This window comes from Dendropsophus ebraccatus, chromosome 5, assembly GCF_027789765.1.
Source record: "Dendropsophus ebraccatus isolate aDenEbr1 chromosome 5, aDenEbr1.pat, whole genome shotgun sequence".
In the NCBI taxonomy this organism is placed as follows: Eukaryota; Metazoa; Chordata; class Amphibia; order Anura; family Hylidae; genus Dendropsophus; species Dendropsophus ebraccatus.
This window is the reverse complement of record NC_091458.1, coordinates 762720-834424: the sequence shown is the minus strand read 5'-3', so window position 1 is coordinate 834424 and position 71705 is coordinate 762720. Positions and strand designations below refer to the sequence as shown.

General features: G+C 50.1%; 1 protein-coding gene across 1 annotated transcript; it reads left to right on the top strand.

The window, feature by feature from the left end:
• Positions 1–18563: 18563 nt before the first annotated feature.
• Positions 18564–64651, top strand: LOC138792174 (zinc finger and SCAN domain-containing protein 2-like). The gene is made up of 3 exons (XM_069969280.1): positions 18564–18618; positions 58343–58425; positions 60075–64651. The coding sequence occupies exons 2-3, from the start codon at positions 58374–58376 to the stop codon at positions 61340–61342; spliced, it is 1320 nt and encodes a 439-aa protein (XP_069825381.1). The 5' UTR covers positions 18564–18618; positions 58343–58373; the 3' UTR covers positions 61343–64651.
• The last annotated feature ends 7054 nt before the right edge of the window (positions 64652–71705 follow it).

Here is a 71705-nt window from a genome sequence, read left to right as displayed (position 1 = left end):
CTGTGTCTCCTCCTCCTCCTCATAGAGTGTAAGCTCCTGTGTCTCCTCCTCCTCCTCATAGAGTGTAAGCTCCTGTGTCCTCCGCCTGCCTCCTCCTCCTCATAGAGTGTCAGCTCCTGTGTCTCTCCTCTTCCTCCTCATAGAGTGTAAGCTCCTGTGTCTCCTCCTCCTCATAGAGTGTAAGCTCCTGTGTCTCCTCCTCCTCCTCATAAGAGTGTAAGCTCCTGTGTCTCCTCCTCCTCCTCATAGAGTGTAAGCTCCTGTGTCTCCTCCTCCTCCTCATAGAGTGTAAGCTCCTGTGTCTCCTCCTCCTCCTCATAGAGGTTAAGCTCCTGTGTCTCCTCCTCCTCCTCATAATTTAGTTGTAAGTTAAGCTCCTGTGTCTCCTCCTCCTCCTCATAGAGTGTAAGCTCCTGTGTCTCCTCCTCCTCCTCATAGGAGTGTAAGCTCCTGTGTCTCCTCCTCCTCCTCATAGAGTTGTAAGCTCCTGTGTCTCCTCCCTTCATAGAGTGTAAGCTCCTGTGTCTCTCCTCCTCCTCATAGAGTGTAAGCTCCTGTGTTCCTCCTCCTCCTCATAGAGTGTAAGCTCCTGTGTCTCCTCCTCCCCCTCATAGAGTGTAAGCTCCTGTGTCTCCTCCTCCTCCTCATAGAGTGTAAGCTCCTGTGTCTCCTCCTCCTCCTCCTCATAGAGTGTAAGCTCCTGTGTCTCCTCCTCCTCCTCATAGAGTGTAAGCTCCTGTGTCTCCTCCTCCTCCTCATAGAGTGTAAGCTCCTGTGTCTCCTCCTCCTCCTCATAGAGTGTAAGCTCCTGTGTCTCCTCCCTCCTCCTCCTCATAGAGTGTAAGCTCCTGTGTCTCCTCCTCTCCCCTCATAGAGTGTAAGCTCCTGTGTCTCTCCTCCTCCTCCTCATAGAGTGTAAGCTCCTGTGTCTCCTCCTCCTCCTCATAGAGTGTAAGCTCCTGTGTCTCCTCCTCCTCCTCCTCATAAAGTGTAAGCTCCTGTGTCCTCCTCCTCCTCCCATAGAGTGTAAGCTCCTGTGTCTCCTCCTCCTCCTCATAGATGTAAGCTCCTGTGTCTCCTCCTCCCCTCATAGAGTGTAAGCTCCTGTGTCTCCTCCTCCTCCTCCTCATAGAGTGTAAGCTCCTGTGTCTCCTCCTCCTCCTCATAGAGTGTAAGCTCCTGTGTCTCCTCCTCCTCCTCATAGAGTGTAAGCTCCTGTGTCTCCTCCTCCTCCTCCTAGAGTGTAAGCTCCTGTGTCTCCTCCTCCTCCTCATAGAGTGTAAGCTCCTGTGTCTCCTCCTCCTCCTCATAGAGTGTAAGCTCCTGTGTCTCCTCCTCCTCCTCATAGAGTGTAAGCTCCTGTGTCTCCTCCTCCCCCTCATAGAGTGTAAGCTCCTGTGTCTCCTCCTCCTCCTCATAGAGTGTAAGCTCCTGTGTCTCCTCCTCCTCCTCCTCATAGAGTGTAAGCTCCTGTGTCTCCTCCTCCTCCTCCTCATAGAGTGTAAGCTCCTGTGTCTCCTCCTCCTCCTCCTCATAGAGTGTAAGCTCCTGTGTCTCCTCCTCCTCCTCATAGAGTGTAAGCTCCTGTGTCTTCCTCCTCCTCCTCATAGAGTGTGTAAGCTCCTGTGTCCTCCTCCTCCTCATAGAGTGTAAGCTCCTGTGTCTTCCTCCTCCCCCTCATAGAGTGTAAGCTCCTGTGTCTTCCTCCTCCTCCTCCTCATAGAGTGTAAGCTCCTGTGTCTCCTCCTCTCCTCCATAGAGTGTAAGCTCCTGTGTCTCCTCCTCCTCCTCATAGAGTGTAAGCTCCTGTGTCTCCTCCTCCTCCTCATAGAGTGTAAGCTCCTGTGTCTCCTCCTCCTCCTCATAGAGTGTAAGCTCCTGTGTCTCCTCCTCCTCATAGAGTGTAAGCTCCTGTGTCTCCTCCTCCTCCTCCTCATAGAGTGTAAGCTCCTGTGTCTCCTCCTCCTCCTCATAGAGTGTAAGCTCCTGTGTCTCCTCCTCCTCCTCCTCATAGAGTGTAAGCTCCTGTGTCTCCTCCTCCTCCTCATAGAGTGTAAGCTCCTGTGTCTCCTCCTCCTACCTCCTCATAGAGTTGTAAGCTCCTGTGTCCTCTCACTCCTCCTCTCCAATAGAGTGTAAGCTCCGGTGTCTCCTCCTTCCCTCTAGAGTGTAAGCTCCTGTGTCTCCTCCTCTCCTCCCCCTCATCGAGTGTAAGCTCCTGTGGTCTCCTCCCTCCTCCGTCCTCAGAGTGTAAGCTCCTGTGTCTCCTCATCCTCCATAGAGTGTAAGATCCTGTGTCTCATCCTCCCCTCCCTCCTCATAGAGTGTAAGCTCCTGTGGTCCCTCCTCCTCCTCATAGAGCTGTAAGCTCCTGTGATCTCCTCCTCCTCCTCCTCTCATAGAGTGTAAGCTCCTTGTGTCTCCTCCTCCCTCATAGAGTGTAAGCTCCTGTGTCTCCTCCTCCTCCTCATAGGAAGTGTAAGCTCCTGTGTCTCTCCTCCCTCCTATAGAGTGTAAGCTCCTGTGTCTCCTCCTCCTCCTCATAGAGTGTAAGCTCTGTGTCTCCTCCTCCTCCCCTCTAGAGTGTAGCTCCTATGTCGTCTCCTCCTCCTCCTCATAGAGTGTAAGCTCCTGTGTCCCTCCTCCTCCTCCTCATAGAGTGTAAGCTCCTGTGTCTCCTCCTCCTCCCCTCATAGAGTGTAAGCTCCTGTGTCTCCTCTCCTCCTCCCCTCATAGAGTGTAAGCTCCTGTGTCTCCTCCTCCTCCCCCCTCATAGATTGTAAGCTCCTGTGTCTCCCCTCCTCCTCCCCCTCCTAGAGTGTAAGCTCCTGTGTCTCCTCCTCCTCCTCCTCCTCATAGAGTGTAAGCTCCTGTGTCTCCTCCTCCTCCTCCTCATAGAGTGTAAGCTCCTGTGTCTCCTCCTCCTCTCCTCATAGAGTGTAAGCTCCTGTGTCTCCTCCTCCTACCTCATAGAGTGTAAGCTCCTGTGTCTCCTCCTCCCTCCTCATAGAGTGTAAGCTCCTGTGTCTCCTCCTCCTCTCATAGAGTGTAAGCTCCTGTGTCTCCTCCTCCTCCTCATAGAGTATAATCTCCTGTGGTCCTCCTCCTCCTCCTCATAGAGTGTAAGCTCCTGTGTCTCCATCCTCCTCCTCCCCTCATAGAGTGTAAGCTCCTGTGTCTTCCTCCTCCTCCCCTCATAGAGTGTAAGCTCCTGTGTCTCCTCCTCCTCCTCATAGAGTGTAAGCTCCTGTGTCTCCTCCTCCTCCTCCTCCTCATAGAGTGTAAGCTCCTGTGTCTCTCCTCCTTCTCATAGAGTGTAAGCTCCTGTGTCCTCCTCCTCCTCCTTCATAGAGTGTAAGCTCCTGTGTCTCCTCCTCCTCTCTCATAGAGTGTAAGCTCCTGTGTCTCCTCCTCCTCATAGAGTGTAAGCTCCTGTGTCTCTCCTCCTCCTCCCCTCATAGAGTGTAAGCTCCTGTGTCTCCTCCTCCTCCTCATAGAGTGTAAGCTCCTGTGTCTCCTCCTCCTCCCTCATAGAGTGTAAGCTCCTGTGTCTCCTCCTCCTCCTCATAGAGTGTAAGCTCCTGTGTCTCCTCCTCCTCTCTCATAGAGTGTAAGCTCCTGTGTCTCCTCCTCCTCCTCATAGAGTGTAAGCTCCTGTGTCTCCTCCTCCTCATAGAGTGGTAGCTCCTGGTCTCCTCCTCCTCCCTCATAGAGTGTAAGCTCCTGTGTCTCCTCCTCCTCCTCATAGAGTGGAAGCTCCTGTGTCTCCTCCTCCTCCTCATTAGAGTGTAAGCTCCTGTTCTCCTCCTCCTCATAGAGTGTGAGCTCCTGTGTCTTCCTCCTCCTCCTCATAGAGTGTAAGCTCCTGTGTCTCTCCTCCTCCTCCTCATAAGTGTAAGCTCCTGGGTCTCCTCTCCTCCTCCCCTCATAGAGTGTAAGCTCCTGTGTCTCCCTCCTCCTCCTCCTCATAGAGTGTAAGCTCCTGTGTCCTCCTCCTCTCAGAGTGTAAGCTCCTGTGTTCTCCTCTCCTCCTCCCTCATAGAGTGTAAAGCTCCTGTGTCTCCTCCTCCTCATAGAGTGTAAGCTCCTGTGTCTCCTCCTCTCCTCATATGAGTTGTAAGCTCCTGTGTCTCCTCCTCCTCCTCATAGAGTGTAAGCTCCTGTGTCTCCTCCTCCTCTCCCTCATAGAGTGTAAGCTCCTGTGTCCTCCTCCCCCTCCTCATAGAGTGTAAGCTCCTGTGTCTCCTCCTCCCCTCATAGAGTGTAAGCTCCTGTGTCTCCTCCTCCTCCCCTCATAGAGTGTAAGCTCCTGTGTCTCCTCCTCCTCTCCATAGAGTGTAAGCTCCTGTGTCTCCTCCTCCTCCCTCATAAGTGTAAGCTCCTGTGTCTCCTCCTCCTCCTCATAGAGTGTAAGCTCCTGTGTCTCCTCCTCCTCCTCATAGAGTGTAAGCTCCTGTGTCTCCTCCTCCTCCTCCTCCTCATAGAGTGTAAGCTCCTGTGTTCCTCCTCCTCCCTCCTCCATAGAGTGGTAAGCTCCTGTGTCTCCTCCTCCTCCTCATAGAGTGTAAGCTCCTGTGTCTCCTCCTCCTCCCCTCATAGAGTGTAAGCTCCTGTGTCTCCTCCTCCTCCCCTTCATAGAGTGATAAGCTCCTGTGTCTCCTCCTCCTCCTCATAGAGTTGTAAGCTCCTGTGTCTCCTCCTCCTCCTCCTCCCCCTCATAGAGTATAAGCTCCTGTGTCTCCTCCTCCTCCTCATAGAGTGTAAGCTCCTGTGTCTCCTCCTCCTCCTCATAGAGTGTAAGCTCCTGTGTCTCTTCCTCCTCCTCATAGAGTGTAAGCTCCTGTGTCTCCTCCTCCTCCTCATAGAGTGTAAGCTCCTGTGTCTCCTCCTCCTCCTCATAGAGTGTAAGCTCCTGGGTCTCCTCATCCTCCTCATAGAGTGTAAGCTCCTGTGTCTCCTCCTCCCTCATAGAGTGTAAGCTCCTGTGTCTCCTCCTCCTCCTCATAGAGTGTAAGCTCCTGTGTCTCCTCCTCCTCCTCATAGAGTGTAAGCTCCTGTGTCTCCTCCTCCTCCTCATAAAGTGTAAGCTCCTGTGTCTCCTCCTCCTCCTCATAGAGTGTAAGCTCCTGTGTCTCCTCCTCCTCCCCCTCATAGAGTGTAAGCTCCTGTGTCTCCTCCTCCTCATAGAGTGTAAGCTCCTGTGTCTCCTCCTCCTCCTCATAGAGTGTAAGCTCCTGTGTCTCCTCCTCCTCCTCATAGAGTGTAAGCTCCTGTGTCTCCTCCTCCTCATAGAGTGTAAGCTCCTGTGTCTCCTCCTCCTCCTCATAGAGTGTAAGCTCCTGTGTCTCCTCCTCCTCATAGAGTGTAAGCTCCTGTGTCTCCTCCTCCTCCTCATAGAGTGTAAGCTCCTGTGTCTCCTCCTCCTCCTCCTCATAGAGTGTAAGCTCCTGTGTCTCCTCCTCCTCCTCATAGAGTGTAAGCTCCTGTGTCTCCTCCTCCTCCTCCTCCTCCTCCTCATAGAGTATAAGCTCCTGTGTCTCCTCCTCCTCCCCCTCATAGAGTGTAAGCTCCTGTGTCTCCTCCTCCTCCTCCTCATAGAGTGTAAGCTCCTGTGTCTCCTCCTCCTCAGAGTGTAAGCTCCTGTGTCTCCTCCTCCTCCTCCTCCTCATAGAGTGTAAGCTCCTGTGTCTCCTCCTCCTCATAGAGTGTAAGCTCCTGTGTCTCCTCCTCCTCCTCATAGAGTGTAAGCTCCTGTGTCTCCTCCTCCTCCTCATAGAGTGTAAGCTCCTGGGTCTCCTCCTCCTCCTCCTCCTCATAGAGTGTAAGCTCCTGTGTCTCCTCCTCCTCCTCATAAAGTGTAAGCTCCTGTGTCTCCTCCACCTCCTTATAGAGTGTAAGCTCCTGTGTCCTCCTCCTCCCCCTCATAGAGTGTAAGCTCCTGTGTCTCCTCCTCCTCATAGAGTGTAAGCTCCTGTGTCTCCTCCTCCTCCTCATAGAGTGTAAGCTCCTGTGTCTCCTCCTCCCCCTCATATAGTATAAGCTCCTGTGTCTCCTCCTCCTCCTCATAGAGTGTAAGCTCCTGTGTCTCCTCCTCCTCCTCATAGAGTGTAAGCTCCTGCTGTCTCCTTCCTCCCCCTCATATAGTGTAAGCTCCTGTGTCTCCTCCTACTCCTCATAGAGTGTAAGCTCCTGTGTCTCCTCCTCCCCTCATAGAGTGTAAGCTCCTGTGTCTCCTCCTCCTCCTCATAGAGTGTAAGCTCCTGTGTCTCCTCCTCCTCATAGAGTGTAAGCTCCTGTGTCTCCTCCTCCTCATAGAGTGTAAGCTCCTGTGTCTCCTCCTCCTCCTCCTCATAGAGTGTAAGCTCCTGTGTCTCCTCTTCCTCCTCTTCCTCATAGAGTGTAAGCTCCTGTGTCTCCTCCTCCCCCTCATAGAGTGTAAGCTCCTGTGTCTCCTCCTCCTCCTCATAGAGTGTAAGCTCCTGTGTCTCCTCCTCCTCCTCATAGAGTGTAAGCTCCTGATGCTCCTCCTCCTCCTCCTCCTCCTCCTCATAGAGTGTAAGCTCCTGTGTCTCCTCCTCCTCCTCATAGAGTGTAAGCTCCTGTGTCTCCTCCTCCCCCTCATAGAGTGTAAGCTCCTGTGTCTCCTCCTCCCCCTCATAGAGTGTAAGCTCCTGTGTCTCCTCCTCCTCCTCATAGAGTGTAAGCTCCTGTGTCTCCTCCTCCTCATAGAGTGTAAGCTCCTGTGTCTCCTCCTCCTCCTCCTCCTCATAGAGTGTAAGCTCCTGTGTCTCCTCCTCCTCATAGAGTGTAAGCTCCTGTGTCTCCTCCTCCTCCTCATAGAGTGTAAGCTCCTGTGTCTCCTCCTCCTCCTCATAGAGTGTAAGCTCCTGTGTCTCCTCCTCTCCTCTTCCCCTCATAGAGTGTAAGCTCCTGTGTCTCCTCCTCTCTCATAGAGTGTAAGCTCCTGTGTCTCCTCTCCTCCTCATAGAGTGAAGCTCCTGTGTCTCCTCCTCCTCCTCCTCATAGAGTGTAAGCTCCTGTGTCTCCTCCTCCTCCTCATAGAGTGTAAGCTCCTGTGTCTCCTCCTCCTCATAGAGTGTAAGCTCCTGTGTCTCCTCCTCCTCCTCATAGAGTGTAAGCTCCTGTGTCTCCTCCTCCTCCTCCTCATAGAGTGTAAGCTCCTGTGTCTCCTCCTCCTCCTCCTCATAGAGTGTAAGCTCCTGTGTCTCCTCCTCCTCCCTCATAGAGTGTAAGCTCCTGTGTCTCCTCCTCCTCCCCCTCATAGAGTGTAAGCTCCTGTGTCTCCTCCTCCTCCTCATAGAGTGTAAGCTCCTGTGTCTCCTCCTCCTCCTCATAGAGTGTAAGCTCCTGTGTCTCCTCCTCCTCCTCATAGAGTGTAAGCTCCTGTGTCTCCTCCTCCTCCCCTCATAGAGTGTAAGCTCCTGTGTCTCTCCTCCTCCTCATAGAGTGTAAGCTCCTGTGTCTCCTCCTCCTCCTCATAGAGTGTAAGCTCCTGTGTCTCCTCCTCCTCCTCATAGAGTGTAAGCTCCTGTGTCTCCTCCTCCTCATAGAGTGTAAGCTCCTGTGTCTCCTCCTCCTCATAGAGTGTAAGCTCCTGTGTCTCCTCCTCCTCCTCTTCCTCATAGAGTGTAAGCTCCTGTGTCTCCTCCTCCTCCTCTTCCACATAGAGTGTAAGCTCCTGTGTCCTCCTCCTCCTCCTCATAGAGTGTAAGCTCCTGTGTCTCCTCCTCCCCCTCATAGAGTGTAAGCTCCTGTGTCTCCTCCTCCCCCTCATATAGTATAAGCTCCTGTGTCTCCTCCTCCCTCCTCCCTCATAGAGTGTAAGCTCCTGTGTCTCCTCCTCCTCCTCTCCTCATAGAGTGTAAGCTCCTGTGTCTTCCTCCTCCTCCTCATAGAGTGTAAGCTCCTGTGTCTCCTCCTCCTCCTCCTCATAGAGTGTAAGCTCCTGTGTCCCTCCTCCTCCTCCTACATAGAGTGTAAGCTCCTGTGTCTCCTCTCCTCCTCATAGAGGTGTAAGCTCCTGTGTCTCCTCCCCTCATAGAGTGTAGCTCCTGTGTCTCCTCCTCCTTCATAGAGTGTAAGCTCCTGTGTCTCCTCCCTCCTCCTCCTCATAGAGTGTAAGCTCCTGTGTCTCCTCCTCCTCCTCCTCATAGAGTGTAAGGCTCCTGTGTCTCCTCCTCCTCCCCCTCATAGAGTGTAAGCTCCTGTGTCTCCTCCTCCCCCTCATAGAGTGTAAGCTCCTGTGTCTCCTCCTCCCCCTCATAGAGTGTAAGCTCCTGTGTCTCCTCCTCCTCCTCATAGAGTGTAAGCTCCTGTGACCTCCTCCTCCTCCTCATAGAGTGTAAGCTCCTGTGTCTCCTCCTCCTCATAGAGTGTAAGCTCCTGTGTCTCCTCCTCTCCTCATAGAGTGTAAGCTCCTGTGTCTCCTCCTCCTCCTCCTCATAGAGTGTAAGCTCCTGTGTCTCCTCCTCCTCCTTCCATAGAGTGTAAGCTCCTGGGTCTCCTCCTCCTCCCACTCATAGAGTGTAAGCTCCTGTGTCTCCTCCTCCCCCTCATAGAGTGTAAGCTCCTGTGTCTCCTCCTCCCTCCTCATAGAGTGTAAGCTCCTGTGTCTCCTCCCTCCTCCTCATAGAGTGTAAGCTCCTGTGTCTCCTCCTCCTCCTCCTTTATAGAGTGTAAGCTCCCTGTGTCTCCTCCTCCTCCTCATAGAGTATAAGCTCCTGTGTCTCCTCTCTCCTCCCTCATAGAGTGTAAGCTCCTGTGTCTCCTCCTCCTCATAGAGTGTAAGCTCCTGTGTCTCCTCCTCCTCCTCATAGAGTGTAAGCTCCTGTGTCCTCCTCCTCCTCATAGAGTGTAACCTCTGTGCTCTCCTCCTCCTCATAGAGTGTAAGCTCCTGTGTCTCCTCCTCCTCCTCATAGAGTGTAAGCTCCTGTGTCTCCTCCTCCTCCTCATAGAGTGTAAGCTCCTTGTACTCCTCCTCCTCATAGAGTGTAAGCTCCTGTGTCTCCTCCTCCTCCTCATAGAGTGTAAGCTCCTGTGTCTCCTCCTCCTCCCTCCATAGAGTGTAAGCTCCTGTGTCTCCTCCTCCTCCTCATAGAGTGTAAGCTCCTGTGTCTCCTCCTCCTCCTCATAGAGTGTAAGCTCCTGTGTCTCCTCCTCCTCCTCATAGAGTGTAAGCTCCTGTGTCTCCTCCTCCCTCATAGAGAGTAAGCTCCTGTGTCTCCTCCTCCTCCTCATAGAGTGTAAGCTCCTGTGTCTCCTCCTCCTCCCTCATAGAGTGTAAGCTCCTGTGTCTCTCCTCCTCCTCATAGAGTGTAAGCTCCTGTGTCTCCTCCTCCTCCTCATAGAGTGTAAGCTCCTGTGTCTCCTCCTCCCCCTCATAGAGTGTAAGCTCCTGTGTCTCCTCCTCCCCCTCATAGAGTGTAAGCTCCCCGCTGTCTCCTCCTCCTCCTCTTCCTCATAGAGTGTAAGCTCCTGTGTCTCCTCCTCCTCCTCCTCATAGAGTGTAAGCTCCTGTGTCTCCTCCTCCTCCTCATAGAGTGTAAGCTCCTGTGTCTCCTCCTCCTCCCCCCCCTCATAGAGTGTAAGCTCCTGTGTCTCCTCCTCCTCCTCATAGAGTGTAAGCTCCTGTGTCTCCTCCTCCTCCTCATAGAGTGTAAGCTCCTGTGTCTCCTCCTCCACCTCATAGAGTGTAAGCTCCTGTGTCTCCTCCTCCTCTTCCTCATAGAGTGTAAGCTCCTGTGTCTCCTCCTCCTCCTCATAGAGTGTAAGCTCCTGTGTCTCTCCTCTCCTCCTCCTCATAGAGTGTAAGCTCCTGTGTCTCCTCCTCCTCCTCCTCATAGAGTGTAAGCTTCCTGTGTCCTCCTCTCCTCACTCATAGAGGTAAGCTCCTTGTTGTCTTCTCCCCCTCATAGAGTGTAAGCTCCTGTGTCTCCTCCTCCCCCTCATAGAGTGTAAGCTCCTGTGTCTCCTCCTCCTCCTCATAGAGAGTAAGCTCCTGTGTCTCCTCCTCCTCCTCATAGAGTGTAAGCTCCTGTGTCTCCTCCTCCTCCTCCTCCTCCTCATAGAGTGTAAGCTCCTGTGTCTCCTCCTCCTCCTCCTCATAGAGTGTAAGCTCCTGTGTCTCCTCCTCCTCCTCATAGAGTGTAAGCTCCTGTGTCTCCTCCTCCCCCTCATAGAGTGTAAGCTCCTGTGTCTCCTCCTCCTCCTCATAGAGTGTAAGCTCCTGTGTCTCCTCCTCCTCCTCATAGAGTGTAAGCTCCTGTGTCTCCTCCTCCTCCTCATAGAGTGTAAGCTCCTGTGTCTCCTCCTCCTCCTCCTCATAGAGTGTAAGCTCCTGTGTCTCCTCCTCCTCATAGAGTGTAAGCTCCTGTGTCTCCTCCTCCTCCTCCTCATAGAGTGTAAGCTCCTGTGTCTCCTCCTCCTCCTCATAGAGTGTAAGCTCCTGTGTCTCCTCCTCCTCCCCTCATAGAGTGTAAGCTCCTGTGTCCTCCTCCTCCTCCTCAGAGAGTGTAAGCTCCTGTGTCTCCTCCTCCTCCTCCTCCCTCATAGAGTGTAGAGCTCCTGTGTCCTCCTCCTCCTCCCCCTCATAGTGTAGCTCCTGTTCTCCTCCTCCTCCTCTCATAGAGTGTAAGCTCCTGTGTCTCCTCCTCCCCTCATAGAGTGTAAGCTCCTGTGTCTCTCCTCCTTCTCCTCATAGAGTGTAAGCTCCTGTGTCTCCTCCCCTCCTCCTCATAGAGTGAAGCTCCTGTGTCTCCTCCTCCCCCTCATAGAGTGTAAGCTCCTGTGTCTCCTCCTCCTCCCCTCATAGAGTGTAAGCTCCTGTGTCTCCTCCTCCTCCCTCATAGAGTGTAAGCTCCTGTGTCTCCTCCTCCTCCTACCTCCCTCATAGAGTGTAAGCTCCTGTGTCTCCTCTCCTCCTCCTCATAGAGTGTAAGCTCCTGTGTCTCCTCCTCCTCCTCATAGAGTGTAAGCTCCTGTGTTCCTCCTCCTCCTCCCCTCATAGAGTGTAAGCTCCTGTGTCTCCTCCTCCCTCATAGAGTGTAAGCTCCTGTGTCTCCTCCTCCTCCTCATAGAGTGTAAGCTCCTGTGTCTCCTCCTCTCCTCCCTCATAGAGTATAAGCTCCTGTGTTCCTCCTCCTCCTCATAGAGTGTAAGCTCCTGTGTCTCCTCCTCCTCCTCATAGAGTGTAAGCTCCTGTGTCTCCTCCTCCTCCCTCATTAGAGTGTAAGCTCCTGTGTCTCTCCTCCTCATAGAGTGTAAGCTCCTGTGTCCTCTCCTCTCCTCATAGAGTGTAAGCTCCTGTGTCTCCTCCTCCTCCTCACTCATAGAGTGTAAGCTCCTGTGTCTCCTCCTCCTCCTCATAGAAGTGTAAGCTCCTGTGTTCTCCTCCTCCTCCTCATAGAGTGTAAGCTCCTGTGTCTCCTCCTCCTCCTCATAGAGTGTAAGCTCCTGTGTCTCTCCTCCTCCTCATAGAGTATAAGCTCCTGTGGCTCTCCTCCTCCTCCTCATAGAGTGTAAGCTCTGGTCTCCTCCTCCTCCTCCCCCCTCATAGAGTGTAAGCTCCTGTGTCCTCCTCCTCCTCCTCCTCCGCACTCATAGAGTGTAAGCTCCTGTGTCTCCTCTCCTCCTCCCCTCATAGAGTGTAAGCTCCTGTGTCTCCTCCTCCTCCTCCTCATAGAGTGTAAGCTCCTGTGTCTCCTCCTCCTCATAGAGTGTAAGCTCCTGTGTCTCCTCCTCCCCCTCATAGAGTGTAAGCTCCTGTGTCTCCTCCTCCTCCTCCTCATAGAGTGTAAGCTCCTGTGTCTCCTCCTCCCCCCATAGAGTGTAAGCTCCTGTCTCCTCCTCCCCTCATATAGTATAAGCTCCTGTGTCTCCTCCTCCTCCTCATAGAGTGTAAGCTCCTGTGTCCTCCTCCTCCTCCTCATAGAGTGTAAGCTCCTGTGTCTCCTCCTCCTCCTCATAGAGTGTAAGCTCCTGTGTCTCCTCCTCCTCCTCCTCATAGAGTGTAAGCTCCTGTGTCTCCTCCTCCTCCTCATAGAGTGTAAGCTCCTGTGTCTCCTCCTCCTCCTCCTCATAGAGTGTAAGCTCCTGTGTCTCCTCCTCCTCATAGAGTGTAAGCTCCTGTGTCTCCTCCTCCTCCTCCTCCTCATAGAGTGTAAGCTCCTGTGTCTCCTCCTCCTCCTCCCCCTCATAGAGTGTAAGCTCCTGTGTCTCCTCCTCCTCCTCATAGAGTGTAAGCTCCTGTGTCTCCTCCTCTTCCTCAAAGAGTGTAAGCTCCTGTGTCTCCTCCTCCTCCTCATAGAGTGTAAGCTCCTGTGTCTCCTCCTCCTCCTCCTCATAGAGTGTAAGCTCCTGTGTCTCCTCCTCCTCCTCCTCATAGAGTGTAAGCTCCTGTGTCTCCTCCTCCCCCTCATAGAGTGTAAGCTCCTGTCTCCTCCTCCTCCTCCTCATAGAGTGTAAGCTCCTGTGTCTCCTCCTCCCCTCATAGAGTGTAAGCTCCTGTGTCTCCTCCTCCTCCTCATAGAGTGTAAGCTCCTGTGTCCTCCTCCTCCTCCTCATAGAGTGTAAGCTCCTGTGTCTCCTCCTCCTCCTCATAGAGTGTAAGCTCCTGTGTCTCCTCCTCCTCATAGAGTGTAAGCTCCTGTGTCTCCTCCTCCTCCTCCCCCTCATAGAGTGTAAGCTCCTGTGTCTCCTCCTCCTCCTCATAGAGTGTAAGCTCCTGTGTCTCCTCCTCCTCCTCCTCATAGAGTGTAAGCTCCTGTGTCTCCTTCTCCTCCTCATAGAGTGTAAGCTCCTGTGTCTCCTCCTCCTCCTCATAGAGTGTAAAGCTCCTGTGTCTCCTCCTCCTCCTCCCCCTCATAGAGTGTAAGCTCCTGTGTCTCCTCCTCCTCCTCATAGAGTGTAAGCTCCTGTGTCTCCTCCTCCTCCTCATAGAGTGTAAGCTCCTGTGTCTCCTCCTCCTCCTCATAGAGTGTAAGCTCCTGTGTCTCCTCCTCCTCCTCTCCTCATAGAGTGTAAGCTCCTGTGTCTCCTCCTCCTCCTCCTCATAGAGTGTAAGCTCCTGTGTCTCCTCCTCCTCCCTCATAGAGTGTAAGCTCCTGTGTCTCCTCCTCCTCCTCATAGAGTGTAAGCTCCTGTGTCTCCTCCTCCTCCCCTCATAGAGTGTAAGCTCCTGTGTCTCCTCCTCCTCCTCATAGAGTGTAAGCTCCTGTGTCTCCTCCTCCTCATAGAGTGTAAGCTCCTGTGTCTCCTCCTCCTCCTCCTCCTCCTCATAGAGTGTAAGCTCCTGTGTCTCCTCCTCCTCCTCATAGAGTGTAAGCTCCTGTGTCTCCTCCTCCCCCTCATAGAGTGTAAGCTCCTGTGTCTCCTCCTCCCCCTCATAGAGTGTAAGCTCCTGTGTCTCCTCCTCCTTCTCCTCATAGAGTGTAAGCTCCTGTCTCCTCCTCCTCCTCATAGAGTGTAAGCTCCTGTGTCTCTTCCTCCTCCTCATAGAGTGTAAGCTCCTGTGTCTCCTCCTCCTCCTCATAGACTGTAAGCTCCTGTGTCTCCTCCTCCTCATAGAGTGTGAGCTCCTGTGTCTCCTCCTCCTCCTCATAGAGTGTAAGCTCCTGTGTCTCTTCCTCCTCCTCATAGAGTGTAAGCTCCTGTGTCTCCTCCTTCTCCTCCTCATAGAGTGTAAGCTCCTGTGTCTCCTCCTCCCCCTCATAGAGTGTAAGCTCCTGTGTCTCCTCCTCCTCCTCCTCATAGAGTGTAAGCTCCTGTGTCTCCTCCTCCTCCTCATAGAGTGTAGAGCTCCTGTGTCTCCTCCTCCTCCTCATAGAGTGTAAGCTCCTGTGTCTCTCCTCCTCCTCATAGAGTGTAAGCTCCTGTGTCTCCTCCTCCCTCATAGAGTGTAAGCTCCTGTGTCTCCTCCTCCTCCTCATAGAGTGTAAGCTCCTGTGTCTCCTCCTCCTCCTCATAGAGTGTAAGCTCCTGTGTCTCCTCCTCCTCATAGAGTGTAAGCTCCTGGGTCTCCTCCTCCTCTCATAGAGTGTAAGCTCCTGTGTCTCCTCCTCTCCTCCTCTCATAGAGTGTAAGCTCCTGTGTCTCCTCCTCCTCCTCATAGAGTGTAAGCTCCTGTGTCTCCTCCTCCCCTCATAGAGTGTAAGCTCCTGTGTCTCCTCCTCCACCTCATAGAGTGTAAGCTCCTGTGTCTCCTCCTCCTCCTCATAGAGTGTAAGCTCCTTGTGTCTCCTCCTCCTCCTCATAGAGTGTAAGCTCCTGTGTCTCCTCCTCCTCCTCATAGAGTGTAAGCTCCTGTGTCTCCTCCTCCCTCCTCATAGAGTGTAAGCTCCTGTGTCTCCTCCTCCTCCTCATAGAGTGTAAGCTCCTGTGTCTCTACTCCTCCTCATAGAGTGTAAGCTCCTGTGTCTCCTCCTTCCTCCTCCTCATAGAGTGTAAGCTCCTGTATCTCCTCCTCCTCCTCATAGAGTGTAAGCTCCTGTGTCTCCTCCTCCTCCTCATAGAGTGTAAGCTCCTGTGTCCTCCTCCTCCTCATAGAGTGTAAGCTCTTGTGTCTCCTCCTCGTCATCATAGAGTGTAAGCTCCTGTGTCCTCCTCTCCTCCTCATAGAGTGTAAGCTCCTGTGTCTCCTCCTCCTCCTCCTCATAGAGTGTAAGCTCCTGTGTCTCCTCCTCCTCATAGAGTGTAAGCTCCTGTGGTCTCCTCCTCCTCTCCTCATAGAGTGTAAGCTCCTGTGTCTCCTCCTCCTCCTCCTCCTCATAGAGTGTAAGCTCCTGTGTCTCCTCCTCCTCCTCATAGAGTGTAAGCTCCTGTGTCTCCTCCTCCTCCTCCTCCTCATAGAGTGTAAGCTCCTGTGTCTCCTCCTCCCCCTCATAGAGTGTAAGCTCCTGTGTCTCCTCCTCATAGAGTGTAAGCTCCTGTGTCTCCTCCTCCTCCTCCCCCTCATAGAGTGTAAGCTCCTGTGTCTCCTCCTCCCCCTCATAGAGTGTAAGCTCCTGTGTCTCCTCCTCCTCCTCCTCCATCATTAGAGTGTAAGCTCCTGTGTCTCCTCCTCCTCCCTCCCCCTCATAGAGTGTAAGCTCCTGTGTCTCCTCCTCCTCCTCCTCCTCATAGAGTGTAAGCTCCTGGTCCCTCCTCCTCATAGAGTGTAAGCTCCTGTGTCTCCTCCTCTCCTCATAGAGTGTAAGCTCCGTGTCTCTCCTCCTCCTCCTCATAGAGTGTAAGCTCCTGTGTCTCCTCCTCCCCCTCATAGAGTGTAAGCTCCTGTGTCTCCTCCTCCTCCTCCTCATAGAGTGTAAGCTCCTGTGTCTCCTCCTCCTCATAGAGTGTAAGCTCCTGTCTCCTCCTCCTCCTCATAGAGTGTAAGCTCCTGTGTCTCCTCCTCCTCCTCATAGAGTGTAAGCTCCTGTGTCTCCTCCTCCTCCTCCTCATAGAGTGTAAGCTCCTGTGTCTCCTCCTCCTCCTCCCCCTCATAGAGTGTAAGCTCCTGTGTCTCCTCCTCCTCCTCATAGAGTGTAAGCTCCTGTGTCTCCTCCTCTTCCTCATAGAGTGTAAGCTCCTGTGTCTCCTCCTCCTCCTCATAGAGTGTAAGCTCCTGTGTCTCCTCCTCCTCATAGAGTGTAAGCTCCTGTGTTCTCCTCCTCCTCCTCATAGAGTTTAAGCTCCTGTGTCTTCTCCTCCTCCTCATAGAGTGTAAGCTCCTGTGTCTCCTCCTCCTCCTCCCCCTCATAGAGTGTAAGCTCCTGTGTCTCCTCCTCCTCCTCATAGAGTGTAAGCTCCTGTGTCTCCTCCTCCTCATAGAGTGTAAGCTCAGTGTGCTCCTCCTCCTCCTCATAGAGTGTAAGCTCCTGTGTCCTCCTCCTCCTCATAGAGTGTAAGCTCCTGTGTCCTCCTCCTCCTCCTCATAGAGTGTAAGCTTCCTGTGTCTCCTCCTCCCTCCTCATAGAGTGTAAGCTCCTGTGTCTCCTCCTCCTCCTCTTCCTCATAGAGTGTAAGCTCCTGTGTCTCCTCCTCCCCTCATAGAGTGTAAGCTCCTGTGTCTCCTCCTCCTCATAGAGTGTAAGCTCCTGTGTCTCCTCCTCCTCATAGAGTGTAAGCTCCTGTGTCTCCTCCTCCTCCTCCTCATAGAGTGTAAGCTCCTGTGTCTCCTCCTCCTCCTCCCCCTCATAGAGTGTAAGCTCCTGTGTCTCCTCCTCCTCATAGAGTGTAAGCTCCTGTGTCTCCTCCTCCTCCTCATAGAGTGTAAGCTCCTGTGTCTCCTCCTCCTCCTCCTCCTCATAGAGTGTAAGCTCCTGTGTCTCCTCCTCCTCCTCATAGAGTGTAAGCTCCTGTGTCTCCTCCTCCTCCTCAGAGTGTAAGCTCCTGTGTCTCCTCCTCCTCCTTATAGAGTGTAAACTCCTGTGTCTCCTCCTCCCCCTCATAGAGTGTAAGCTCCTGTGTCTCCTCCTCCTCATAGAGTGTAAGCTCCTGTGTCTCCTCCTCCTCATAGAGTGTAAGCTCCTGTGTCTCCTCCTCCTACTCCTCATAGAGTGTAAGCTCCTGTGTCTCCTCCTCCTCCTCATAGAGTGTAAGCTCCTGTGTCTCCTCCTCCCCCTCATAGAGTGTAAGCTCCTGTGTCTCCTCCTCCCCCTCATAGAGTGTAAGCTCCTGTGTCTCCTCCTCCTTCTCCTCATAGAGTGTAAGCTCCTGTCTCCTCCTCCTCCTCATAGAGTGTAAGCTCCTGTGTCTCTTCCTCCTCCTCATAGAGTGTAAGCTCCTGTGTCTCCTCCTCCTTCTCCTCATAGACTGTAAGCTCCTGTGTCTCCTCCTCCTCATAGAGTGTGAGCTCCTGTGTCTCCTCCTCCTCCTCATAGAGTGTAAGCTCCTGTCTCCTCCTCATAGAGTGTAAGCTCCTGTGTCTCTTCCTCCTCCTCATAGAGTGTAAGCTCCTGTGTCTCCTCCTTCTCCTCCTCATAGAGTGTAAGCTCCTGTGTCTCCTCCTCCCCCTCATAGAGTGTAAGCTCCTGTGTCTCCTCCTCCTCCTCATAGACTGTAAGCTCCTGTGTCTCCTCCTCCTCCTCCTCATAGAGTGTGAGCTCCTGTGTCTCCTCCTCCTCCTCATAGAGTGTAAGCTCCTGTGTCTCTTCCTCCTCCTCATAGAGTGTAAGCTCCTGTGTCTCCTCCTCCTCATAGAGTGTAAGCTCCTGTGTCTCTTCCTCCTCCTCATAGAGTGTAAGCTCCTGTGTCTCCTCCTCCTCCTCATAGAGTGTAAGCTCCTGTGTCTCCTCCTCCTCCTCCTCATAGAGTGTAAGCTCCTGTGTCTCCTCCTCCTCCTCATAGAGTGTAAGCTCCTGTGTCTCCTCCTCCTCATAGAGTGTAAGCTCCTGTGTCTCCTCCTCCTCCTCATAGAGTGTAAGCTCCTGTGTCTCCTCCTCTCCTCCTCATAGAGTGTAAGCTCCTGTGTCTCCTCCTCCTCCTCATAGAGTGTAAGCTCCTGTGTCTCCTCCTCCTCATAGAGTGTAAGCTCCTGTGTCTCCTCCTCCTCCTCCTCATAGAGTGTAAGCTCCTGTATCTCCTCCTCCTCCTCATCATAGAGTGTAAGCTCCTGTGTCTCCTCCTCCTCCTCATAGAGTGTAAGCTCCTGTGTCCTCCTCCTCCTCATAGAGTGTAAGCTCTTGTGTCTCCTCCTCCTCATCATAGAGTGTAAGCTCCTGTGTCTCCTCTTCCTCCTCATAGAGTGTAAGCTCCTGTGTCTCCTCCTCCTCCTCCTCATAGAGTGTAAGCTCCTGTGTCTCCTCCTCCTCATAGAGTGTAAGCTCCTGTGTCTCCTCCTCCTCTTCCTCATAGAGTGTAAGCTCCTGTGTCTCCTCCTCCTCCTCCTCCTCATAGAGTGTAAGCTCCTGTGTCTCCTCCTTCTCCTCATAGAGTGTAAGCTCCTGTGTCTCCTCCTCCTCCTCCTCCTCATAGAGTGTAAGCTCCTGTGTCTCCTCCTCCCCCTCATAGAGTGTAAGCTCCTGTGTCTCCTCCTCGTAGAGTGTAAGCTCCTGTGTCTCCTCCTCCTCCTCCCCCTCATAGAGTGTAAGCTCCTGTGTCTCCTCCTCCCCCTCATAGAGTGTAAGCTCCTGTGTCTCCTCCTCCTCCCCCTCATAGAGTGTAAGCTCCTGTGTCTCCTCCTCCTCCTCATAGAGTGTAAGCTCCTGTGTCTCCTCCCCCTCAAAGAGTGTAAGCTCCTGTGTCTCCTCCCCCTCATAGAGTGTAAGCTCCTGTGTCTCCTCCTCCTCCTCATAGAGTGTAAGCTCCTGTGTCTCCTCCTCCTCCTCTTCCTCATAGAGTGTAAGCTCCTGTGTCTCCTCCTCCTCCTCATAGAGTGTAAGCTCCTGTGTCTCCTCCTCCTCCTCCTCCTCATAGAGTGTAAGCTCCTGTGTCTCCTCCTCCTCCTCCATTGTGTTGTGCATCTCTATGGTTTAGCTTCACACTCTGCCCCCCCATCTCTGTTACTACTGGCTTCTTGTGTAGATGTTAATAAAGTTGCTTCTCAAGAGGCAGAGATAGGAAGTGACGTCATATAAGTCACATGATCGAAAGGAAGGCAATGGGTGGAGCCACACGAATGGGTAATGTCTTATATATATTGTATCTATATGATGGCTGTATAGATGGAGGAGGAGGAGACGCTGTATCTATATGATGGCTGTATAGATGGAGGAGGAGGAGACACTGTATCTATATGATGGCTGTATAGATGGAGGAGGAGGAGACGCTGTATCTATATGATGGCTGTATAGATGGAGGAGGAGACGCTGTATCTATATGATGGCTGTATAGATGGAGGAGGAGGAGACGCTGTATCTATATGATGGCTGTATAGATGGAGGAGGAGGAGACGCTGTATCTATATGATGGCTGTATAGATGGAGGAGGAGACGCTGTATCTATATGATGTCTGTATAGATGGAGGAGGAGGAGGAGGAGACGCTGTATCTATATGATGGCTGTATAGATGGAGGAGGAGGAGGAGACGCTGTATCTATATGATGGCTGTATAGATGGAGGAGGAGGAGACGCTGTATCTATATGATGGCTGTATAGATGGAGAAGGAGGAGGAGACGCTGTATCTATACGATGGCTGTATAGATGGAGGAGGAGACGCTGTATATGATGTCTGTATAGATGGAGGAGGAGGAGGAGTAGACGCTGTATCTATATGATGGCTGTATAGATGGAGGAGGAGGAGGAGGAGACGCTGTATCTATATGATGGCTGTATAGATGGAGGAGGAGACGCTGTATCTATATGATGGCTGTATAGATGGAGGAGGAGGAGACGCTGTATCTATATGATGGCTGTATAGATGGAGGAGGAGGAGACGCTGTATCTATATGATGGCTGTATAGATGGAGGAGGAGGAGACGCTGTATCTATATGATGGCTGTATAGATGGAGGAGGAGGAGGAGGAGACGCTGTATCTATATGATGGCTGTATAGATGGAGGAGGAGACGCTGTATCTATATGATAGCTGTATAGATGGAGGAGGAGACGCTGTATCTATATGATGGCTGTATAGATGGAGGAGGAGGAGACGCTGTATCTATATGATGGCTGTATAGATGGAGGAGGAGACGCTGTATCTATATGATGGCTGTATAGATGGAGGAGGAGGAGACGCTGTATCTATATGATGGCTGTATAGATGGAGGAGGAGGAGACGCTGTATCTATATGATGTCTGTATAGATGGAGGAGGAGGAGACGCTGTATCTATATGATGGCTGTATAGATGGAGGAGGAGGAGACGCTGTATCTATATGATGGCTGTATAGATGGAGGAGGCGACGCTGTATCTATATGATGGCTGTATAGATGGAGGAGGAGGAGACGCTGTATCTATATGATGGCTGTATAGATGGAGGAGGAGACGCTGTATCTATATGATGGCTGTATAGATGGAGGAGGAGGAGATGCTGTATCTATATGATGGCTGTATAGATGGAGGAGGAGGAGACGCTGTATCTATATGATGGCTGTATAGATGGAGGAGGAGGAGACGCTGTATCTATATGATGGCTGTATAGATGGAGGAGGAGGAGACGCTGTATCTATATGATAGCTGTATAGATGGAGGAGGAGGAGACGCTGTATCTATATGATGGCTGTATAGATGGAGGAGGAGGAGGAGGAGACGCTGTATCTATATGATGGCTGTATAGATGGAGGAGGAGACGCTGTATCTATATGATGGCTGTATAGATGGAGGAGGAGGAGACGCTGTATCTATATGATGGCTGTATAGATGGAGGAGGAGGAGACGCTGTATCTATATGATGGCTGTATAGATGGAGGAGGAGACGCTGTATCTATATGATGGCTGTATAGATGGAGGAGGAGGAGGAGACGCTGTATCTATATGATGGCTGTATAGATGGAGGAGGAGGAGACGCTGTATCTATATGATGGCTGTATAGATGGAGGAGGAGGAGACGCTGTATCTATATGATGGCTGTATAGATGGAGGAGGAGGAGACGCTGTATCTATATGATGGCTGTATAGATGGAGGAGGAGGAGACGCTGTATCTATATGATGGCTGTATAGATGGAGAGGAGGAGACGCTGTATCTATATGATGGCTGTATAGATGGAGGAGGAGGAGACGCTGTATCTATATGATGGCTGTATAGATGGAGGAGGAGGAGACGCTGTATCTATATGATGGCTGTATAGATGGAGGAGGAGACGCTGTATCTATATGATGGCTGTATAGATGGAGGAGGAGGAGACGCTGTATCTATATGATGGCTGTATAGATGGAGGAGGAGGAGACGCTGTATCTATATGATGGCTGTATAGATGGAGGAGGAGGAGGAGACGCTGTATCTATATGATGGCTGTATAGATGGAGGAGGAGGAGGAGACGCTGTATCTATATGATGGCTGTATAGATGGAGGAGGAGACGCTGTATCTATATGATGGCTGTATAGATGGAGGAGGAGATGCTGTATCTATATGATGGCTGTATAGATGGAGGAGGAGGAGACGCTGTATCTATATGATGGCTGTATAGATGGAGGAGGAGGAGGAGACGCTGTATCTATATGATGGCTGTATAGATGGAGGAGGAGGAGGAGACGCTGTATCTATATGATGGCTGTATAGATGGAGGAGGAGGAGACGCTGTATCTATATGATGGCTGTATAGATGGAGGAGGAGGAGACGCTGTATCTATATGATGGCTGTATAGATGGAGGAGGAGATGCTGTATCTATATGATGGCTGTATAGATGGAGGAGGAGGAGGAGACGCTGTATCTATATGATGGCTGTATAGATGGAGAAGGAGGAGACGCTGTATCTATATGATGGCTGTATAGATGGAGGAGGAGGAGGAGACGCTGTATCTATATGATGGCTGTATAGATGGAGGAGGAGGAGGAGACGCTGTATCTATATGATGGCTGTATAGATGGAGGAGGAGATGCTGTATCTATATGATGGCTGTATAGATGGAGGAGGAGGAGACGCTGTATCTATATGATGGCTGTATAGATGGAGGAGGAGACGCTGTATCTATATGATGGCTGTATAGATGGAGGAGGAGGAGACGCTGTATCTATATGATGGCTGTATAGATGGAGGAGGAGGAGACGCTGTATCTATATGATGGTTGTATAGATGGAGGAGGAGACGCTGTATCTATATGATGGCTGTATAGATGGAGGAGGAGGAGACGCTGTATCTATATGATGGCTGTATAGATGGAGGAGGAGGAGACGCTGTATCTATATGATGGCTGTATAGATGGAGGAGGAGGAGGAGACGCTGTATCTATATGATGGCTGTATAGATGGAGGAGGAGGAGACGCTGTATCTATATGATGGCTGTATAGATGGAGGAGGAGACGCTGTATCTATATGATGGCTGTATAGATGGAGGAGGAGGAGATGCTGTATCTATATGATGGCTGTATAGATGGAGGAGGAGGAGACGCTGTATCTATATGATGGCTGTCAAGATGGAGGAGGAGGAGACGCTGTATCTATATGATGGCTGTATAGATGGAGGAGGAGGAGACGCTGTATCTATATGATGGCTGTATAGATGGAGGAGGAGGAGGAGACGCTGTATCTATATGATGGCTGTATAGATGGAGGAGGAGACGCTGTATCTATATGATGGCTGTATAGATGGAGGAGAAGGAGACGCTGTATCTATATGATGGCTGTATAGATGGAGGAGGAGGAGACGCTGTATCTATATGATGGCTGTATAGATGGAGGAGGAGACGCTGTATCTATATGATGGCTGTATAGATGGAGGAGGAGGACGCTGTATCTATATGATGGCTGTATAGATGGAGGAGGAGACGCTGTATCTATATGATGGCTGTATAGATGGAGGAGGAGGAGACGCTGTATCTATATGATGGCTGTATAGATGGAGGAGGAGGAGACGCTGTATCTATATGATGGCTGTATAGATGGAGGAGGAGGAGACGCTGTATCTATATGATGGCTGTATAGATGGAGGAGGAGGAGACGCTGTATCTATATGATGGCTGTATAGATGGAGGAGGAGGAGACGCTGTATCTATATGATGGCTGTATAGATGGAGGAGGAGGAGACGCTGTATCTATATGATGGCTGTATAGATGGAGGAGGAGGAGGAGACGCTGTATCTATATGATGGCTGTATAGATGGAGGAGGAGGAGGAGACGCTGTATCTATATGATGGCTGTATAGATGGAGGAGGAGGAGGAGACGCTGTATCTATATGATGGCTGTATAGATGGAGGAGGAGGAGACGCTGTATCTATATGATGGCTGTATAGATGGAGGAGAGGAGGAGACGCTGTATCTATATGATGGCTGTATAGATGGAGGAGGAGGAGACGCTGTATCTATATGATGGCTGTATAGATGGAGGAGGAGGAGGAGACGCTGTATCTATATGATGGCTGTATAGATGGAGGAGGAGGAGGAGACGCTGTATCTATATGATGGCTGTATAGATGGAGGAGGAGGAGACGCTGTATCTATATGATGGCTGTATAGATGGAGAGGAGGAGACGCTGTATCTATATGATGGCTGTATAGATGGAGGAGGAGGAGACGCTGTATCTATATGATGGCTGTATAGATGGAGGAGGAGGAGACGCTGTATCTATATGATGGCTGTATAGATGGAGGAGGAGGAGACGCTGTATCTATATGATGGCTGTATAGATGGAGGAGGAGGAGACGCTGTATCTATATGATGGCTGTATAGATGGAGGAGGAGGAGACGCTGTATCTATATGATGGCTGTATAGATGGAGGAGGAGGAGACGCTGTATCTATATGATGGCTGTATAGATGGAGGAGGAGGAGACGCTGTATCTATATGATGGCTGTATAGATGGAGGAGGAGGAGACGCTGTATCTATATGATGGCTGTATAGATGGAGGAGGAGACGCTGTATCTATATGATGGCTGTATAGATGGAGGAGGAGGAGGAGGAGACGCTGTATCTATATGATGGCTGTATAGATGGAGGAGGAGGAGGAGACGCTGTATCTATATGATAGCTGTATAGATGGAGGAGGAGACGCTGTATCTATATGATGGCTGTATAGATGTAGGAGGAGGAGACGCTGTATCTATATGATGGCTGTATAGATGGAGGAGGAGACGCTGTATCTATATGATGGCTGTATAGATGGAGGAGGAGGAGACGCTGTATATATATGATGGCTGTATAGATGGAGGAGGAGACGCTGTATCTATATGATGGCTGTATAGATGGAGGAGGAGGAGACGCTGTATGTATATGATGGCTGTATAGATGGAGGAGGAGGAGGAGACGCTGTATCTATATGATGGCTGTATAGATGGAGGAGGAGGAGACGCTGTATCTATATGATGGCTGTATAGATGGAGGAGGAGGAGACGCTGTATCTATATGATGGCTGTATAGATGGAGGAGGAGACGCTGTATCTAGATGATGGCTGTATAGATGGAGGAGGAGACGCTGTATCTATATGATGGCTGTATAGATGGAGGAGGAGGAGACGCTGTATCTATATGATGGCTGTATAGATGGAGGAGGAGGAGACGCTGTATCTATATGATGGCTGTATAGATGGAGGAGGAGGAGACGCTGTATCTATATGATGGCTGTATAGATGGAGGAGGAGGAGACGCTGTATCTATATGATGGCTGTATAGATGGAGGAGACGCTGTATCTATATGATGGCTGTATAGATGGAGGAGGAGGAGACGCTGTATCTATATGATGGCTGTATAGATGGAGGAGGAGGAGACGCTGTATCTATATGATGGCTGTATAGATGGAGGAGGAGACGCTGTATCTAGATGATGGCTGTATAGATGGAGGGAGGAGACGCTGTATCTATATGATGGCTGTATAGATGGAGGAGGAGGAGACGCTGTATCTATATGATGGCTGTATAGATGGAGGAGGAGGAGACGCTGTATCTATATGATGGCTGTATAGATGGAGGAGGAGGAGACGCTGTATCTATATGATGGCTGTATAGATGGAGGAGACGCTGTATCTATATGATGGCTGTATAGATGGAGGAGGAGGAGACGCTGTATCTATATGATGGCTGTATAGATGGAGGAGGAGACGCTGTATCTAGATGATGGCTGTATAGATGGAGGAGGAGACGCTGTATCTATATGATGGCTGTATAGATGGAGGAGGAGGAGACGCTGTATCTATATGATGGCTGTATAGATGGAGGAGGAGACGCTGTATCTATATGATGGCTGTATAGATGGAGGAGGAGGAGGAGACGCTGTATCTATATGATGGCTGTATAGATGGAGGAGGAGGAGATGCTGTATCTATATGATGGCTGTATAGATGGAGGAGGAGGAGACGCTGTATCTATATGATGGCTGTATAGATGGAGGAGGAGGAGACGCTGTATCTATATGATGGCTGTATAGATGGAGGAGGAGGAGACGCTGTATCTATATGATGGCTGTATAGATGGAGGAGGAGGAGGACGCTGTATCTATATGATGGCTGTATAGATGGAGGAGGAGGAGACGCTGTATCTATATGATGGCTGTATAGATGGAGGAGGAGGAGACGCTGTATCTATATGATGGCTGTATAGATGGAGGAGGAGGAGACGCTGTATCTATATGATGGCTGTATAGATGGAGGAGGAGGAGACGCTGTATCTATATGATGGCTGTATAGATGGAGGAGACGCTGTATCTATATGATGGCTGTATAGATGGAGGAGGAGGAGACGCTGTATCTATATGATGGCTGTATAGATAGAGGAGGAGACGCTGTATCTATATGATGGCTGTATAGATGGAGGAGGAGGAGGAGACGCTGTATCTATATGATGGCTGTATAGATAGAGGAGGAGACGCTGTATCTATATGATGGCTGTATAGATGGAGGAGGAGGAGGAGACGCTGTATCTATATGATGGCTGTATAGATGGAGGAGGATGAGACGCTGTATCTATATGATGGCTGTATAGATGGAGGAGGAGGAGGAGACGCTGTATCTATATGATGGCTGTATAGATGGAGGAGAAGGAGGAGACGCTGTATCTATATGATGGCTGTATAGATGGAGGAGGAGGAGGAGACGCTGTATCTATATGATGGCTGTATAGATAGAGGAGGAGACGCTGTATCTATATGATGGCTGTATAGATGGAGGAGGAGGAGACGCTGTATCTATATGATGGCTGTATAGATGGAGGAGGATGAGACGCTGTATCTATATGATGGGCTGTATAGATGGAGGAGGAGGAGACGCTGTATCTATATGATGGCTGTATAGATTTGCTATATAGATGGAGGAGGAGACGCTGTATCTATATGATCGGCTGTATAGATGGAGGAGGAGGAGACGCTGTATCTATATGATGGCTGTATAGATGGAGGAGGAGGAGACGCTGTATCTATATGATGGCTGTATAGATGGAGGAGGAGAGACGCTGTATCTATATGATGGCTGTATAGATGGAGGAGGAGGAGACGCTGTATCTATATGATGGCTGTATAGATGGAGAGGAGGAGGAGACGCTGTATCTATATGATGGCTGTATAGATGGAGGAGGAGGAGGAGACGCTGTATCTATATGATGGCTGTATAGATGGAGGAGGAGGAGACGCTGTATCTATATGATGGGTGTATAGATGGAGGAGGAGGAGGAGATGCTGTATCTATATGATGGCTGTATAGATGGAGGAGGAGGAGACGCTGTATCTATATGATGGCTGTATAGATGGAGGAGGAGGAGACGCTGTATCTATATGATGGCTGTATAGATGGAGGAGGAGGAGACGCTGTATCTATATGATGGCTGTATAGATGAAGGAGGAGGAGACGCTGTATCTATATGATGGCTGTATTGATGGAGGAGGAGGAGGAGACGCTGTATCTATATGATGGCTGTATAGATGGAGGAGGAGGAGACGCTGTATCTATATGATGGCTGTATAGATGGAGGAGGAGGAGGAGACGCTGTATCTATATGATGGCTGTATAGATGGAGGAGGAGGAGGAGACGCTGTATCTATATGATGGCTGTATAGATGGAGGAGGAGGAGGAGACGCTGTATCTATATGATGGCTGTATAGATGGAGGAGGAGGAGACGCTGTATCTATATGATGGCTGTATAGATGGAGGAGGAGGAGGAGGAGGAGGAGACGCTGTATCTATATGATGGCTGTATAGATGAAGGAGGAGGAGGAGACGCTGTATCTATATGATGGCTTTATAGATGGAGGAGGAGACGCTGTATCTATATGATGGCTGTATAGATGGAGGAGGAGGAGGAGACGCTGTATCTATATGATGGCTGTATAGATGGAGGAGGAGACGCTGTATCTATATGATGGCTGTATAGATGGAGGAGGAGGAGACGCTGTATCTATATGATGGCTGTATAGATGAAGGAGGAGGAGACGCTGTATCTATATGATGGCTGTATAGATGGAGGAGGAGGAGACGCTGTATCTATATGATGGCTGTATAGATGGAGGAGGAGGAGACGCTGTATCTATATGATGGCTGTATAGATGGAGGAGGAGACGCTGTATCTATATGATGGCTGTATAGATGGAGGAGGAGACGCTGTATCTATATGATGGCTGTATAGATGGAGGAGGAGGAGGAGACGCTGTATCTATATGATGGCTGTATAGATGAAGGAGGAGGAGACGCTGTATCTATATGATGGCTGTATAGATGGAGGAGGAGGAGACGCTGTATCTATATGATGGCTGTATAGATGGAGGAGGAGGAGGAGACGCTGTATCTATATGATGGCTGTATAGATGGAGGAGGAGGAGACGCTGTATCTATATGATGGCTGTATAGATGGAGGAGGAGGAGACGCTGTATCTATATGATGGCTGTATAGATGGAGGAGGAGGAGACGCTGTATCTATATGATGGCTGTATAGTTGGAGGAGGAGACGCTGTATCTATATGATGGCTGTATAGATGGAGGAGGAGGAGACGCTGTATCTATATGATGGCTGTATAGATGGAGGAGGAGACGCTGTATCTATATGATGGCTGTATAGATGGAGGAGGAGGAGACGCTGTATCTATATGATGGCTGTATAGATGGAGGAGGAGGAGACGCTGTATGTATATGATGGCTGTATAGATGGAGGAGGAGGAGACGCTGTATCTATATGATGGCTGTATAGATGGAGGAGGAGGAGAAGGAGACGCTGTATCTATATGATGGCTGTATAGATGGAGGAGGAGACGCTGTATCTATATGATGGCTGTATAGATGGAGGAGGAGGAGACGCTGTATCTATATGATGGCTGTATAGATGGAGGAGGAGGAGACGCTGTATCTATATGATGGCTGTATAGATGGAGGAGGAGGAGACGCTGTATCTATATGATGGCTGTATAGATGGAGGAGGAGGAGACGCTGTATCTATATGATGGCTGTATAGATAGAGGAGGAGGAGGAGGAGGAGACGCTGTATCTATATGATGGCTGTATAGATGGAGGAGGAGACGCTGTATCTATATGATGGCTGTATAGATGGAGGAAGAGACGCTGTATCTATATGATGGCTGTATAGATGGAGGAGGAGACGCTGTATCTATATGATGGCTGTATAGATGGAGGAGGAGGAGGAGACGCTGTATCTATATGATGGCTGTATAGATGGAGGAGGAGGAGGAGGAGGAGACGCTGTATCTATATGATGGCTGTATAGATGGAGGAGGAGGAGACGCTGTATCTATATGATGGCTGTATAGATGGAGGAGGAGGAGACGCTGTATCTATATGATGGCTGTATAGATGGAGGAGGAGGAGGAGACGCTGTATCTATATGATGGCTGTATAGATGGAGGAGGAGGAGGAGACGCTGTATCTATATGATGGCTGTATAGATGGAGGAGGAGGAGGAGACACTGTATCTATATGATGGCTGTATAGATGGAGGAGGAGGAGGAGACGCTGTATCTATATGATGGCTGTATAGATGGAGGAGACGCTGTATCTATATGATGGCTGTATAGATGGAGGAGGAGGAGGAGACGCTGTATCTATATGATGGCTGTATAGATAGAGGAGGAGGAGACGCTGTATCTATATGATGGCTGTATAGATGGAGGAGGAGGAGGAGACGCTGTATCTATATGATGGCTGTATAGATGGAGGAGGAGGAGGAGACGCTGTATCTATATGATGGCTGTATAGATGGAGGAGGAGGAGACGCTGTATCTATATGATGGCTGTATAGATGGAGGAGGAGACGCTGTATCTATATGATGGCTGTATAGATGGAGGAGGAGGAGACGCTGTATCTATATGATGGCTGTATAGATGGAGGAGGAGGAGACGCTGTATCTATATGATGGCTGTATAGATGGAGGAGGAGGAGACGCTGTATCTATATGATGGCTGTATAGATGGAGGAGGAGACGCTGTATCTATATGATGGCTGTATAGATGGAGGAGGAGACGCTGTATCTATATGATGGCTGTATAGATGGAGGAGGAGGAGACGCTGTATCTATATGATGGCTGTATAGATGGAGGAGGAGGAGACGCTGTATCTATATGATGGCTGTATAGATGGAGGAGGAGGAGACGCTGTATCTATATGATGGCTGTATAGATGGAGGAGGAGACGCTGTATCTATATGATGGCTGTATAGATGGAGGAGGAGGAGACGCTGTATCTATATGATGGCTGTATAGATGGAGGAGGAGACTCTGTATCTATATGATGGCTGTATAGATGGAGGAGGAGGAGACGCTGTATCTATATGATGGCTGTATAGATGGAGGAGGAGGAGGAGACGCTGTATCTATATGATGGCTGTATAGATGGAGGAGGAGGAGACGCTGTATCTATATGATGGCTGTATAGATGGAGGAGGAGGAGACGCTGTATGTATATGATGGCTGTATAGATGGAGGAGGAGGAGGAGACGCTGTATCTATATGATGGCTGTATAGATGGAGGAGGAGGAGACGCTGTATCTATATGATGGCTGTATAGATGGAGGAGGAGACGCTGTATCTATATGATGGCTGTATAGATGGAGGAGGAGGAGACGCTGTATCTATATGATGGCTGTATAGATGGAGGAGGAGGAGACGCTGTATCTATATGATGGCTGTATAGATGGAGGAGGAGACGCTGTATCTATATGATGGCTGTATAGATGGAGGAGGAGGAGGAGACGCTGTATCTATATGATGGCTGTATAGATGGAGGAGGAGGAGACGCTGTATCTATATGATGGCTGTATAGATGGAGGAGGAGGAGACGCTGTATCTATATGATGGCTGTATAGATGGAGGAGGAGGAGACGCTGTATCTATATGATGGCTGTATAGATGGAGGAGGAGGAGACGCTGTATCTATATGATGGCTGTATAGATAGAGGAGGAGGAGGAGGAGGAGACGCTGTATCTATATGATGGCTGTATAGATGGAGGAGGAGACGCTGTATCTATATGATGGCTGTATAGATGGAGGAAGAGACGCTGTATCTATATGATGGCTGTATAGATGGAGGAGGAGACGCTGTATCTATATGATGGCTGTATAGATGGAGGAGGAGGAGACGCTGTATCTATATGATGGCTGTATAGATGGAGGAGGAGGAGGAGGAGGAGACGCTGTATCTATATGATGGCTGTATAGATGGAGGAGGAGGAGACGCTGTATCTATATGATGGCTGTATAGATGGAGGAGGAGGAGACGCTGTATCTATATGATGGCTGTATAGATGGAGGAGGAGGAGGAGACGCTGTGTCTATATGATGGCTGTATAGATGGAGGAGGAGGAGACGCTGTATCTATATGATGGCTGTATAGATGGAGGAGGAGGAGACGCTGTATCTATATGATGGCTGTATAGATGGAGGAGGAGGAGACGCTGTATCTATATGATGGCTGTATAGATGGAGGAGGAGGAGGAGACGCTGTATCTATATGATGGCTGTATAGATGGAGGAGGAGGAGGAGACGCTGTATCTATATGATGGCTGTATAGATGGAGGAGGAGGAGGAGGAGACGCTGTATCTATATGATGGCTGTATAGATGGAGGAGGAGGAGACGCTGTATCTATATGATGGCTGTATAGATGGAGGAGGAGGAGACGCTGTATCTATATGATGGCTGTATAGATGGAGGAGGAGGAGGAGACGCTGTATCTATATGATGGCTGTATAGATGGAGGAGGAGGAGGAGACGCTGTATCTATATGATGGCTGTATAGATGGAGGAGACGCTGTATCTATATGATGGCTGTATAGATGGAGGAGGAGGAGGAGACGCTGTATCTATATGATGGCTGTATAGATAGAGGAGGAGGAGACGCTGTATCTATATGATGGCTGTATAGATGGAGGAGGAGGAGGAGACGCTGTATCTATATGATGGCTGTATAGATGGAGGAGGAGGAGACGCTGTATCTATATGATGGCTGTATAGATGGAGGAGGAGGAGACGCTGTATCTATATGATGGCTGTATAGATGGAGGAGGAGACGCTGTATCTATATGATGGCTGTATAGATGGAGGAGGAGACGCTGTATCTATATGATGGCTGTATAGATGGAGGAGGAGACGCTGTATCTATATGATGGCTGTATAGATGGAGGAGGAGGAGATGCTGTATCTATATGATGGCTGTATAGATGGAGGAGGAGGAGACGCTGTATCTATATGATGGCTGTATAGATGGAGGAGGAGGAGACGCTGTATCTATATGATGGCTGTATAGATGGAGGAGGAGGAGGAGACGCTGTATCTATATGATGGCTGTATAGATGGAGGAGGAGGAGACGCTGTATCTATATGATGGCTGTATAGATGGAGGAGGAGGAGACGCTGTATCTATATGATGGCTGTATAGATGGAGGAGGAGGAGACACTGTATCTATATGATGGCTGTATAGATGGAGGAGGAGGAGACGCTGTATCTATATGATGGCTGTATAGATGGAGGAGGAGGAGACGCTGTATCTATATGATGGCTGTATAGATGGAGGAGGAGACGCTGTATCTATATGATGGCTGTATAGATGGAGGAGGAGACGCTGTATCTATATGATGGCTGTATAGATGGAGGAGGAGGAGGAGACGCTGTATCTATATGATGGCTGTATAGATGGAGGAGGAGGAGACGCTTTATCTATATGATGGCTGTATAGATGGAGGAGGAGGAGACGCTGTATCTATATGATGGCTGTATAGATGGAGGAGGAGACGCTGTATCTATATGATGGCTGTATAGATGGAGGAGGAGGAGGAGACGCTGTATCTATATGATGGCTGTATAGAAGGAGGAGGAGGAGACGCTGTATCTATATGATGGCTGTATAGATGGAGGAGGAGGAGGAGACGCTGTATCTATATGATGGCTGTATAGATGGAGGAGGAGGAGGAGGAGATGCTGTATCTATGATGGCTGTATAGATGGAGGAGGAGGAGACGCTGTATCTATATGATGGCTGTATAGATGGAGGAGGAGGAGACGCTGTATCTATATGATGGCTGTATAGATGGAGGAGGAGACGCTGTATCTATATGATGGCTGTATAGATGGAGGAGGAGGAGGAGACGCTGTATCTATATGATGTCTGTATAGATGGAGGAGGAGGAGGAGGAGACGCTGTATCTATATGATGGCTGTATAGATGGAGGAGGAGGAGACGCTGTATCTATATGATGGCTGTATAGATGGAGGAGGAGGAGACGCTGTATCTATATGATGGCTGTATAGATAGAGGAGGAGACGCTGTATCTATATGATGGCTGTATAGATGGAGGAGGAGGAGGAGACGCTGTATCTATATGATGGCTGTATAGATGGAGGAGGAGGAGACGCTGTATCTATATGATGGCTGTATAGATGGAGGAGGAGGAGACGCTGTATCTATATGATGGCTGTATAGATGGAGGAGGAGACGCTGTATCTATATGATGGCTGTATAGATGGAGGAGGAGGAGACGCTGTATCTATATGATGGCTGTATAGATGGAGGAGGAGGAGACGCTGTATCTATATGATGGCTGTATAGATGGAGGAGGAGGAGACGCTGTATCTATATGATAGCTGTATAGATGGAGGAGGAGGAGACGCTGTATCTATATGATGGCTGTATAGATGGAGGAGGAGGAGGAGGAGACGCTGTATCTATATGATGGCTGTATAGATGGAGGAGGAGACGCTGTATCTATATGATGGCTGTATAGATGGAGGAGGAGGAGGAGACGCTGTATCTATATGATGGCTGTATAGAAGGAGGAGGAGGAGACGCTGTATCTATATGATGGCTGTATAGATGGAGGAGGAGGAGGAGACGCTGTATCTATATGATGGCTGTATAGATGGAGGAGGAGGAGGAGACGCTGTATCTATATGATGGCTGTATAGATGGAGGAGGAGGAGACGCTGTATCTATATGATGGCTGTATAGATGGAGGAGGAGGAGGAGACGCTGTATCTATATGATGGCTGTATAGATGGAGGAGGAGGAGACGCTGTATCTATATGATGGCTGTATAGATGGAGGAGGAGGAGACGCTGTATCTATATGATGGCTGTATAGATGGAGGAGGAGGAGACGCTGTATCTATATGATGGCTGTATAGATGGAGGAGGAGGAGACGCTGTATCTATATGATGGCTGTATAGATGGAGGAGGAGGAGACGCTGTATCTATATGATGGCTGTATAGATAGAGGAGGAGGAGGAGGAGGAGACGCTGTATCTATATGATGGCTGTATAGATGGAGGAGGAGGAGACGCTGTATCTATATGATGGCTGTATAGATGGAGGAGGAGACGCTGTATCTATATGATGGCTGTATAGATGGAGGAAGAGACGCTGTATCTATATGATGGCTGTATAGATGGAGGAGGAGACGCTGTATCTATATGATGGCTGTATAGATGGAGGAGGAGGAGGAGACTCTGTATCTATATGATGGCTGTATAGATGGAGGAGGAGGAGGAGGAGGAGACGCTGTATCTATATGATGGCTGTATAGATGGAGGAGGAGGAGACGCTGTATCTATATGATGGCTGTATAGATGGAGGAGGAGGAGACGCTGTATCTATATGATGGCTGTATAGATGGAGCAGGAGGAGGAGACGCTGTATCTATATGATGGCTGTATAGATGGAGGAGGAGGAGGAGACGCTGTATCTATATGATGGCTGTATAGATGGAGGAGGAGGAGGAGGAGACGCTGTATCTATATTATGGCTGTATAGATGGAGGAGGAGGAGACGCTGTATCTATATGATGGCTGTATAGATGGAGGAGGAGGAGACGCTGTATCTATATGATGGCTGTATAGATGGAGGAGGAGGAGGAGACGCTGTATCTATATGATGGCTGTATAGATGGAGGAGGAGGAGGAGACGCTGTATCTATATGATGGCTGTATAGATGGAGGAGACGCTGTATCTATATGATGGCTGTATAGATGGAGGAGGAGGAGACGCTGTATCTATATGATGGCTGTATAGATGGAGGAGGAGGAGACGCTGTATCTATATGATGGCTGTATAGATGGAGGAGGAGGAGACGCTGTATCTATATGATGGCTGTATAGATGGAGGAGGAGACGCTGTATCTATATGATGGCTGTATAGATGGAGGAGGAGGAGACGCTGTATCTATATGATGGCTGTATAGATGGAGGAGGAGACGCTGTATCTATATGATGGCTGTATAGATGGAGGAGGAGGAGACGCTGTATCTATATGATGGCTGTATAGATGGAGGAGGAGGAGGAGACGCTGTATCTATATGATGGCTGTATAGATGGAGGAGGAGGAGACGCTGTATCTATATGATGGCTGTATAGATGGAGGAGGAGACGCTGTATCTATATGATGGGCTGTATAGATGGAGGAGGAGACGCTGTATCTATATGATGGCTGTATAGATGGAGGAGGAGGAGGAGAAGCTGTATCTATATGATGGCTGTATAGATGGAGGAGGAGGAGACGCTGTATCTATGTGATGGCTGTATAGATAGAGGAGGAGACGCTGTATCTATATGATGGCTGTATAGATGGAGGAGGAGGAGGAGACGCTGTATCTATATGATGGCTGTATAGATGGAGGAGGAGGAGACGCTTTATCTATATGATGGCTGTATAGATGGAGGAGGAGGAGACGCTGTATCTATATGATGGCTGTATAGATGGAGGAGGAGACGCTGTATCTATATGATGGCTGTATAGATGGAGGAGGAGGAGACGCTGTATCTATATGATGGCTGTATAGATGGAGGAGGAGGAGGAGACGCTGTATCTATATGATGTCTGTATAGATGGAGGAGGAGGAGGAGGAGACGCTGTATCTATATGATGGCTGTATAGATGGAGGAGGAGGAGACACTGTATCTATATGATGGCTGTATAGATGGAGGAGGAGGAGACGCTGTATCTATATGATGGCTGTATAGATGGAGGAGGAGGAGGAGACGCTGTATCTATATGATGGCTGTATAGATGGAGGAGGAGGAGACGCTGTATCTATATGATGGCTGTATAGATGGAGGGAGGAGGAACGCTGTATCTATATGATGGCTGTATAGATGGAGGAGGAGGAGGAGACGCTGTATCTATATGATGGCTGTATAGATGGAGGAGGAGGAGAGACGCTGTAATCTATATGATGGCTGTATAGATGGAGGAGGAGGAGACGCTGTATCTATATGAATGGCTGTAGTAGATGGAGGAGGAGGAGACGCTGTATCTATATGATGGCTGTATAGATGGAGGAGGAGGAGGAGAACGCTGTATCTATATGATGGCTGTATAGAATGGAGAGGAGGAGACGCTGTATCTATATGATGGCTGTATAGATGGAGGAGGAGGAGGAGACGCTGTATCTATATGATGGCTGTATAGATGGGAGGAGGAGGAGGAGACGCTGTATCTATATGATGGCTGTATAGATGGAGGAGGAGGAGACGCTGTATCTATATGATGGCTGTATAGATGGAGGAGGAGGAGGAACGCTGTATCTATATGATGGCTGTATAGATGGAGGGGAGGAGGAGGAGGACGCTGTATCTATATGATGGCTGTATAGATGGAGGAGGAGGGAGACGCTGGTATCTATATGATGGCTGTATAGATGGAGGAGGAGGAGACGCTGTATCTATATGATGGCTGTATAGATTGGAGGAGGAGGAGACGCTGGTATCTATATGATGGCTGTATAGATGGAGGAGGAGGAGACGCTGTATCTATATGATGGCTGTATAGATGGAGGAGGAGGAGGAGACGCTGTATCTATATGATGGCTGTATAGATGGAGGAGGAGGAGACGCTGTATCTATATGATGGCTGTATAGATGGAGGAGGAGGAGACGCTGTATCTATATGATGGCTGTATAGATGGAGGAGGAGGAGACGCTGTATCTATATGATGGCTGTATAGATGGAGGAGGAGGAGACGCTGTATCTATATGATGGCTGTATAGATGGAGGAGGAGGAGACGCTGTATCTATATGATGGCTGTATAGATGGAGGAGGAGGAGGAGACGCTGTATCTATATGATGGCTGTATAGATGGAGGAGGAGGAGGAGAAGCTGTATCTATATGATGGCTGTATAGATGGAGGAGGAGGAGACGCTGTATCTATATGATGGCTGTATAGATGGAGGAGGAGGAGGAGACACTGTATCTATATGATGGCTGTATAGATGGAGGAGGAGGAGACGCTGTATCTATATGATGGCTGTATAGATGGAGGAGGAGGAGACGCTGTATCTATATGATGGCTGTATAGATGGAGGAGGAGGAGACGCTGTATCTATATGATGGCTGTATAGATGGAGGAGGAGGAGACGCTGTATCTATATGATGGCTGTATAGATGGAGGAGGAGGAGACGCTGTATCTATATGATGGCTGTATAGATGGAGGAGGAGGAGGAGACACTGTATCAATATGATGGCTGTATAGATGGAGGAGGAGGAGGAGACGCTGTATCTATATGATGGCTGTATAGATGGAGGAGACGCTGTATCTATATGATGGCTGTATAGATGGAGGAGGAGGAGACGCTGTATCTATATGATGGCTGTATAGATGGAGGAGGAGGAGACGCTGTATCTATATGATGGCTGTATAGATGGAGGAGGAGGAGACGCTGTATCTATATGATGGCTGTATAGATGGAGGAGGAGACGCTGTATCTATATGATGGCTGTATAGATGGAGGAGGAGGAGACGCTGTATCTATATGATGGCTGTATAGATGGAGGAGGAGACGCTGTATCTATATGATGGCTGTATAGATGGAGGAGGAGGAGACGCTGTATCTATATGATGGCTGTATAGATGGAGGAGGAGGAGGAGACGCTGTATCTATATGATGGCTGTATAGATGGAGGAGGAGGAGACGCTGTATCTATATGATGGCTGTATAGATAGAGGAGGAGACGCTGTATCTATATGATGGCTGTATAGATGGAGGAGGAGGAGGAGACGCTGTATCTATATGATGGCTGTATAGATGGAGGAGGAGGAGACGCTGTATCTATATGATGGCTGTATAGATGGAGGAGGAGGAGACGCTGTATCTATATGATGGCTGTATAGTTGGAGGAGGAGACGCTGTATCTATATGATGGCTGTATAGATGGAGGAGGAGGAGACGCTGTATCTATATGATGGCTGTATAGATGGAGGAGGAGGAGACGCTGTATCTATATGATGGCTGTATAGATGGAGGAGGGAGGAGACGCTGTATCTATATGATAGCTGTATAGATGGAGGAGGAGGAGACGCTGTATCTATATGATGGCTGTATAGATGGAGGGAGGAGGAGGAGGAGACTCTGTATCTATATGGATGGCTGTATAGATGGAGCGAGGAGACGCTGTATCTATATTGATGGGCTGTATAGATGGAGGAGGAGGAGGAGACGCTGTATCTATATGATGGCTGTATAGAGAGGAGGAGGAGGAGACGCTGTATCTATATGATGGCTGTATAGATGGAGGAGGAGGAGGAGGACGCTGTATCTATATGATGCTTATAGATGGAGGAGGAGGAGGAGACGCTGTATCTATATGATGGCTGTATAGATGGAGGGAGGAGGAGACGCTGTATCTAATATGAGGGCTGTAATAGATGGGGAGGGAGGAGACGCTGTATCTATATGATGGCTGTATAGATGGAGGAGGAGGAGACGCCTGTATCTATATGATGGCTGTATAGAATGGAGGAGGAGGAGACGCTGTATCTATATGATGGCTGTATAGATGGAGGAGAGGAGACGCTGTATCTATATGATGGCTGTATAGATGGAGGAGGAGGAGACGCTGTATCTATATGATGGCTGTATAGATGGAGGAGGAGGAGACGCTGTATCTATATGATGGCTGTATAGATGGAGGAGGAGGAGACGCTGTATCTATATGATGGCTGTATAGATGGAGGAGGAGGAGACGCTATATCTATATGATGGCTGTATAGATAGAGGAGGAGACGCTGTATCTATATGATGGCTGTATAGATGGAGGAGGAGGAGGAGACGCTGTATCTATATGATGGCTGTATAGATGGAGGAGGAGGAGACGCTGTATCTATATGATGGCTGTATAGATGGAGGAGGAGGAGACGCTGTATCTATATGATGGCTGTATAGATGGAGGAGGAGACGCTGTATCTATATGATGGCTGTATAGATGGAGAGGAGGAGACGCTGTATCTATATGATGGCTGTATAGATGGAGGAGGAGGAGACGCTGTATCTATATGATGGCTGTATAGATGGAGGAGGAGACGCTGTATCTATATGATGGCTGTATAGATGGAGGAGGAGGAGGAGACGCTGTATCTATATGATGGCTGTATAGATGGAGGAGGAGGAGACGCTGTATCTATATGATGGCTGTATAGATGGAGGAGGAGGAGACGCTGTATCTATATGATAGCTGTATAGATGGAGGAGGAGGAGACGCTGTATCTATATGATGGCTGTATAGATGGAGGAGGAGGAGGAGACACTGTATCTATATGATGGCTGTATAGATGGAGGAGGAGGAGGAGGAGACGCTGTATCTATATGATGGCTGTATAGATGGAGGAGGAGACGCTGTATCTATATGATGGCTGTATAGATGGAGGAGGAGGAGGAGACGCTGTATCTATATGATGGCTGTATAGAAGGAGGAGGAGGAGACGCTGTATCTATATGATGGCTGTATAGATGGAGGAGGAGGAGGAGACGCTGTATCTATATGATGGCTGTATAGATGGAGGAGGAGGAGACGCTGTATCTATATGATGGCTGTATAGATGGAGGAGGAGGAGGAGGAGGAGACGCTGTATCTATATGATGGCTGTATAGATGGAGGAGGAGGAGACGCTGTATCTATATGATGGCTGTATAGATGGAGGAGGAGGAGGAGACGCTGTATCTATATGATGGCTGTATAGATGGAGGAGGAGGAGACGCTGTATCTATATGATGGCTGTATAGATGGAGGAGGAGGAGGAGACGCTGTATCTATATGATGGCTGTATAGATGGAGGAGGAGGAGACGCTGTATCTATATGATGGCTGTATAGATGGAGGAGGAGGAGACGCTGTATCTATATGATGGCTGTATAGATGGAGGAGGAGGAGACGCTGTATCTATATGATGGCTGTATAGAAGGAGGAGGAGGAGGAGACGCTGTATCTATATGATGGCTGTATAGATGGAGGAGGAGGAGATGCTGTATCTATATGATGGCTGTATAGATGGAGGAGGAGACGCTGTATCTATATGATGGCTGTATAGATGGAGGAGGAGACGCTGTATCTATATGATGGCTGTATAGATGGAGGAGGAGACGCTGTATCTATATGATGGCTGTATAGATGGAGGAGGAGGAGACGCTGTATCTATATGATGGCTGTATAGATGGAGGAGGAGGAGACGCTGTATCTATATGATGGCTGTATAGATGGAGGAGGAGGAGACGCTGTATCTATATAGACGCTATATAATCCGGCTATATAATCCGGCTATATATATATATATAATCAGGCTATATAATCAGGCTATATAATCCGGCTATATAATCAGGCTATATAATCCGGCTATAAATATATATATAATCCGGCTATATAATCCGGCTATATAATCCGGCTATATAATCAGACTATATAATCCGGCTATATAACCAGGCTATATAATCCGGCTATATAATCAGACTATATAATCCGGCTATATAATCAGGCTATATAATCCGGCTATAAATATATATATAATCAGGCTATATAATCAGGCTATATAATCAGGCTATATAATCAGGCTATATAATCAGGCTATATAATCTAGCTATATAATCAGACTATATAATCCGGCTATAAATATATATATAATCAGTCTATATAACCAGTCTATATAATCCGGCTATATAATCCGGCTATATAATCCGGCTATATAATCCGGCTATATTATCCGGCTATATAATCAGGCTATATAATCTGGCTATATAATCAGACTATATAATCCGGCTATATAATCTAGCTATATAATCAGACTATATAATCCGGCTATAAATATATATATAATCCGGCTATATAATCAGGCTATATAATCCGGCTATATAATCCGGCTATAAATATATATATAATCAGTCTATATAACCAGTCTATATAATCAGGCTATATAATCCGGCTATATAATCCGGCTATATAATCCGGCTATATTATCCGGCTATATAATCAGGCTATATAATCTGGCTATATAATCAGACTATATAATCAGGCTATATAATCTGGCTATATAATCAGACTATATAATCAGGCTATATAATCTGGCTATATAATCAGACTATATAATCCGGCTATATAATCCGGCTATAAATATATATATAATCAGGCTATATAATCAGGCTATATAATCAGGCTATAAATATATATATAATCAGGCTATATTATCCGGCTATATAATCCGGCTATATAATCAGGCTATATAATCCGGCTATATAATCCGGCTATAAATATATATATAATCAGGCTATATAATCCGGCTATATAATCCGGCTATAAATATATATATAATCAGGCTATATAATCAGGCTATATAATCAGGCTATATAATCAGGCTATATTATCCGGCTATATAATCAGGCTATATAATCCGGCTATATAATCAGACTATATAATCCGGCTATATAATCAGACTATATAATCCGGCTATAAATATATATATAATCCGGCTATATAATCAGGCTATATAATCAGACTATATAATCCGGCTATAAATATATATATAATCAGGCTATATAATCAGGCTATATAATCCGGCTATATAATCAGGCTATATAATCAGGCTATATAATCCGGCTATATAATCAGGCTATATAATCCGGCTATATAATCAGGCTATATAATCAGGCTATATAATCCGGCTATATAATCCGGCTATATAATCAGACTATATAATCCGGCTATAAATATATATATAATCAGGCTATATAATCAGGCTATATAATCCGGCTATATAATCAGGCTATATAATCAGGCTATATAATCCGGCTATATAATCAGGCTATATAATCAGACTATATAATCCGGCTATAAATATATATATAATCAGGCTATATAATCAGGCTATATAATCAGGCTATATAATCCGGCTATATAATCAGACTATATAATCCGGCTATATAATCCGGCTATATAATCCGGCTATATAATCCGGCTATATAATCAGGCTATATAATCAGGCTATATAATCCGGCTATATATATATATATATATATATATATATATATATATATATATAATCCGGCTAGCATTGTGGTGCTCGGCCAGTTCTGTGGTGTTGTACAAGTGAGATGTTCACAGTTTTTGTGGCAGTTTTTTTTACCCCAAATGGTCGGTAAACTCCGGGATTGTTGCCGGGACCCTTGGGTACTAGTTACGGTAACTTGAAGTGGTAGTAGACCCAACTGGGATGTCTGTACCGCCACCCACAGAAAGGGGGAAAAAAACAGTGTAAACAGTGTGGGTGCAGATAGATAAGTCCCACATAGAGCGGTTTAGTGAACAAGGCTGGAGGCGAACAGTACACATATTACAGGTAGTGCACATCTTGATAGAACCAGGAGTAGGTGCTTTGTAGGAGGAGGTGGTTTGTGAAGAGATAGAAGAGGAGAGGAGTTGCCCAATGTAGAATATGTGCTATAGATAAGTGATTCTCGTACTCACGTATAATCTGACAGCCTCCTGCCCCCTAGTTGCACAGAATCCGTCATAGGTGGGTAGCACCAGCCCCAGTCGTTGGTTATCTGGTTGTAGCAGGTTCCCCAAACTTCCCAGTTGTCCTGCGCTGCGCAGTGAGATACGTAGAACTTTACCCTTGTAGCTTTGTCCCACTGGGTTCAGTTCCTCTAGTATCAGGAGATCGCCTGCATGTTTTAGAAGGGTTCCTGGTGTGGGCTAGGGTTATCCTGGGTAGCTTCTCTCCCCTAAGGCGAGCTTAGCACTGCATAGCTGTGGTAGTTACTTGCATAAAGAAAGTCTTTTGTAGAGAGATAGTCTCACACATCTGTCCACTCAGACCTCCGACTTCTAACTCTCTAACTAACTGTATCTCCTCCCACACGGAACTAGCTCCTCCTTCAGGGGTAAATCTATACCCTCCTTCGAGTGATGGGGCTGAGTGTGTGTGAGAGAGGAGGAGGATAGGATAGAAAGAGCACTTGCGATTGGTCAACATAACATACAACAGTTAACCCTTAACTCTGTGGCTGTGCATTAAAGACCAAAACCGTGGTGACACCTACAGGGCAAAATAAGGTACTACATCTACCATTGTGTTAACCTGAGAGAACAACTTACTAAGGTGCTTAGGACTTCACCAGTGGTGGGACACCACAGCAGCACATCAGTGTGTTCAGACAGGCAGGTAGCTGTAGATTAACGTGAGGAATACTCTGTATCTACTTCCTTCAGATATAGGGTATACAGCTGGGTACTGCAAGTGTGCCAAAACAACAAAACAAGTTTGGTACTACTGTTTTGCGTTTTGTGCGTAACAGAAACCAGTTCAAAGCCTGTTGGCTGTAGGTATTTATAAAAAATAAAATAAAAAATAATTAAGTATATGGCTGCATACTGTGAGTGTGCCCAATATAAAAAAGGTTGGCACTACTGTTTAAGGTTCTGTGCGCAATTGAAAATAGTTCAACGGCTCCAATGCTTAAGGCTGACATGAAGGGACGAGGAATGGAGATGCCAGTGGGGGCAGAAGCCGCGACAAGAGAGTGTAGATGCAATGTGTGCTGGTGAGGGGCAGCCAGCATTACGCTCATATAGCATCCTTGGCTTCATCAAAGAGTTAAGCGCGGGCGGGGTACACCACTGTGGAGGCCCGAGCAGCAGGAAGAGGTGGTAAAGATAGCCGATAATGCTTCCACTTGTCCACCACCCAGTCACCTACACAGTGTAGTTTCATCATTAGCCAAGAGTCTGGACTCCATGAACCTCACTCTGACCCTCCTTCCTCCCAACCTGCCCAATCTGTTGGTATGTTCAGGAGGAGGAGGAGCAGAGTGAGGAGGTGCCGGATGACTAAGTCACTGACCGACCTGGCCAGGGGTGATGTCAGTGGAGAGAAGGAGGGCTGTGCAGCACTGCAGAAGTCCATTTTAAGCAGTGGAATAGCTAGAGGCAAAGGGAAAATCCATTGAGAGAAAGCAGGGCCCCAGCTCTTCCCCGTAGCAGCCACTCTCGCAAAGCTCCCCCCATCAAGGGCAGATTCTTCTTGGGTCTGGAGATTTTTTAACGTGTGTACTAATTACCAACTCAGCGCAGTTTGCACACTCAAAGTTGAGTAGGGGCTCTGAGAAGAGCAACATGACCACCACAGGCATGCGGCATCACTGGGAAGCACAAGGCTGAGTGGGAGAGGGCAAACGCATTACAATCTGCACCCGGGGTTGCCGCCACTGCCTCTTCCTCTTCTGCAGTCCAGCCCACCAGCCAGGACTCCTGCTCATCTACCTCTGCTTCGGCCACTTTGGGACAGAAGGCTGGAGGTGAGGAAGCTGAAAAGGGAGAGCGGGCGGTCCAGGAGTGAGGAGAAGAGAGAGGAGGTGAGGAGGCTGAAGAGGAAGAGCGGGACGTCAGGGAGAGAGGAGGACTGAGAAGGCTGGAGGTGACGTGAGGAGGAGATGCGGCCCCTCCATCTGGCTGCACTGTGAGGTGGGGGCCGCAGGACTGTGAGGGGGAGCGGCCGGGGCCCTCAGATAACTCAGTGGGGGATGACCAAGAGGTCGGCCGTGCTCTGACGGGGGAGGGGGGCTGTAACCTGCAGATTAACCTGCCGCCCAAATCCTGGTCACCATGCCCTGAAAGAAGGAAAAGTGCAACTACAGCCCTCATCATCCCAATAACTGAAGTATGTGTGTTACATGACTACAGCCCCCACCATCCCCCTGGTAGCTGAAGTGTGTTACATGACTACAGTCCCCATCATCCCCCTGATAGCTTAAGTGTTACATGACTACAACCCCCACCATCCCCAAATAGCTGAAGTGTATTACATGACTACAACCCCCATTGTCCCCACTTAGCTGGAGTGTATTACATGACTACAACCCCCATTGTCCCCAAATAGCTGAAGTGTATTACATGACTACAACCCCCACCATCCCCAAATAGCTGAAGTGTATTACATGACTACAACCCCCACCATCCCCAAATAGCTGAAGTGTATTACATGACTACAACCCCCATTGTCCCCACTTAGCTGGAGTGTTATTGTCCTTACTATAAAATTATCACCTTCGGTAAACAGAGCAAGCGCAAAAAACCACCAAGTTCAGTATCACATAAAAACGTTGTACTAAATAAAACTACAGATCAAGGCACAAAAATCATATCCGGACAGGCTAAAAAATGGCAAAGTCTTAGGACTGAGAGGAGGGAAATTTTTAAGCACATTTTAAATAATGGAAACTTTATTTTAAAAGTAATAAAATTAAAGCAACTTAAATTGGTTTGTACTGACCTGACAGTCAGGGTGGGGGAGGAGGGGGCATTTCTATTCTTGTGGGGTTTTTTTTATATAATTTATTCAGTATCGAATTGGTATCGAGCATTGAAAAACAAAAGTTGGTATTGGTATTGAACTCAAAATTTTGGTATCACTAGTGCAAGCATGGTTGTGTGTGATAATGGCCATAACCTGGTAGCGGCTCTGGAGCTTTGCAAACTCCCACACGTACCATGCCTTGCCCACAGTTTTAATTTGGTGGTACAACGCCTTCTAAAAACTTACCCCAATCTCCCAGAGCTACTGGTGAAAGTGTGGCACTTGTGTGGCATCTGTAGCCGCTGCTAGCCTCCGAAAACTCCAGCAGCACCTACGTTTGCCAGAACACTGCCTGTTGTGCGATGTCAGCACTCACTGGAATTCAACATATGATATGTTGTCCAGGGTGTGTGAGCAGCAGAGAGCATTGATAGAATACCAGCTCCAAAACCCATGTGTGCCTCCAACTGAACTCCTTCAGTTTGCCAACCATGAGTGGCCATGGATGGCAGACATATGCGAAGTCTAAGCCAGTCCACCAAGGAGGCTCTACCAAGAGGGTCAGCTGTGACGACGCCATAGTCAGCATAACCATCCCTCTCCTATGCGTCCTGAAAGAATCCCTCATTGCCATTCTCAGCAGCAATCGCAGGAGGAAGAGGAGCACAAGCACATGGAGGAGACTGGCGGCTATACTTGTGAGGGTAGCACAATGGGTGCGTCCCATTGGCTCAGCCTGGATGGGGCGAGGAGGAGGTGAAGGAGGAAATGGAAAGTGACGGCAGTGAAGTCATGCCTATTCAGAGCCTGGCACACATGGCTGACTTCATGTTGGGCTGCTTTTCCCACATATTGTCCACATAATTTAGAACAAACAATACTGGATGTTTGCAATCCTCGTCCCCCAGTATAAAGATAAGGTCTCTTTTAGTCCGGTGGAGGAGAGGAACCATCGGTTGCAAGAATACCATAAGAAAATCTTGCAGAACATGATGGAAATATTCCCACCTACCATTGCTGGTGGCATAAGTGCGGTATTTATCAGCAGCTCCTTTTTGGTGTAGGTTTTTTTTTTTCTTACTGTTTAAAAAAACAAAACACTACACTACACCACACTACATGAAATAAGGTTTTACATTACACATTTACATACCGCATATACTAATCCCCGTATAAAGATGGCCCATAGGATGTTTTCGGCGGAGGAGGTATACGCTATTATTACCTCCGACACCGAAACAGCCAGTCAGGATGAATAGGGGATCCTTCTTTCCTCCATTATTAATCATCGTTGTCCAAGGAGGATGCCTCGGGCTGCCCCCCAGACAGGTTACCCTATCTGGACCCCAGCCCCCCTAAATTATGAGCCCCAGATTCTTTGCTTTGTAGCAAAAGCAGGTATCCAAATTAACCCCACAGGCGTCAGATAAATAGACTTTTTCAAACTATTTCTTTGATTACCCTATAAATTTGATGGCGCAAATTTGTAAGCACACCAATTTATAGCCAACAACCCCTCCTCTAATTTTTTTTATTTCTAATGCATCAATAAGGGTCCATGCCATGTGTGGACCGCTGTTGATGCAGTGGAAATTAAAATATTTTGGGGGCTCTGCTGCACATGGGCGTCAGTGTACATTTAGGCAGATTCAGACTGGAAGGGACACTGAAATTCAGCCCCCAGATGCCCCCCCATCCTCGGAGTTAGTGGGAGGATCGTTTGGGAACTGATCTTCTTACTGCTGGATAAAGGATACCTCCTCGGTCTCCTGCTGAATAATAAATCTCCTCGCTCTCCTGCTGGATAATAAATCTCCTCCTCGGTCTCCTGCTGAATAATAAATCTCCTCGGTCTCCTGCTGGATAATAAATCTCCTCGGTCTCCTGCTGAATAATAAATCTCCTCGGCCTCCTGCTGGATAATAAATCTCCCCCTCGCTCCTCAGTCTTCTGCTGGATAATAAATCTCCTCCTCGGTCTCCTGCTGGATAATAAATCTCTCCCTCGGTCCTCAGTCTTCTGCTGGATAATAAATCTCCTCCTCGGTCTCCTGCTGGATAATAAATCTCCTCTTCGGTCTCCTGCTGGATAATAAATCTCCTCCTCGCTCCTGGGTCTCCTGCTGGATAATAAATCTCCTGGGTCTCCTGCTGGATAATAAATCTCCTCCTCGGTCTTCTGATGGATAATAAATCTTTTCCTCGGTCTCCTGATGGATAATGAATCTCCTCCTCGGTCTCCTGCTGGATAATAAGTCTCCTCCTCGGTCTCCTGCTGGATAATAAATCTCCTCCTCGGTCTCCTGCTGCATAATAAATCTCCTCGGTCTCCTGCTGAATAATAAATCTTCTCCTCGGTCTTCTGCTGGTTAATAAATCTCCCCCTTGCTCCTCAGTCTCCTGCTGGATAATAAATCTCCTCCTGGCTCCTGGGTCTCCTGCTGGATAATAAATCTCCTGGGTCTCCTGCTGGATAATAAATCTCCTCCTCGGTCTTCTGATGGATAATAAATCTTTTCCTCGGTCTCCTGATGGATAATAAATCTCCTCCTCGGTCTCCTGCTGGATAATAAGTCTCCTCGGTCTCCTGCTGAATAATAAATCTCCTCCTCGGTCTCCTGCTGGATAATAAATCTCCTCCTCGGTCTCCTGCTGGATAATAAATCTCCTCCTCGGTCTCCTGCTGGATAATAAATCTCCTCCTCGGTCTCCTGCTGAATAATAAATCTCCTCCTCGGTCTCCTGCTGGATAATAAATCTCCTCCTCGCTCTCCTGCTGGATAATAAGTCTCCTTGGTCTCCTGCTGGGTAATAAATCTCCTCCTCGCTCCTCGGTCTCCTGCTGGATAATAAATCTCCTCCTCGGTCTCCTGCTGGATAATAAATCTCCTCCTCGGTCTCCTGCTGGATAATAAGTCTCCTTGGTCTCCTGCTGGATAATAAATCTCCTCCTCGCTCCTCAGTCTCCTGCTGGATAATAAATCTCCTCGGTCTCCTGCTGGATAATAAATCTCCTCCTCACTCCTCTGTCTCCTGCTGGATAATAAATCTCCTCCTCACTCCTCTGTCTCCTGCTGGTTAATAAATCTCCTCTATCTCCTGCTGGATATTAAATCTCCTCCTCACTCCTCGGTCTCCTGCTGGATACTAAATCTCCTCCTCACTCCTCTGTCTCCTGCTGGGTAATAAATCTTCTCCTCGTTCTCTTGCTGGGTAATAAATCTCCTCCTCGGTCTCCTGCTAGATAATAAATCTCCTCCTCGGTCTCCTGCTGGATAATAAATCTGCTCCTCGGTCTCCTGCTGGATAATAAATCTCCTCCTCACTCCTCGGTCTCCTGCTGGATATTAAATCTCCTCCTCACTCCTCTGTCTCCTGCTGGATAATAAATCTCCTCCTCGGTCTCCTGCTAGATAATAAATCTCCTCCTCGCTCCTCGGTCTCCTGCTAGATAATAAATCTCCTCCTCGCTCCTCGGTCTCCTGCTGGATAATAAATCTCCTCCTCGGTCTCCTGCTGGATAATAAATCTCCTCCTCACTCCTCGGTCTCCTGCTGGATATTAAATCTCCTCCTCACTCCTCTGTCTCCTGCTGGATAATAAGTCTCCTCGGTCTCCTGCTAGATAATAAATCTCCTCCTCGCTCCTCGGTCTCCTGCTGGATAATAAATCTCCTCCTCGGTCTCCTGCTGGATAATAAATCCCCTCCTTGGTCTCCTGCTGAATAATAAATCTCCTCCTCGCTCCTCGGTCTCCTGCTGGATAATAAATCCCCTCCTCGGTCTCCTGCTGGATAATAAATCTCCTCGCTCCTCAGTCTCCTGCTGGATAATAAATCTCCTTGGTCTCCTGCTGGATAATAAATCCCCTCCTCGGTCTCCTGCTGGATAATAAATCTCCTCCTCGGTCTCCTGCTGGATAATAAATCTCCTCCTCGCTCCTCGGTCTCCTGCTGGATAATAAATCTGCTCCTCGGTCTCCTGCTGGATAATAAATCTCCTCGCTCCTCAGTCTCCTGCTGGATAATAAATCTCCTCCTCGGTCTCCTGCTGAATAATAAATCTCTTCCTCGGTCTCCTGCTGGATAATAAATCTCCTCCTCGGTCTCCTGCTGGATAATAAATCTCCTCCTCGCTCCTGGGTTTCCTTCTGGATAATAAATCTCCTCCTCGGTCTCCTGCTGGATAATAAATCTCCTCCTCGGTCTCCTGCTGGATAATAAATCTCCTCCTCACTCCTCAATCTCCTGCTGGATAATAAATCTCCTCCTCGCTCCTCGGTCTCCTGCTGGATAATAAATCTCCTCCTCGGTCTCCTGCTGGATAATAAATCTCCTCCTCGCTCCTCGGTCTCCTGCTGGATAATAAATCTCCTCCTCGCTCCTCGGTCTCCTGCTGGATAATAAATCTCCTCCTCGCTCCTCGGTCTCCTGCTGGATAATAAATCTCCTCCTTGGTCTCCTGCTGGATAATAAATCTCCTCCTCGGTCTCCTGCTGGATACTAAATCTCCTCCTCGGTCTCCTGCTGGATACTAAATCTCCTCCTCGGTCTCCTGCTGGATACTAAATCTCCTCCTCGGTCTCCTGCTGGATACTAAATCTCCTCCTCACTCCTCTGTCTCCTGCTGGTTAATAAATCTCCTCTATCTCCTGCTGGATATTAAATCTTCTCCTCACTCCTCGGTCTCCTGCTGGATACTAAATCTCCTCCTCACTCCTCTGTCTCCTGCTGGTTAATAAATCTCCTCTATCTCCTGCTGGATAATAAATCTCCTCCTCGGTCTCCTGCTGGATAATATATCTCCTCTATCTCCTGCTGGATAATAAATCTCCTCCTCAGTCTCCTGCTGGATAATAAATCTGCTCCTCGGTCTCCTGCTGGATAATAAATCTCCTCCTCGGTCTCCTGCTGGATAATAAATCTCCTCCTCGGTCTCCTGCTGGATAATAAATCCTTTCCTAGGTCTCCTGCTGGATAATAAATCTCCTCGCTCCTCAGTCTCCTGCTGGATAATAAATCTCCTCGCTCCTCGGTCTCCTGCTGGATAATAAATCCCCTCCTCGGTCTCCTGCTGGATAATAAATCTCCTCCTCGTTCTCTTGCTGGATAATAAATCCCCTCCTCGGTCTCCTGCTGGATAATAAATCTCCTCCTCTGTCTCCTGCTGGATAATAAATCTCCTCGGTCTCCTGCTGGATAATAAATCTCCTCCTCGGTCTCCTTCTGGATAATAAATCTTCTCCTCAGTTTCCTGCTGGATAGTAAATCTCCTCCTCGGTCTCCTGCTGGATAATAAATCTCCTCCTCGCTCCTCGGTCTCCTGCTGGATAATAAATCTGCTCCTCGGTCTCCTGCTGGATAATAAATCTCCTCCTCGGTCTCCTGCTGAATAATAAATCTCCTCCTCGGTCTCCTGCTGGATAATAAGTCTCCTCGGTCTCCTGCTGGATAATAAATCTCCTCCTCGGTCTCCTGCTGGATAATAAATCTCCTCCTCGGTCTTCTGCTGGATAATAAATCTCTTCCTCAGTCTCCTGCTGGATAATAAATCTCCTCCTCGGTCTCCTGCTGGATAATAAATCTCCTCCTCTGTCCTCGGTCTCCTGCTGGATAATAAATCCCCTCCTCGGTCTCCTGCTGGATAATAAATCTCCTCGCTCCTCGGTCTCCTGCTGGATAATAAATCTGCTCCTCGGTCTCCTGCTGAATAATAAATCTCCTCCTCGCTCCTCGGTCTCCTGCTGAATAATAAATCTCCTCGGTCTCCTGCTGGATAATAAATCTCCTCGGTCTCCTGCTGAATAATAAATCTCCTCCTCGGTCTCCTGCTGAATAATAAATCTCCTACTCGGTCTCCTGCTGGATAATAAATCTTCTCCTCTAGATCCGGTAGTGGAAATGTGTAGAAAGCACCAATTTTAAGAAAAAATGTATATCCTTTATTTATAAATATATCTTATGTCAGGCGGATTTTGAATTTAAGAGTCAAAAAAAGTGGCAACTTGAAGTCGGAAGGGAATGTGAATTGGACTGGTCAGTTATCTACAAAAACATCAAAAATGTTTCAGCAGCAATGAGTCATCAGATTATACAATACAATATTGTTCATCAGCTTTACTACACGCCGGCTTTTATGCATAAGATCAAGTTATGGCCACATGATAGATGTCCCAGGTGTGGGGTGGGGGGAACCGGATATATACATTTACTGTGGGGGTGCGACAAGATAAGAAGACTGTGGTCCCTGGTTTTCATAAAAGGGAAAGATAAAGTAGGAGTGGAGATACCAATGATGCCGCAGATTGCTTTGTTGGGTGATACCTAACCTAGTTGGCAGCTGCCCCTAAAGAAAAAGAGAATGGTTCTTAGAATGCTGTTTTATGTTAAATTAATTTTAGTAAGAAGATGGATTTCCCCAACCCCCCCCCCTGGGTTTGGGAAATGGGAAAAGTGTATGACATTGTTTGAAGAACACTTGTAACACTTTTTTCCCCCTCCGTCAGGCAAAAGGGGAGGGGGGTTTAGGGGAAGTTGGAATTTGTGTAATACTGATGAATGTTTTTCTTAACATGGTTTGGAAATTCTAGACAATGTTTTTTTGCAATTAGCCATTAAAATTTAGTACGAAAAAAAAAATAGCAAATTGCAAAAAAAACATTGAATGTTTTTCTTAACATGGTTTGGAAATTCTAGACAATGGGAGGCATTTATTAAGTCCGGCGTTTTTTACGCCGGACGTAAAATGGCCCCGCAGCTCCGGCGCTACGGAGATTTATGTAGAGGCGGACTGCCTCTACATAAATCCCGTGCGCGCCGTTGCGCACCGCCAAAAACCTACGCCAGCTGAGGACTGGAGTAGGTTTTCGGCTTACATTTTGGCGGAACGGATGGTAAATCGCGCGGACTCTGAGTCCGCGCCCTCCGTTCCGCCCACTTTCCGCCCCTTCTCCGCCCCCTGGCGTAGTCGGCGGAAAGTGCCGATTTGCGAATAAAATATTCGCAAATCCGCCATTTTTGAATAAAAAAAGACGCAAATCGGCACTTTCCGCCGAAAATCATCCGTTCGCCGGATGATACATGTGGCCCAATGTTTTTTTGCAATTTGCAATTTTTTTTTTGTACTAAATTTTAACGGGTAACAATGAAAAAATAAAATAAAGTTTAAATTAAAAAAAAAATCTCCTCGGTTTTCTGCTGGGTAATAAATCTTCTCCTCGCTCCTCGGTCTCCTGCTGGATAATAAATCTCCCCCTCGCTCCTCGGTCTTCTGCTGGGTAATAAATCTTCTCCTCGTTCTCTTGCTGGGTAATAAATCTCCTCGGTCTCCTTTTGGATAATAAATCTCCTCCTCGGTCTCCTGCTGGATAATAAATCTGCTCCTCGGTCTCCTGCTGGATAATAAATCTCCTCCTCGGTCTCCTGCTGGATAATAAATCTCCTCCTCGGTCTCCTGCTGGATAATAAATCTGCTCCTCGGTCTCCTGCTGGATAATAAATCTCCTCCTCGGTCTCCTGCTGGATAATAAATCTCCTCCTCGGTCTTCTGCTGGATAATAAATCTCCTCCTCGGTCTTCTGCTGGATAATAAATCTGCTCCTCGGTCTCCTGCTGGATAATAAATCTCCTCCTCGCTCCTTGGTCTCCTGCTGGATAATAAATCTCCTCCTCGGTCTCCTGCTGGATAATAAATCTCCTCCTCGCTCCTCGGTCTCCTGCTGGATAATAAATCTCCTCCTCAGTCTTCTGCTGGATAATAAATCTCCTCCTCGGTCTCCTGCTGGATAATAAATCTCCTCCTCAGTCTCCTGCTGGATAATAAATCTCCTCCTCGCTCCTTGGTCTCCTGCTGGATAATAAATCTCCTCCTCGGTCTCCTGCTGGATAATAAATCTCCTCCTCGGTCTCCTGCTGGATAATAAATCTCCTCCTCGCTCCTCCTCGGTCTCCTGCTGGATAATAATCTCCTCGCTCCTCAGTCTCCTGCTGGATAATAAATCTCCTCCTCGCTCCTCGGTCTCCTGCTGGATAATAAATCTCCTCCTCGCTCCTCGGTCTCCTGCTGGATAATAAATCTCCTCCTCGCTCCTCGGTCTCCTGCTGGATAATAAATCTCCTCCTCGCTCCTCGGTCTCCTGCTGGATAATAAATCTCCTCCTCGCTCCTCGGTCTCCTGCTGGATAATAAATCTCCTCCTCGGTCTTCTGCTGGATAATAAATCTCCTCCTCGGTCTCCTGCTGGATAATAAATCTCCTCCTCGCTCTCCTGCTGGATAATAAATCTCCTCCTCGCTCCTCGGTCTCCTGCTGGATAATAAATCTCCTCCTCGGTCTTCTGCTGGATAATAAATCTCCTCCTCGGTCTCCTGCTGGATAATAAATCTCCTCCTCGCTCTCCTGCTGGATAATAAATCTCCTCGCTCCTCAGTCTCCTGCTGGATAATAAATCTCCTTCTCGCTCCTCGGTCTCCTGCTGGATAATAAATCTCCTCCTCGCTCCTCGGTCTCCTGCTGGATTATAAATCTCCTCCTTGGTCTCCTGCTGGATAATAAATCTCCTCGCTCCTCAGTCTCCTGCTGGATAATAAATCTCCTCCTCAGTCTCCTGCTGGATAATAAATCTCCTCCTCGGTCTCCTGCTGGATAATAAATCTCCTCGCTCCTCGGTCTCCTGCTGGATAATAAATCTGCTCCTCGGTCTCCTGCTGAATAATAAATCTCCTCCTCGGTCTCCTGCTGAATAATAAATCTCCTTGGTCTCCTGCTGGATAATAAATCTCCTCGGTCTCCTGCTGAATAATAAATCTCCTCCTCGGTCTCCTGCTGAATAATAAATCTCCTACTCGGTCTCCTGCTGGATAATAAATCTTCTCCTCTAGATCCGGTAGTGGAAATGTGTAGAAAGCACCAATTTTAAGAAAAAATGTATATCCTTTATTTATAAATATATCTTATGTCAGGCGGATTTTGAATTTAAGAGTCAAAAAAAGTGGCAACTTGAAGTCGGAAGGGAATGTGAATTGGACTGGTCAGTTATCTACAAAAACATCAAAAATGTTTCAGCAGCAATGAGTCATCAGATTATACAATACAATATTGTTCATCAGCTTTACTACACGCCGGCTTTTATGCATAAGATCAAGTTATGGCCACATGATAGATGTCCCAGGTGTGGGGTGGGGGGAACCGGATATATACATTTACTGTGGGGGTGCGACAAGATAAGAAGACTGTGGTCCCTGGTTTTCATAAAAGGGAAAGATAAAGTAGGAGTGGAGATACCAATGATGCCGCAGATTGCTTTGTTGGGTGATACCTAACCTAGTTGGCAGCTGCCCCTAAAGAAAAAGAGAATGGTTCTTAGAATGCTGTTTTATGTTAAATTAATTTTAGTAAGAAGATGGATTTCCCCAACCCCCCCCCCTGGGTTTGGGAAATGGGAAAAGTGTATGACATTGTTTGAAGAACACTTGTAACACTTTTTTCCCCCTCCGTCAGGCAAAAGGGGAGGGGGGTTTAGGGGAAGTTGGAATTTGTGTAATACTGATGAATGTTTTTCTTAACATGGTTTGGAAATTCTAGACAATGTTTTTTTGCAATTAGCCATTAAAATTTAGTACGAAAAAAAAAATAGCAAATTGCAAAAAAACATTGAATGTTTTTCTTAACATGGTTTGGAAATTCTAGACAATGGGAGGCATTTATTAAGTCCGGCGTTTTTTACGCCGGACGTAAAAATGGCCCCGCAGCTCCGGCGCTACGGAGATTTATGTAGAGGCGGACTGCCTCTACATAAATCCCGTGCGCGCCGTTGCGCACCGCCAAAAACCTACGCCAGCTGAGGACTGGAGTAGGTTTTCGGCTTACATTTTGGCGGAACGGATGGTAAATCGCGCGGACTCTGAGTCCGCGCCCTCCGTTCCGCCCACTTTCCGCCCCTTCTCCGCCCCCTGGCGTAGTCGGCGGAAAGTGCCGATTTGCGAATATTTTATTCGCAAATCCGCCATTTTTGAATAAAAAAAGACGCAAATCGGCACTTTCCGCCGAAAATCATCCGTTCGCCGGATGATACATGTGGCCCAATGTTTTTTTGCAATTTGCAATTTTTTTTTTGTACTAAATTTTAACGGGTAACAATGAAAAAATAAAATAAAGTTTAAATTAAAAAAAAAATCTCCTCGGTTTTCTGCTGGGTAATAAATCTTCTCCTCGCTCCTCGGTCTCCTGCTGGATAATAAATCTCCCCCTCGCTCCTCGGTCTTCTGCTGGGTAATAAATCTTCTCCTCGTTCTCTTGCTGGGTAATAAATCTCCTCGGTCTCCTTTTGGATAATAAATCTCCTCCTCGGTCTCCTGCTGGATAATAAATCTGCTCCTCGGTCTCCTGCTGGATAATAAATCTCCTCCTCGGTCTCCTGCTGGATAATAAATCTCCTCCTCGGTCTCCTGCTGGATAATAAATCTGCTCCTCGGTCTCCTGCTGGATAATAAATCTCCTCCTCGGTCTTCTGCTGGATAATAAATCTCCTCCTCGGTCTTCTGCTGGATAATAAATCTGCTCCTCGGTCTCCTGCTGGATAATAAATCTCCTCCTCGCTCCTTGGTCTCCTGCTGGATAATAAATCTCCTCCTCGGTCTCCTGCTGGATAATAAATCTCCTCCTCGCTCCTCGGTCTCCTGCTGGATAATAAATCTCCTCCTCAGTCTTCTGCTGGATAATAAATCTCCTCCTCGGTCTCCTGCTGGATAATAAATCTCCTCCTCAGTCTCCTGCTGGATAATAAATCTCCTCCTCGCTCCTTGGTCTCCTGCTGGATAATAAATCTCCTCCTCGGTCTCCTGCTGGATAATAAATCTCCTCCTCGGTCTCCTGCTGGATAATAAATCTCCTCCTCGCTCCTCCTCGGTCTCCTGCTGGATAATAAATCTCCTCGCTCCTCAGTCTCCTGCTGGATAATAAATCTCCTCCTCGCTCCTCGGTCTCCTGCTGGATAATAAATCTCCTCCTCGCTCCTCGGTCTCCTGCTGGATAATAAATCTCCTCCTCGCTCCTCGGTCTCCTGCTGGATAATAAATCTCCTCCTCGCTCCTCGGTCTCCTGCTGGATAATAAATCTCCTCCTCGCTCCTCGGTCTCCTGCTGGATAATAAATCTCCTCCTCGGTCTCCTGCTGGATAATAAATCTCCTCCTCGGTCTCCTGCTGGATAATAAATCTCCTCCTCGCTCTCCTGCTGGATAATAAATCTCCTCCTCGCTCCTCGGTCTCCTGCTGGATAATAAATCTCCTCCTCGGTCTTCTGCTGGATAATAAATCTCCTCCTCGGTCTCCTGCTGGATAATAAATCTCCTCCTCGGTCTCCTGCTGGATAATAAATCTCCTCCTCGCTCTCCTGCTGGATAATAAATCTCCTCGCTCCTCAGTCTCCTGCTGGATAATAAATCTCCTTCTCGCTCCTCGGTCTCCTGCTGGATAATAAATCTCCTCCTCGCTCCTCGGTCTCCTGCTGGATAATAAATCTCCTCGCTCCTCAGTCTCCTGCTGGATAATAAATCTCCTCCTCAGTCTCCTGCTGGATAATAAATCTCCTCCTCGGTCTCCTGCTGGATAATAAATCTCCTCCTCGCTCCTCGGTCTCCTGCTGGGTAATAAATCTCCTCGGTCTCCTGCTGGATAATAAATCTCCTCCTTGGTCTCCTGCTGGATAATAAATCTCCTTCTCGCTCCTCGGTCTCCTGCTGGATAATAAATCTCCTCCTCGCTCCTTGGTCTCCTGCTGGATAATAAATCTCCTCCTTGGTCTCCTGCTGGATAATAAATCCCCTCCTCGCTCCTTGGTCTCCTGCTGGATAATAAATCCCCTCCTCGCTCCTTGGTCTCCTGCTGGATAATAAATCTCCTCCTCGCTCCTCGGTCTCCTGCTGGATAATAAATCTCCTCGGTCTCCTGCTGGATTATAAATCTCCTCCTTGGTCTCCTGCTGGATAATAAATCTCCTCCTCGCTCATTTGTCTACTGCCGTATAATCTCCTGCTTGCTCCTCTTTCTCCTGCCAGATAATCTACTCCTTGGTCCTCTGTGTCCTGCCAGATAATCTCCACGGTCCTACTACAGTGGTTGTGGGAATATTAAAGTGGTAGTGCGGCGCTAAGAAATTATTCACGTGTACCCAGAAGTGTGGTGCGCTATACATACCTGATCTGTGTCGCGCATGTCCGCCATGTTGTGCCAAGACGTCATCTTCGGAAGGACTGCCGAACCGCTCCGACCGTCCCTAGTGCCGGCCACCTGCTGCAGCGTCATCAGATGCTCAGCCGCGATTGGCTGAGCAGCTGATGACGCGGCAGAGGGGGCCGGCACTAGGGACGGTCAGAGCGGTTCAGCCGTCCGTCCGAAGATGACGTCTTGGCACAACATGGCGGATATGCGTGACACGGACCAGGTAATGTATAATGCACGACACTTCTGGGTACACGGGTGGGGGTGTTGGGACACGGGAAGGAGGCGATTCACAGACATAACATACATTACAAAGTTGTATAACTTTGTAATGTGTGTTATTCTGTGAATAATTTCTTAGCGCCGCACTACCCCTTTAAACCAGATGTGGGCACATAAATGCAATGTCCAGAGAGAGAGGGGTTACAGCTATGGAGAGATTACCTCCACAGTCCTGTCCTCTGATTTAAGCCCCAGCCTGAAGTGGATCTGCTATGATTTGGAAGGTGAGGGAGACTTCGTGGGTCAGAGTACAGGGCTGTAGACCCTGCTATGCAGACCATGCCCCGCCCAGTACAGGGAGCTCTTACACCAAAGCAATGCTCTTACACCAAGTCACAGTTTTGAAAAACTGATCTCTTCTTGCAAAATGCTCTCAATCCAAGTTACTCTTATACCAAGGTACCACTGTATAGTTCCATCAATTAGTAAATAGTGGTGTAACATGGTGCACTGGATGGAGGACTTGGTGGAGTAGACACCTGTATACTTTAGATCTGAATGATTGTGTGTGTATGAAGAAAGGTTTTACAGACTAAGTATTATTACTCCTATATCAGCCTCAAGTCTATAGGGTCTATATATGCACTAAATCCTTAAACCACAACCAAAAAAGAGAAATGGGTCTGAGGGAAAACCAAAACAAGGGAACCCCCTGACCAAAAACAAATGCAAGACCAAAATATGAAAAAAATGTCTTATTGAATGTATTCCAAAAAACAAACTTTACTACAATGCATGTAATAAGAGCTGAAGCCTATACAGATCCCCAACATAGGGTGGATAGAAGTAGATGACATCACATGACATAACAGACCATATAATTAATAAATAGATAGGTAACCTACATACATATATACTGGGCACATGGCATATCACAGACAGAAATGTAACTCACAGTGGATAATCAAAAAAAAATATCATAGGTTATTGCACGTTACCCAAACAGCGTGTCCTTAGTATATTTGTTCACCACACCACTCACCCGACGCGCGTTTCGCGTGTTGCTTTATCGAGGGTGATGCGTGAAATCCACCCTATGTTGGGGATCTGTATAGGCTCAAGCTCTTTGGTTTCCCTTCAGGTCCATTTCTCTTTTTTGGTTGTAGACTAAGTATAATTGTGTCATGTCCTAAAGGTTCTGCAGTGACCTCATCGCTGGTGTCCTGAATGTTCCGCAGTGACGTCATTGCTGGTGTCCTGAATGCTCCAAAATCACCTGATCCCTGGTTTCACCAATTATTTTACTAATATTGGAAACCTTTGTATTTTGCAGTGAACACATGAAGGTTTAGGGAAGAGGGACCATGCAGGACCCAGAATTTCTCACAGAGAATGCCTCAGATGCCTTATTCACAGGTTGGTGTCTTGGTTGTACATTAGATGCCACTACTGACTGCATTGCTTCTTGGCTCATCCATGATGGATCAGATCTTGCTCCTTGGCTCATCCACTATTAGTGGATGAGCCAAGGGGCAAGATGTAATACTCAGTGGATGAGCCAAAGAGCAAGGTATGATCATGCATGAACCAAGGCCTGAGGTCTGATCAACCATGGATGAGCCAAGGGGAAAGATCTAATACTCAGTTGATGAGGCAAGGAACAAGGTCTGACTCTGATCCAACATGGATGAACCAAGGAGCAAGGTCTGATACACCATAGATGAGCCAAAGATCGAGGTCTGATCCACCATGGATGAGCCAAGAGGTAAGATCTAATACTTATATCTTGCTCCTTGGCTCATCCACTGAGTATTAGATCTTGCGCCTTGGCTAATCCATGGTGGATCAGACCTCTGCCCTTGGCTCTTCCATGGTGATTCACACCTCAGCCCTTTGCTCCTCCATGGGTAATCAGACCTTAACCCTTTGCCCATCCATGGGGGATCAGACCTCGACCCTTGTCTCATCCATGGGGGATCAGACCTTGCTCCTTGGCTCTTCCATGGCGGAACAGAGCTTGCTCCCTGGCTCATCCACTGAGTATTAGATCTTGCCCCTTGCCTCATCCATGGTGGATCAGACCTCAGCCCTCGGCTCATTCATGATGGATCAGACCTCGCTCCCTGGCTTATCCACTGAGTATTAGATCTTGCCCCTTGGCTCATCCATGGGGGATCAGACCTCGGCCCTTGGCTCATCTCAGGGGGATCAGACCTTGCTCGTTGGCTCATCCATTGGCTCCACCATGGATGAGCCAAGGAGCGATGTCTGATCCACAAGACATTGCTCCTTGACTCATCCACGATAAATCAGACATCGCTCCTTGGCATATCCATGGTGGATCAGACCTTGCTCCTTGGCTCATCCATGGTGGATCAGACCTCGGTCCTTGGCTCATCCATGGTGGATCAGACATCGCTCCTTGGCTCATCCATGGTGGATCAGACCTAGCTCCTTGGCTCATCCATGGTGAATCAGACCTTGGTCCTTGGCTCATTCATGGTGGATCAGACCTTGCTCCTTGGCTCTTCAATGTTATCCGAGGTATTTCATATTCATACTGTAGGGACCAGCAGTAAGAATCTGCTGTCTGCTTATATTTTGTCCCATGACCATTGAGTGCCAGCAATATAACTGTGTATGTAGACTGTAATAAATCCATAAATCCTAACACCAAACTACAGCCAAAATTGCTGCCCACCTCTGCGCGACTGCTAATGCAGAGGTGTAGATAGGTTTTCCTGCATCTGGGGCAAAGATTCTTTTTGCCCCTCCCCCTTCCTTAATGAGGTATAATGTACTGTGCCCTCCGCTGCAGTGTGTCACACTCACCTGTTCACTCTGGAAGCTGCTTATCAGGTCTGGCTTCTAGTGTGAGGTGGAGGCTGATTACCATGGTGTCTCATGCTGGGAGGGCAGAGGGGCCATGCATGGGCTGGAGACCCCCGGATACTGTGCGTAGGTCTCCATATACACAGCGCCTCTGTTAGCAGTACCTGACATCCCCACCCCTGCCTAATTTCATCCATCTGACTGGCTGATAACTGTTTTGCTTTATCTTACAGAAACTAATGCTTCGGATGGAGCCGATGGTGCGTGTTGGAAGAGAGAGCTGCCACGCCGTCGGCGGAAACCAGCCAGAACCCATCGCACTCTGACCACAAACTCCCCGGAAAGACTGTCCCTAAACCTATCAAAGTGTAATGAACTGGCTGCCTCCCCTCTGGAAAATGAGGGGAGGGCCACCGCTATGGACGACCTCCTCAATATGAGCGCAGCAGCCAAGGGTTGTCCTGCTGGATCTATAAAGACCGAGCCAGACAGCGAGGAGACTGCCATCTCAATTTCCATAGAGAGGCCGCTGAGCTCCCAGAAGAGAAACGGCGCCAAGGCCAAGCCCTTCCTGTGCACCGTCTGCGGGAAAAGATTCAGCCAAAAATCCTTGCTGATTCAGCATCATCGAAACCATACGGGAGAGAGACCCTACCACTGTATGGAGTGTGGGAAAGGCTTCACCTCCTGCTCTCTGCTCATCCGCCACCACAAGATACACACGGGAGAGAAGCCCTTCGCCTGTCCGGACTGTGAGAAACGCTTCAGCGAGAGCTCCCAGCTGGTACGCCACCAGCGCACCCACACCGGGGAGCGGCCGTACACCTGCATCGAGTGCGGGAAGAGCTTCAGTGAGAGCTCCAAACTGGTCATCCACCAGAGGACGCACACCGGAGAGCGCCCATACTCTTGCAGTGACTGTGGGAAAAGCTTTAGCGTCCGCTCACATCTCATCACTCACAAGAGGACGCACACCGGGGAACGGCCATACACCTGCAACGAGTGCGGCAAGAGCTTCAGCGAGAGCTCCAAGCTGGTCATGCATCAAAGGATCCACACCGGAGAGAAGCCATACACATGTACCGCCTGTGGGAAGAGCTTCAGCCAGAGATCGGTCCTGGTGACCCACCAGAGGATACACACAGGGGAGAAACCCTACACCTGCCCCGAATGTGGCAAATGCTTCATCGATAAGGTGGGCTGTGACCGTCACCGAGTCACCCACAGCAACGAGAAGCCCTTCCAGTGCCTTCTCTGTGGCAAGAACTTCAGCCGAAACTCTGATTATAACAAACATCAGAGGACCCACACTGGGGAGAAGCCATACTCCTGCATGCAGTGTGGGAAGAACTTCAGCTGGAGCTATCAGCTGGTCCGACACCAGCGCGTGCACACTGGCGAGAAACCATACACCTGCATCGAGTGTGGTCGCAGCTTTTGCTGGAGCTATCAACTAGTGACGCATCAAAAGACCCATTCTGTGGAAAATTCCTACATGTAAATGTATGGAGGGCAAAGACCTGCAGGATGTGTATGGTGCCTGGGACCGAGCCCTTGTATCCGGTGTGGAGCAGTCTGCTCGGTCAGATCCGCCACAGAACTGAGTCGTTATTGGACTAAATGAATGTCTGTAGGAAGGCTGGTGCCCCCGAGTCCACACTGTCTGCCATTAGCAACAAGAAGATGAAGAATGAGTCACAGCTGTACTGTTATACCACTGCAAGTACCCAGGTGGAGGAATAGGCACACTGTCCATATACCTGCATAAAGTCACACCACCGGTACCCAGGTGGAGGAATAGGCACACTGTCCATATACCTGCATAAAGTCACACCACCGGTACCCAGGTGGAGGAATAGGCACACTGTCCATATACCTGCATAAAGTCACACCACCGGTACCCAGGTGGAGGAATAGGTACACTGCCCATATACCTGAATAGAGTCACACCACCGGTACCCAGGTGGAGGAATAGGCACACTGCCCATATACCTGAATAGAGTCACACCACCGGTACCCAGGTGGAGGAATAGGCACACTGTCCATATACCTGCATAAAGTCACACCACCGGTACCCAGGTGGAGGAATAGGTACACTGCCCATATACCTGAATAGAGTCACACCACCGGTACCCAGGTGGAGGAATAGGCACACTGCCCATATACCTGAATAGAGTCACACCACCGGTACCCAGGTGGAGGAATAGGCACACTGCCCATATACCTGAATAGAGTCACACCACCGATACCCAGGTGGAGGAATAGGCACACTGCTCATATACCCGAATAGAGTCACACCACCGGTACCCAAGTGGAGGAATAGGCACACTGCCCATATACCTACATAGAGTCACACCACTGGTACCCAGGTGGAGAAAAAGACACACTGCCCATATACATGAAAAGAGTCACACCACCGGTACCCAGGTGGAGGAATGGGCAGACTGCTGATATACCTGAATAGAGTCACACCACCGGTACCTAAGTGGAGGAATAGGCACACTGCCCATATACCTACATAGAGTCACACCACCGGTACCCAGGTGGAGAAAAAGACACACTGCCCATATACCTGAAAAGAGTCACACCACAGGTACCCAGGTGGAGGAATGGGCAGACTGCTGATATACCTGAATAAAGTCACACCACCGGTACCCAGGTGGAGGAATAGTCACACTGCCCAAATACCTGAATAGAGTCACACCACCGGTACCCAGGTGGAGGAATAGTCACACTGCCCATATACCTGCATAGAGAAAGTCACACCACCAGTTCCCAAGTAAAGTCACATTGCCCACACCTGTTTTGAGAGTCATACCAACATTAACTAGGTGGAGGAATAGTCACATTGCGCATATACTTGCATAGAGAGAGAGTCACACCAAAATCCTTATGTATAGGGGTTGAATGCAGGTGACACTGGGAGCGGTGATGGCATCTCTCCTAGACTCCCTTGTTTACAGGGCTGAGCGATGGTGGCTGTCTTTCCAGAGTCATACCAACATTAACTAGGTGGAGGAATAGTCACACTGCGCATATACCTGCATAGAGAGAGAGTCACACCAAAATCCTTATGTATAGGGGTTGAATGCAGGTGACACTGGGAGTGGTAGTGGCAGTCTCTCCTGGACTACCGTATGTAGAGCGGTGGTGACACTGGGAGTGGTAGTGGCAGTCTCTCCTGGACTACCGTATGTAGAGCGGTGGTGACACTGGGAGTGGTAGTGGCAGTCTCTCCTGGACTCCCATATGTAGAGCGGTCGAAGCAGTTTTTCCTGGATGGATATGTGGACTCTCATGTATCACAATGGTGAATGTTGGAGAGTGTTGTCCCCAGTTGGAGAGCTGCAGTAGATGCTCCCATGGCCCAGCCGTGGTAACCTGTTTGAGCCCGTCACCTCCTGACGCTCCCGATGTCCCAACTCTAGTGACCTGTATGAGACCCTCACCTCCTGATGTTCCGGATATCCCAGCCCTGGTGACTGGCTGAGCTCTTATGCTCCTGACGCGCCCAATGTCCCAGCTGCAGTGACCTGTCTGAGACCCTCACCTCCTGACGCTCCCGATGTCCCAGCCCTGGTGACCTGTCTGAACCCCTCACCTCCTGACGCTCCCGATGTCCCAGCCCTGGTGACCTGTCTAAGCCCCTGACCTCCTGACGCTCCCGATGTCCCAGCCGCAGTGACCTGTCTAAGCCCCTGACCTCCTGACGCTCCCAATGTCCCAGTCCTGGTGACGCTCCCTGATGTCCCCACTGCAGTGACCTGTCTGAACCCCTCACCTCCTGACGCTCCCGATGTCCCAGCCCTGGTGACCTGTCTAAACCCCTCACCTCCTGACGCTCCCGATGTCCCAGCCGCGGTGACCTGTCTGAACCCCTCACCTCCTGACGCTCCCGATGTCCCAGCCCTGGTGACGCTCCCTGATGTCCCCACTGCAGTGACCTGTCTGAACCCCTCACCTCCTGACGCTCCCGATGTCCCAGCCCTGGTGACCTGTCTTAGCCCCTGACCTCCTGACGCTCCCGATGTCCCAGCCCTGGTAACCTGTCTTAGCCCTTGACCTCCTGATGCTCCCGATGTCCCAGCCCTGGTGACCTGTCCGAGTCCCTCACCTCCTGACGCTCCCGATGTCCTAGCCCTTGGGACCTGTCTCAGCCCCTCGCCTCCTGACGCTCCCGATGTCCCAGCCCTGGTGACCTGTCTCAGCCCCTCGCCTCCTGACGCTCCCGATGTCCCAGCCCTGGTGACCTGTCCGAGTCCCTCACCTCCTGTCGCTCCCGATGTCCCAGCCCTGGTGACCTGTCTTGGCCCCTGACCTCCTGACGCTCCCGATGTCCCAGCCCTGGTGACCTGTCCGAGTCCCTCACCTCCTGACGCTCCCGATGTCCCAGCCCTGGTGACCTGTCTTGGCCCCTGACCTCCTGACGCTCCCGATGTCCCAGCCCTGGTGACCTGTCCGAGTCCCTCACCTCCTGACGCTCCCGATGTCCCAGCCCTGGTGACCTGTCTCAGCCCCTCGCCTCCTGACGCTCCCGATGTCCCAGCCCTGGTGACCTCTCCGAGTCCCTCACCTCCTGACGCTCCCAATGTCCCAGCCCTGGTGACCTCTCCGAGTCCCTCACCTCCTGACGCTCCCGATGTCCCAGCCCTGGTGACCTGTCCGAGTCCCTCACCTCCTGACGCTCCCGATGTCCCAGCCCTGGTGACCTGTCTTGGCCCCTGACCTCCTGACGCTCCCGATGTCCCAGCCCTGGTGACCTGTCCGAGTCCCTCACCTCCTGACGCTCCCGATGTCCCAGCCCTGGTGACCTGTCCGAGTCCCACGCCTCCTGACGCTCCCGATGTCCCAGCCCTGGTGACCTGTCCGAGTCCCTCGCCTCCTGACGCTCCCGATGTCCCAGCCCTGGTGACCTGTCAGAGTCCCTCACCTCCTGACACTCCCGATGTCCCAGCCCTGGTGACCTGTCCGAGTCCCTCGCCTCCTGACGCTCCCGATGTCCCAGCCCTGGTGACCTGTCTGAGCTCTTCGGCTCCTGACGCTCCCGATGTCCCAGCCCTGGTGACCTGTCTCAGCCCCTCGCCTCCTGACGCTCCCGATGTCCCAGCCCTGGTGACCTGTCCGAGTCCCTCTCCTCCTGACGCTCCCGATGTCCCAGCCCTGGTGACCTGTCTCAGCCCCTCGCCTCCTGACGCTCCCGATGTCCCAGCCCTGGTGACCTGTCCGAGTCCCTCACCTCCTGACGCTCCCGATGTCCCAGCCCTGGTGACCTGTCTCAGCCCCTCGCCTCCTGACGCTCCCGATGTCCCAGCCCTGGTGACCTGTCTGAGCTCTTCGGCTCCTGACGCTCCCGATGTCCCAGCCCTGGGGACCTGTCCGAGTCCCTCACCTCCTGACGCTCCCGATGTCCCAGCCCTGGTGACCTCTCCGAGTCCCTCGCCTCCTGACGCTCCCGATGTCCCAGCCCTGGTGACCTGTCTCAGCCCCTCACCTCCTGATGCTCCCGATGTCCCAGCCCTGGTGACCTGTCCGAGTCCCTCACCTCCTGTCGCTCCCGATGTCCCAGCCCTGGTGACCTCTCCAAGTCCCTCACCTCCTGACGCTCCCGATGTCCCAGCCCTGGTGACCTCTCCGAGTCCCTCGCCACCTGACGCTCCTGATGTCCCAGCCCTGGTGACCTGTCCGAGTCCCTCACCTCCTGACGCTCCCGATGTCCCAGCCCTGGTGACCTGTCTCAGCCCCTCGCCTCCTGACGCTCCCGATGTCCCAGCCCTGGTGACCTGTCCGAGTCCCTCACCTCCTGTCGCTCCCGATGTCCCAGCCCTGGTGACCTGTCCGAGTCCCTCACCTCCTGACGCTCCCGATGTCCCAGCCCTGGTGACCTGTCTCAGCCCCTAGCCTCCTGACACTCCCGATGTCCCAGCCCTGGTGACCTGTCTCTGCCCCTCGCCTCCTGACGCTCCCGATGTCCCAGCCCTGGTGACCTGTCTCAGCCCCTCGCCTCCTGACGCTCCCGATGTCCCAGCCCTGGTGACCTGTCCGAGTCCCTCGCCTCCTGACGCTCCCGATGTCACAGCCCTGGTGACCTCTCCGAGTCCCTCACCTCCTGACGATCCCGATGTCCCAGCCCTGGTGACCTGTCCGAGTCCCTCACCTCCTGACGCTCCCGATGTCCCAGCCCTGGTGACCTGTCCGAGTCCCTCACCTCCTGACGCTCCCGATGTCCCAGCCCTGGTGACCTGTCCGAGTCCCTCACCTCCTGACGCTCCCGATGTCCCAGCCCTGGTGACCTGTCCGAGTCCCTCACCTCCTGACGCTCCCGATGTCCCAGCCCTGGTGACCTGTCCGAGTCCCTCTCCTCCTGACGCTCCCGATGTCCCAGCCCTGGTGACCTGTCTCAGTCCCTCACCTCCTGTCGCTCCCGATGTCCCAGCCCTGGTGACCTGTCCGAGTCCCTCACCTCCTGACGCTCCCGATGTCCCAGCCCTGGTGACCTGTCTCAGCCCCTCGCCTCCTGACGCTCCCGATGTCCCAGCCCTGGTGACCTGTCTGAACCCCTCGCCTCCTGACGCTCCCGATGTCCCAGCCCTGGTGACCTGTCTCAGCCCCTCGCCTCCTGACGCTCCCGATGTCCCAGCCCTGGTGACCTGTCTCAGTCCCTCACCTCCTGTCGCTCCCGATGTCCCAGCCCTGGTGACCTGTCAGAGTCCCTCACCTCCTGTCGCTCCCGATGTCCCAGCCCTGGTGACCTGTCTCAGCCCCTCGCCTCCTGACGCTCCCGATGTCCCAGCCCTGGTGACCTGTCTCAGCCCCTCGCCTCCTGACGCTCCCGATGTCCCAGCCCTGGTGACCTTTCCGAGTCCCTCACCTCCTGACGCTCCCGATGTCCCAGCCCTGGTGACCTGTCCGAGTCCCTCACCTCCTGACGCTCCCGATGTCCCAGCCCTGGTGACCTGTCTCAGCCCCTCACCTCCTGACGCTCCCGATGTCCCAGCCCTGGTGACCTGTCAGAGTCCCTCACCTCCTGACGCTCCCGATGTCCCAGCCCTGGTGACCTGTCCGAGTCCCTCACCTCCTGACGCTCCCGATGTCCCAGCCCTGGTGACCTGTCCGAGTCCCTCACCTCCTGACGCTCCCGATGTCCCAGCCCTGGTGACCTGTCCGAGTCCCTCACCTCCTGTCGCTCCCGATGTCCCAGCCCTGGTGACCTCTCCGAGTCCCTCACCTCCTGACGCTCCCGATGTCCCAGCCCTGGTGACCTGTCCGAGTCCCTCACCTCCTGTCGCTCCCGATGTCACAGCCCTGGTGACCTCTCCGAGTCCCTCACCTCCTGACGCTCCCGATGTCCCAGCCCTGGTGACCTGTCCGAGTCCCTCACCTCCTGACGCTCCCGATGTCCCAGCCCTGGTGACCTGTCCGAGTCCCTCACCTCCTGTCGCTCCCGATGTCCCAGCCCTGGTGACCTGTCCGAGTCCCTCACCTCCTGACGCTCCCGATGTCCCAGCCCTGGTGACCTGTCTGAGCTCTTCGGCTCCTGACGCTCCCGATGTCCCAGCCCTGGTGACCTCTCCGAGTCCCTCACCTCCTGACGCTCCCGATGTCCCAGCCCTGGTGACCTTTCTTGGTCCCTGACCTCCTGACGCTCCCGATGTCCCAGCCCTGGGGACCTGTCTGAGCTCTTCGGCTCCTGATCTGTATTTTTTTACTGCGTATTTCTTTACTATTAAACATTGTGACTGTATCTAAGCTATGTCTACAACCTCTGTACAGGTGGAGCGTGTGTCGGCAGGGACTTCATTGCGAGGATAATTATAGGACATGGCAGTGATCAGACAAGGAAACGGATGGAGAGTTGTAGGAAGAGGCTTATTTCCTCATGCTTATGTCACTAACATGCTCTGCAGCACTGTACAGTTTATCAAGTCTATCAGTCCCGTCCCCAGTAGGGATCATGGTCCCCAGAAAGCAATGACTTGGGGGGGGGGGGACACAAGAGCTTACACACTAGGAGGACTGGGGGGGGGGGGAACACAAGAGCTTACACACTAGGAGGACTGGGGGGGGGGGGGGGGGGACACAAGAGCTTACAGACTAGGAGGACTGGGGGGGGACACAGGAGCTTACAGACTAGGAGGACTGGGGGGGGACACAAGAGCTTACAGACTAGGAGGACTGGGGGGGGACACAGGAGCTTACAGACTAGGAGGACTGGGGGACACAAGAGCTTACAGACTAGGAGGAGGACTAGGGGGACACAGGAGCTTACACACTAGGAGGACTGGGGGGGGGACACAGGAGCTTACAGACTAGGAGGACTGGGGGACACAAGAGCTTACAGACTAGGAGGACTGGGGGACACAGGAGCTTACACACTAGGAGGACTGGGGGGACACAGGAGCTTACAGACTAGGAGGACTGGGGGGACACAGGAGCTTACAGACTAGGAGGACTGGGGGGGGACACAGGAGCTTACAGACTAGGAGGACTGGGGGACACAAGAGCTTACAGACTAGGAGGACTGGGGGACACAGGAGCTTACAGACTAGGAGGACTGGGGGACACAGGAGCTTACAGACTAGGAGGACTGGGGGGACACAGGAGCTTACAGACTAGGAGGACTGGGGGGGGACACAGGAGCTTACAGACTAGGAGGACTGGGGGGGACACAGGAGCTTACAGACTAGGAGGACTGGGGGGGGACACAGGAGTTTACAGACTAGGAGGAGGACTGGGGGGGGGACACAGGAGCTTACAGACTAGGAGGACTGGGGGGGACACAGGAGCTTACAGACTAGGAGGACTGGGGGGGGCACAGGAGCTTACAGACTAGGAGGACTGGGGGGACACAGGAGCTTACAGACTAGGAGGACTGGGGGGGACACAGGAGCTTACACACTAGGAGGACTGGGGGGACACAGGAGCTTACAGACTAGGAGGACTGGGGGGACACAGGAGCTTACAGACTAGGAGGAGGACTGGGGGGGGGACACAGGAGCTTACAGACTAGGAGGACTGGGGGGACACAGGAGCTTACAGACTAGGAGGACTGGGGGGGGCACAGGAGCTTACAGACTAGGAGGACTGGGGGGACACAGGAGCTTACAGACTAGGAGGACTGGGGGGGACACAGGAGCTTACAGACTAGGAGGAGAACTGGGGGACACAGGAGCTTACAGACTAGGAGGACTGGGGGGACACAGGAGCTTACACACTAGGAGGACTGGGGGGGACACAGGAGCTTACAGACTAGGAGGAGGACTGGGGGAGACACAGGAGCTTACAGACTAGGAGGACTGGGGGACACAGGAGCTTACAGACTAGGACTGGGGGGGACACAGGAGCTTCCAGACTAGGAGGACTGGGGGGGGACACAGGAGCTTACAGACTAGGAGGAGGACTGGGGGGCACAGGAGCTTACAGACTAGGAGGACTGGGGGACACAGGAGCTTACAGACTAGGAGGACTGGGGGGGGACAGGAGCTTACAGACTAGGAGGACTGGGGGGACACAGGAGCTTACAGACTAGGAGGACTGGGGGACAGGAGCTTACAGACTAGGAGGACTGGGGGGGGACACAGGAGCTTACAGACTAGGAGGACGGGGGGGGACACAGGAGCTTACAGACTAGAAGGACTGGGGGGGGGGACAGGAGCTTACAGACTAGGAGGACTGGGGGGGGGGGACAGGAGCTTACAGACTAGGAGGACTGGGGGGGACACAGGAGCTTACAGACTAGGAGGACTGGGGGACACAGGAGCTTACACACTAGGAGGACTGGGGGGACACAGGAGCTTACAGACTAGGAGGACTGGGGGGGGACAGGAGCTTACAGACTAGGAGGACTGGGGGGACACAGGAGCTTACAGACTAGGAGGAGGACTGGGGGACACAGGAGCTTACAGACTAGGAGGAGGACTGGGGGGGACACAGGAGCTTACAGACTAGGAGGACTGGGGGGGACACAGGAGCTTACAGACTAGGAGGACTGGGGGACACAGGAGCTTACAGACTAGGAGGACTGGGGGGGGGGACACAGGAGCTTACAGACTAGGAGGACTGGGGGGGGGGGACACAGGAGCTTACAGACTAGGAGGACTGGGGGGGACACAGGAGCTTACACACTAGGAGGACTGGGGGGACACAGGAGCTTACAGACTAGGAGGACTGGGGGGACACAGGAGATTACAGACTAGGAGGAGGACTGGGGGGGGCACAGGAGCTTACAGACTAGGAGGACTGGGGGGGACACAGGAGCTTACAGACTAGGAGGACTGGGGGGACACAGGAGCTTACAGACTAGGAGGACTGGGGGGGGGGGGGACACAGGAGCTTACAGACTAGGAGGACTGGGGGGGACACAGGAGCTTACAGACTAGGAGGACTGGGGGGACAGGAGCTTACACACTAGGAGGACTGGGGGGGGGACACAGGAGCTTACACACTAGGAGGACTGGGGGGGGGGGGACACAGGAGCTTACAGACTAGGAGGACTGGGGGACACAGGAGCTTACACACTAGGAGGACTGGGGGGACACAGGAGCTTACACACTAGGAGGACTGGGGGGGACACAGGAGCTTACAGACTAGGAGGAGGACTGCGGGGGGACAGGAGCTTACAGACTAGGAGGACTGGGGGGACACAGGAGCTTACACACTAGGAGGACTGGGGGGGGGGGGACACAGGAGCTTACAGACTAGGAGGAGGACTGCGGGGGGACAGGAGCTTACAGACTAGGAGGAGGACTGGGGGGGGACACAGGAGCTTACAGACTAGGAGGAGGACTGGGGGGGGACACAGGAGCTTACAGACTAGGAGGACTGGGGGGACACAGGAGCTTACAGACTAGGAGGACTGGGGGGACACAGGAGCTTACAGACTAGGAGGAGGACTGGGGGGGGACAGGAGCTTACAGACTAGGAGGAGGACTGGGGGGGGACAGGAGCTTACAGACTAGGAGGACTGGGGGGGACACAAGAGCTTACACACTAGGAGGACTGGGGGGGGACAGGAGCTTACAGACTAGGAGGAGGACTGGGGGGGGGACACAGGAGCTTACACACTAGGAGGACTGGGGGACACAGGAGCTTACAGACTAGGAGGACTGGGGGGGGGACACAGGAGCTTACAGACTAGGAGGACTGGGGGGGACACAGGAGCTTACAGACTAGGAGGACTGGGGGGACACAGGAGCTTACAGACTAGGAGGACTGGGGGGACACAGGAGCTTACAGACTAGGAGGACTGGGGGGACACAGGAGCTTACAGACTAGGAGGACTGGGGGGACACAGGAGCTTATAGACTAGGAGGACTGGGGGGGGACACAGGAGCTTACACACTAGGAGGACTGGGGGGGACACAGGAGCTTACACACTAGGAGGACTGGGGGGGACAGGAGCTTACAGACTAGGAGGACTGGGGGACACAGGAGCTTACAGACTAGGAGGACTGGGGGGGGGACACAGGAGCTTACAGACTAGGAGGACTGGGGGGGACACAGGAGCTTACAGACTAGGAGGACTGGGGGGGACACAGGAGCTTACAGACTAGGAGGACTGGGGGGACACAGGAGCTTACACACTAGGAGGACTGGGGGGGACACAGGAGCTTACAGACTAGGAGGACTGGGGGGACACAGGAGCTTACACACTAGGAGGACTGGGGGGGACACAGGAGCTTACAGACTAGGAGGACTGGGGGGACACAGGAGCTTACAGACTAGGAGGAGGACTGCGGGGGGACAGGAGCTTACACACTAGGAGGACTGGGGGACACAGGAGCTTACAGACTAGGAGGACTGGGGGGGACACAGGAGCTTACAGACTAGGAGGACTGGGGGGACACAGGAGCTTACACACTAGGAGG

Bases quoted from the DNA above. Each gene is read 5' to 3' on its own strand.
- LOC138792174 (XM_069969280.1), top strand. From the start codon at position 58,374: ATGCAGGACCCAGAATTTCTCACAGAGAATGCCTCAGATGCCTTATTC. The intron at 58,426-60,074 runs GTTGGTGTCTTG...TTTATCTTACAG, and splicing joins CTCAGATGCCTTATTCACAG to AAACTAATGCTTCGGATGGA.